We start from the raw sequence: 65,885 nt of genomic DNA on the forward strand, positions 1-65,885 counted from the left end.
CTACCTCCATATATATATATATATATATATAGAGTGACTGGGACCTTCGGCAAGAATTCATGATGAACAATGACTCAGTAACCGATTTCAACAAAACATAACACCCCGTAAGTTCACTGTGCAAAATTTCGTGTTTTTTAAACAAACGTAGTCAGTTGGTGCACCATTTCAATGAAATCGATCGAATGAATGTTATAATTAAAAATCTGAACCGATTTCAAATGTCAACGTCATTTCAGACTATGCAAAAGATTCGAACATAGGATTCACAACAATTTCAATAGGGTTCGTTGTTCGTTTCTTGAGACGTGCCAAATTTAATCTAATTCGGATACCGCATTGGCTTTGTTTGTTAGTAATACATGAACAGACATACGGACAAACGAACTATCCTATCTAAAAAATGGTCTAGAAACACAGAATTAAGCGGAACTTTTAGAGTGCCAAATTATTGGTAGAAAACCGGGCTGTCAAATTACAGTTTCTTCGATTGGAAAGTGACCAATGTCAAAACATGGACCTATATAAAAACTTGTATGCAAAAATATTTTTCAGATATTTAAAAAAATTATTTTTCATCCTCAAAGAAACCGGAAAGAAATATTGGAATTTGTTCTATGGAAAAATTCGTTTAAAAACATTGAAATACCGACGATAGTACCGGGACATTGGGGGACATTTCGAAATATAGACCCATATTCAATAAAATTTACAAGGACATTTTCCATAATAATACCAAATTATCTCCACTTTGGAGAAGTGTAGTCGGACAGGGTTCACCATTCACAACATCCACTGAGCTCTCACTTTCGGTGAATCTATATTCCTAGCCTGGATAATATTTCGCGAAATTTACACTCCCTTGACGGATTGGCTCCCTATTTCATCAATTCCGAATTAGGAATTTACTCCATAAAATACAAATTTTGTTATCTTATACAAAAAATGATGGTTCACTTTACCCGTTAAATATTGACCATTCATTCGACATTGGAATTATTGGTCAGATCGCCTGCTAAATTTTGACCGATTTTCATCAAAATAGTTATGGACCAATCGTCACGAAATTTTTTGGCCAAAGAAGACCCCTATAGTTTTTTTCTGGACGCTCCAGAGGCCGCAAATATGGCCGGAACATCGCAAAATTGTTTAAGCATACCTGTTTTGATATATATCGGTCAATATTTAGCCGGCCAGATATTATTTAGTAACACATTACCACACTAGAGGGCGGAAATATAGCGCTGATCGCTTTGGAACTTTCCATGAGGTTCCAGTTATGGTCAAGAACAACGCCTATCATTTTCGGTGATGAACATAAAAATGTTGGGATAAAGTGGACACAAAACATAATTTTTTTGTATTTTTTTTTTCTAGTCGATCTATAGGCCATAATAATAAGCCGAACATCACAACACACGCCACGGTGAAGGGAATCTGGGCAAGTAATTAGAAGAGGTTTACTGAATATTAGTAATATTCGCAAAATATGTCAGTTTAAGGAAGATATGATGTTTACCTCTAATCGGGCAAGAGTGTGCAAATATCAGGAACTATTGCTTAGGCTCGGAATAAACGTCCACAGAGTTTGGGTACGTTTTTTTACCACATTGGCTGAAAGTTTGTATTTTGGATTATCATTGGGTAGAAAATCTTCCTATCAAAAATTGTCAATATTGGACGAAGTTTTCGGGAAAAAAAATCGCTTCAGATTTAGATATAGCTCCCATATATAATTTCGTCCGATTTAAAGTAAATGGTGCACTAAAGTCCCTATAAATCTTTCGATATACACGAAATTTGGCACAGTGTATTGAATTATGTCTGCAATGTGGTTGTGTTAAGTTTCGTGAAAATCGGTTCAGATGTAGATATAGCTCCTACATATATTTTTGTCCGATTTAATGTAAATGGTGCACCAAAGTCCCTAAATATGTTTCGATTTGCACGAAATTTGGCATAGCGTACTAAATTACGTCTAGAATGATGTGCTAAGTTTCTTTTCAGATTTAGATATAGATCCCATATATATTTTCGTCCGATTTAATGTAAATGGTAAACCAAGTCCCTATATATCTTCCGATTTGCATGAAATTTGGTATAGCGCACTGAATTGAGTCTAGAATGATGTGTGCTAAGTTTCGTGAAAATCGATTCAGATTTATATATATGTCTCCCATATATATTTTCGCCCGATTTAATAGAAATGACTTTTCATTGGGCAGAAAATAAAAAAAAAACACAGGCAACTGATGAGAATCAGAGGCTAGGACCCTTGGTGGGCAATACCATACTTTCCCCACTAATAAATAGTTGTTTTTATGAAAACAACAAACTGGGATTCAGCCTTACTATTTTGCAAAAACAAAAAGGAAATCTTCCTACTAAAAATATTTGTCAACTTAAGCCGAATTTTTCCAACCTGACTGTCTGTAGTTTAGTGGATTTAGATGGATTTTTAAATATTTTGAATACCCACCTCATGCCGGGGGCCTGTCCGAACTTAACAATAGTTTTACTTGTTTTTTTTTCTTTTTGTAAGGAAAATAAAATTCCCAAAGAATACAATTTTTTCTTTGGCTACCAAAATAACTCTTATTGGAAAAACCGCCTGAACTCCAATGATTTATATCCTTTTTCCAAGCGTAACTAACAAATTTTGTAATTGAGACATTCGTACAAATTAGTTTTTCACAAGTATCGATGATTTGCAGCTGTTAAATTAGTAAATCAACTTCGTATTCCCAATGGTCCTTTAAATTGTCTCCTTAAACTACAAATTGAAAGGAAGTCCGAGCAAGTCAGGCATGCCATAATGCAGCACTCCCAAAGGAAACATAACAGCTCTCCTCCTACGTAATAACATGTTTTCAATAAAATGGAACTCAACTTACTTTCTCTAACAGCTTCCTTCCTCCAATGCAAACAATTAGGCACAAGAGCATAACAAGGATGCTGGATATTTGATCCTTGCTGCATGCATGAGACAATGTAACTTGTTACACAACAATTGTTTATAGTGTTCATCAGTGTTCGCTAACTACAATTGCGGAGGATCAATTGAATTCCATTATTTATGTTGTGTGTCTTCCCCGTTGTTGCTTCTTCTCCTTTTTTATTTTCCTTGTTCAATGTTTACTATCCGCTTGATCGACTCAAGAAGAAGATACCGACGGGAAATTTATTTTAAAAATTTAATTTTGCGTGACACTTTAATGTCACATTTGATGTTGGGCCCGCTAGCTGACGGCTAGTTGACTCGATTTGCTGGAGGGAGATATTCTGAAATATGTTTGTGAGTGGATGTATAATGGAGTCATAAAACACGAGGATGGGAAAAAGTGATATTATATGTCGGATGAGCAAATCGAATTAGGAAATCTTAAAAATTGTGAGATGTCTTGGGAATAAAGAAAAAACTAAACACAAACAATTTCGGTCGGAACGAACTTGTTATACCATCCACCATGGGGTACACATTACAAAATAGTTCGGGACCTTTATAGATGGCGGGATATGTAATGGTAAATTTTTGATAGAAAGATTTGACACCCAATGGTAACGAAATTAGAGTCGGTTAAAAAACGTGCCCAAACTCTCCAAAATACCGGGGGTACGGCTATATGAGCGTTTCCATAAAATGTGGCCCAATATTGATAATTTTTGGTAGGGCCATGGTCGACATGGAATTTTATTCCGATAAAGTCATTATTGCTGTAGTCATTGAACGCAGTGATACTCAACAGATATTGACTCCATAAGATTCAAATTTTGTTATTTTAGACAATAAAGTTTTGGGTCATTTGACCCGCTATTAAGACAGTCATTCGAATTAGTTGGCCAGATCGCCTTCCCCATGAAAATTTTTGATGTTCGGCATATAATTGTTGTACCTAGAGAGACGTCTAAACCGGACAAAAATAAAATTTTCGATAAATTTCATCCCCGAAATATCATTTGCTAATCACCGAACACCAAAAGGACACAAGACGATATGTGCCAACTATAGAGGAATTAATCTCGTTTCCATCGGATATAAAGTGCTGTGTAAACGACTGACATGACATTATAGGACCATACCAATGCGGCTTCAGGCCTGCCAAATCTACCATAGACCAGATTTTCAGAACTCACAGGTGTTTAAAGTCATGTCTGTGTTCGGCATTCCTGCAAAATAATACAGCTATACAGTATAACTTTAACTGGCACAAGATCAGCAGTTAAAGGCCGAAAGGACCTCTTGGAGCCCTTTAACACCGAACGGGGATTCAGACAAGGTGAAAGTTTGTCGTGTGTACAGGAATAAACCAAACATCATATGTTACTCGCCTATGCCGACGACATCGAACATTCGAACATTGCTAGCGGTAACAGTCACGAGTTAATGACAAAGTGTGTAAATGGCGAGTAGACCAAGCTGATGGTATCAACGCGCAAGACGTTCAACTATGGGACTCGGACCAACTATGGAACTTGAAAAAGGTAGTGAAAGATTTTATATATCTCGGTACCGCCATAAAAAAAAACTAATAACATCAGCTTTGAAATCCGGAGAAGAATAATGTTGGCCAATAGAAGTTACTATGTTACTAGATCTACTGATCTGATGCATGAGTACTTGCGCAAGCAGATGAGGCAGCTCTATGTCGACGGTGTATATCGTCGTCGAATGAACCATGAATTGTACCATTTATTCTCGGACATCGACATAGTCAGACGTATCGAGATGCAGCGACTACTTTGGCTAGGTCATGTTGTGAGAATGGTTGAGGATGCCCCAGCTCAAAAGGCATATAAAAGCGACAGAGCAGAAGGGGAAGGACACGAATTCGATGGAAAGATCAAGTGGAAGACAACATTTCGGTACATGTTCTTTCAAATTGGAAGAGCTGCTCACAAGACCGATGCGCCTGGAAATATTTTTTAAGCTCGGCTTATGGAACAAATATTCTGTCACAAACCAGCTATGTAAGTAAGATTAAATTCGAAGATATAAATATCTGACTGATGATTTGTCCAACCGTCTATAGATTAACTTATTCTACAATGACCCCCAAAAGGGTCCAAATTTTGTAACTCCAATATCAAACAACATCGTAATATTTTTACCAAACCGAAGAAAGACAAATCAATGCGGCACTTCTAGTGTCTGTCCCACAAAGATCGACATTTTAAAAACTTGGAGTATCAGATTATATCCAAAAGATTGGACCCATGGATACACCTGGTACCTTGGGTAAACATTTTGAAATGTGTTAATCCAATATCAACCGAGTAAAATGTCCGATTTGATCTAAACTATGCACATAATCATATTTTTCCCAAACCTAGGTCAAATCCGAAAATGGGACCCATCGATCTACCACTTCTAATACCCCACCCACAAAGAATGGAGTATCGGACTTGAGCCAATTATTATACATAGTAATATTTTTACTAAACCTCCGATGTTGGTGTCAACTTCTCCCAATACCTTACCGTAGATGGTAAACCTTTTTCAAAGCGATTAGTAAAGCATCTACAGTCTACACGTTGTGGACCTTAACTGAAGATTCAATCGAACTATCGATTTTATATTTGCATCATCTCTGAAACTTATCACATAATTTTGAAAAATTAAAATTAAAAAAAAAATCGGTACTTCGGCACTAGTCTGTAACCTCGTATAATATTATAGGTTTTGGATATAAAGGATGATTTTTTAACTATTATATGTTTGGCAATACTGGTTTCAACAGCTCTTGCTCGTTTTGTGTTCTGTCAAAAATCTTCAGTTTGGTCTAAAATTTAAAGTTGCCTTGGAAAATGTACCGAAGATCCCATTTTTATCGACAAGTAACATTTTGTGCTCAATGCAGACCTGTCGATTTTGGAGTAAAAATTAGCATAACATAAGTTATGTGGAGTACCAGAACGACTTTTGCACTTTGTATACCCTTCACCACACTGTGGTGCAGGGTATTATGTCTTTGTGTATATGTTTGTAAAAAAACGAGGATATGCATAGAATCACTTCTTAAGTCGATTTATGCATGCCCGTCCGCCCGTCTGTAGATGTTAAATTGTAAACAAAGTACAGGCTGCATTTATGATCCGTTTTGGATGAAATTTGGCACAGCTCACTTGTTTGGCCCAAGGACAAACCCATATATATTTTCGTATTTAAGGTAAATACTGCACCAAAGTCCTATATATCCTTCTATTTGCACGAAATTTGGCATATCGTACTGAATTGAGTCTGGAGTGATGTGTGGTAAGTTTCGGAAAAATAGGTTCAGATTTCGATATAGCTTCCATATATATTTTCGTCCGATTTTATTTAAATGGTGCACCAAAGTCACTGTATATGTTTCGGATTTTAAAAATATTCTTAAAGGTCCTTAGAGGAGGCGTGTATTTTTTAAACAGACTTTTAAAGTCCTTAGAGAAGGCATGGATTTTTTTAAACAGACTTTTAAGGTCCTTACACAAGGCGTGAATTTTTTTAAAAATATTTTAAAGTTCCTTAGAGAGTTGTGGATTTTTAAAAAATATTTTAAAGGTCCTTACACAAGGCGTGGATTTTTTAAAAATACTTTAAAGGTCATTAGAGAAGGTGTGGATTTTTTAAAATCACTTTTAAGGTCCTTACACAAGGCGTGGATTTTTTAAAAATACTTTAAAGGTCATTAGAGAAGGTGTGGATTTTTTAAAATCACTTTTAAGGTCCTTAGAGAAGGCGTGGATTTTTTAAAAATACTTTAAAGGTCATTAGAGAAGGTGTGGATTTTTTTAAAATCTTAGAGAAGGCGTGGATTTTTTAAAAATACTTTAAAGGTCATTAGAGAAGGTGTGGATTTTTTAAAATCACTTTTAAGGTCCTTAGAGAAGGCGTGGATTTTTTAAAAATATTCTTTAAGGTCCGGATGATAGATACCAAGCAACGGCTCTGATTGGCTTTATTGCGTTTTGTTGAAATTGGCACAGGTTATGGCTACACCTGTGCTTACATTTGTATATCGAACGGGTGTCTGATTGAAATTAAATTTTGAACAGTGCGGCGTACCAAATAGCATGTATAAATTTTGCTATAAATTGTTTTTCATAAATTTGTCCCATGGTACGCAGACGACTCTAAATCTGCCCTAATGAAATTAAATTTATCGTAGGTTGCAGAAAGACATGAGTATGTTCCTTCGAGGGAATATTGACATGCAGGGGTGAAGGATATCATATAGTCGGCCTAGTCCGACTTTACTACTTTCTTTTTTTCAACAGAGAAAAAAATTAATATCTTATCTTCAATCTATAGAAACCCTATCGTATAGGTGTACAATACCTCACTAAACATCGTTTGTCCATAACTGAAATATAAATGAGTCTTCTGTCCTTAGAGAAATTGTGGGTCATTCAATTACATATAGAAACTTTGCTAATAATTAATCTAAAGATGGCTGAAGACTTTCCTACATATAAAAGAACATCTACTGTTCCTTTTTCCAAAATCATCAAACCTCCTGAATAAATTGTATGTATGTGTGAGTGTTTTTTTTTTTTTTAACCAATTTCATGTGTTTACAATGAAAATTCACTTAAGCATTTCATTTTGTTTAACACCCAAAAACTCTGGATGTAAAGACAGAAGAAAATTCTTATTTTTCTTCAACGCGACATGTAATGCAGCAGTTCCTTTTTCCCTTCGTTTTGAATGCATTTAAAGTCAATGTAAATGACGCGCCCTGTCGCCTTGTATTGATCGGACCATCAGACTAGATGGGAAACGTCATAAATACACGAAGGATTAAGTTGAGTGACAACTGTCATTCGTGTGTAACGAAATTATGAAAAATTTGTAATAAATTTAAAAGTTTTAATAATGCAGAACAATTTTGTGTGTGTGTTTTTTTAAGATCTTCAGATACACTTAACCAACTAAAAACTGTGTTGTTTCCTTCATTTTGAAGACATTCATATTTTTTGGATTTTTGTTTTATAATCATACAGAATTTTGATGTTGTTGCATTTAATGTATTTATTTATGAAACCCAAAATGCATCCTCATATTTTAATGGATGCCTCTGTATATTATTTATTTGCCGAATTATGTTGTTGTTCTTTTTTATAAATTATGTCAATTGTGGTGGGCTACCATAACGCCACCAAATAAATATTGTCGTTTCTTGTTTATTTGCCAACAAATTTTGGAATCTAAATTAACCAAAAATTTTATGGTCATACTTATTCTAATGGGAATGTTTTTTTAAGCTAATTTTATGTATGTATGTATGTTTATTAATAATATCCTTCAAATTCATTCATGCCGTAATTGTCGTCAAAACTGAATTCCATCTGACAATGTTTGGAAATAAAAATTTGATAGTACAGAAAACGTTCCATCATAGATACTAGCCAGTTGTTTCTACAGATAGGCGTGGATTTTTACACCCTACACAACTATGTTGTCAGGGCTGCTTTGTGCAGCCCCAAGAGTTTGTAACGCCGCGAAATATTGGTCCTAGACCCACCTTTAAGTATACCGATCGTCATATCTCGTCTAGCTCAGTCGATCTAGACATGTGTGTCCGTCCGTCCGTCCATTATAATTTGTAAACACGATACAGGCTACAGTTATGGACCAATCTTCACAAAATTTTGCATGTTGTATGGTTTCGGGCCAAAGAAGACTCCTATTTGGTAAATATCGGTTAATATTTAGGGGTTGAAATGGGCCAAAAACTTTAATTTTATCATCGCAAATTTTTACATGGAGAAGCGGGTCAAATGGACCCTGACTTTTGTGTGAAAAAGGGAATCTGAACAAGTAATTAGAAGGGCTGTGCTGAATATTAGTAATATTTGTTGACCTCTGGTCGATCAAGAAGATGCAAATATCGCAAAATATTGCCCAAGCTCAGAATATAGAACTACAGAAAGTTATATTTTCGTGGAAGTTGTGTACGGTATCATATGGTCGGCCCCGTTTGATTATACTGCTCCGCTCACTGGTTTAAAAATATTTTTTCAGGACCTTCAATAGGCGTGGATTTTTTAAAAATATTTTTTCAGGGCCTTCGATATTTTTTTTGGGCTTTCAACAGACGTGGATTTAAGCCCTGGCTTTTTTAATATATTTTTTCAGGGCCTTCAACAGGCGTGGATTTAAGCCCGGGTTTTTTTAATATATTATTTTAGGACCTTCAATAGGCGTGGATTTCAGGCCTGGTTTTTTTAATATATTATTTTAGGACCTTCAACAGGCGTGGATTTAAGGCTTGGATTTTTTAATATATTATTTTAGGACCTTCAAAAGGCCTGAATTTCTTTCAAATATTTTTAAGGCCATCAACAGGCGTTGATTTAAGGGCCTTCAACAGGCGTTGATTTAAGGCCTGTTTTTTAATATATTATTTTAGGACCTTAGGCTCTTTTCCTATTACAATAAATAATTTACCTTGTGTAATTTATGGTGGCGGCGACAGAGGCCTGTTAAAACCCTGAATTGCTTTCAAATATTTTTTTAGAGCCTTCAATAGGCGTAGATTTTTTGAAAAAAATTTCATTGCCTTTAATAAAAGGGCTCTATAGAGGCGTAGATTTTTTGAAAATATTTTTTTAGCGCCTTTAATAAGAGGAAGACGCGTAAAATTTTGGATTTTTCTAAAACAAGGACTTCAATAGGCGTGGATTTGTCTACAACATTTTTAAGGACTTCAATAGGCGTGGACCTTCAAAAGGTCTGGATTTCTTTCAAATATTTTAAGGGTCATCAATAGGCGTATTTTTTAAATATTTTTTTTCAGGAACTTTAATAGGCGTGGATTTAAAAAAAAAATAATCAGGACCTTCAATACGCGTGGGTTTATTTTAAAATATTTTTTCAGGACCTTTAATAAAAGTATCTTTAAGAAGGCGTGGATTTATATAAAAATATTTTTTCAGGGCCTTTAATAAGAGGACCTTCAAGAAGGCTTGGATTTATTTAAAAATATTTTTTAGGGCCTTTAATAAGAGGACCTTCAAGAACGCGTGGATTTATTTAAAAATCTTTTTTTCAGGGCCTTTAATAAGAGGACCTTCAAGAAGGCGTGGATTTATTTGAAAATATTTCTTCAGGGCCTTTAATAAGAGGACCTTCAAGAAGACGTGGATTTATTTAAAAATATTTTTTCAGGGCCTTTAATAAGAGGACCTTCAAGAAGGCGTGGATTTATTTAAAAATATTTTTTTCAGGACCTTTAATAAGAGAATTTTTAAGAAGGCGTGGATTTATTTGAAAATATTTCTTCAGGGCCTTTAATAAGAGGACCTTTAAGAAGACGTGGATTTATTTAAAAATATTTTTTCAGGGCCTTTAATAAGAGGACCTTCAAGAAGGCGTGAATTTATTTAAAAATATTTTTTTCAGGACCTTTAATAAGAGAATTTTTAAGAAGGCGTGGATTTATTTAAAAGTATTTTTTTCAGGACCTTTAATAAGAGGATTTTTAAGAAGGCGTGGATTTATTTACAAATATTTTTTTCAGGACCTTTAATAAGAGGATTTTTAAGAAGGCGTGGATTTATTTAAAAATATTTTTTCAGAACCTTTAATAAGAGGATATTTAAGAAGGCGTGGATTTATTTAAAAATATTTTTTTCAGGACCTTTAATAAGAGAATTTTTAAGAAGGCGTGGATTTATTTAAAAAATATTTTTTTCAGAACCTTTAATAAGAGGATATTTAAGAAGGCGTGGATTTATTTAAAAAATATTTTTTTCAGAACCTTTAATAAGAGGATATTTAAGAAGGCGTGGATTTATTTAAAAAATATTTTTTTCAGAACCTTTAATAAGAGGATATTTAAGAAGGCGTGGATTTATTTAAAAAAATATTTTTTTCAGAACCTTTAATAAGAGGATATTTAAGAAGGCGTGGATTTATTTAAAAAATATTTTTTTCAGAACCTTTAATAAGAGGATATTTAAGAAGGCGTGGATTTATTTAAAAAATATTTTTTTCAGAACCTTTAATAAGAGGATATTTAAGAAGGCGTGGATTTATTTAAAAAATATTTTTTTCAGAACCTTTAATAAGAGGATATTTAAGAAGGCGTGGATTTATTTAAAAAATATTTTTTTCAGAACCTTTAATAAGAGGATATTTAAGAAGGCGTGGATTTATTTTAAAAATATTTTATGGACCTTTAAATGACCTAACAATTTTTTTTTTTTTTTTTTTTTTGAAATCAAGGACTTTGGATCTGTGGATATTTTAAAAACATATTTTAAAGTACCTTACAAAAGTTTGTTTGTAAGGCCCTTTTGAAATCAAGGACGTTGCAAAAGGAGTAGATTTTTATAGTTAAATAATTTATTTTCTTTACATTTTTTTTTCATTGGTGATACTTAAAAGTTGAACTTTTTATTCATTTAATTTTACCTATGTTCTTAGAAGATCTACATTTTTTTGTATTTATGTTTGTTTCTTTTTACAAAAAATCACTCAAGGTTTCGAGTGAATTTCATCCATCACACATACACGCACTCACTCTTTCAACACTTAATTCAGCTCATTCATTTATACAACATTGTATGAAATGATCGAGGGGGTACATTAACAATGGTGGTGCCACGAATGCCATCATTTAGGCTAATATCCTGGGGAATTGATGCACTGAAATGAAAAAACAAGAAGAAGATGAAATTATATTACATTAATCCAATGTACATAAATTTGTATACACATATGTATGTATATACTGTGATGTAAGTGCATTTGAAACATTGTTGTCGGTTAATGTATCCGACATAACAGATGCACTCACATTGATTACTCTCAAGTGTATCGCAGCCGGAAAGTGAAAAACATAAAACTATTAATGACAAAAACAACAACAACAGCTATTTTGTTGAGATTTAAGGCGAAATGTCACCGCTGACAGGCCGTCACAGACTGATTTAACGAGGGCGGATGGATGAGGAAGGTTGAAGGAAATATTTAATAAAATAATATTTAAGGTGCTTAGAGAAGGCGTGGATTTTTTTTAAAAATACGGTAAATGTCCTTATAGAAGGTGTGGATTTTTTAAATATATATTTAAGGTCCTTAGAGAAGGCGTGGATTTTTGAAAACTATTTTTAAGGTCCTTACACAAGACGTAAGGTTAAGGTCCTTACAAAAAAATCCACGCCTTGTTTAAGGTCCTTACAAAAAATTAAAAAAATCCACACCTTGTTTAAGGTCCTTACGAAAAAATTAAAAAAAAAATACACGCCTTGTTTAAGGTCCTTACAAAAAATTAAAAAACCCACGCCTATTGAAGTTCCCTCAAAATATAATTTAAAAAAAATCCACGTCTTCTCTATTTTCCATTCCTTTGCCTTGCATACCAACCCCCCTGCTGGCATTCCGGCTGACACTCATCGCCATAAATTTCAACATTATTATTACTTGTTCTCAAGTGGTGTTTAATATTCCTAAACTATGTCGATGAAAATAAGGAGGAGACATCATATCCAAAATATTACAATTTTAAGAGACAGGGTCATAAATTTTCCGATACTTATGAAGCAGAAGCGTCACAAGAAACGACTCAATTAAATACTAAAACGTTTCAAGTATCATCGGCAGCTACTATATATCGGCTAAGATATTCATTCATAAATATCCGCAGAAATACAATTGTGAGTAAGGACGCGTGCCAAGAGTATCACTTTCCCTCCCTTCTTGATTTACAACAATATCCCCACTTACACTTACCCATTAAATATGACAACAACAATTACACCATCCATGCGTTGAAATGCCACAGCATCTATGGACTGTTGCAGACTAGACACTTTCACATCGATCCGCACCGAATCGGGCCATATGAATTTCGAGAAATGACCAATGCCATAATACATGGGTTGTTTATAGAATTCGGAAAAATCTGGAAAAATAAAATATAGAATAAAATGGACAATTGAATGAATTCCGCTACTTACTGGTGGTATTCACGACAATGGGTGCATCAACAAAATTGTTAACATAATTTGGACCTCCCTTTTCATCCAGCAGCAAATTCCAATCTATCCAGCCATGGAAGTTATGCTGTAAATCCTGCAGAAATGCTTTAATATATTGTTCACCACGCTCCCAGGAACCCAACACCGGGCCATGGGTTTGCCATGGTTTATCTCCCACACATGATTCGGTATTGAATAGAAGTTTGCCGGGCAAGGTTTTCATCGTTTTGTCAATAAGTTCAGGACCAAACACATCGTCCCAATACCAATGTACCGCCAGACCATCCAAATATTTCAACGATCCAGGCATGCTAACATTCATCTGAATTGAAATAAAAAGCAAAAAATAATTTAAAAAATTCCAATATTTTCGGGTCCACTTCCTCCACCCATGTTAGCCATACAACTAGGTTAATAGGTTATTTTCCAAATCAATGATCACCCACAATTTTATGAAAATTGTCATTAATAATGAGAACAAAAAATACAACAACAACTACAAATTTTTTAAAGGACCATCAAATACACAAACTAAGTGTATACGTGGGATTTTTTGTTTTAAAGGACCTTAAACAAGGCGTGGATTTTTTAAAGGACAAGGCGTGGATTTTTTAAAGGACCTTAAACAAGGCGTGGATTTTTTAAAGGACCTTAAACAAGGCGTGGATTTTTTAAAGGACCTTAAACAAGGCGTGGATTTTTTAAAGGACCTTAAACAAGGCGTCGATTGTTTTAGAGGACCTTAAACAAGGCGTCGATTGTTTTAAAGGACCTTAAACAAGGCGTGGATTTTTTAAAGGACCTTAAACAAGGCGTGGATTTTTTAAAGGACCTTAAACAAGGTGTGGATTTTTTAAAGGACCTTAAACAAGGCGTGGATTTTTTAAAGGACCTTAAACAAGGCGTGGATTTTTTAAAGGACCTTAAACAAGGCGTGGATTTTTTAAAGGACCTTAAACAAGGCGTGGATTTTTTAAAGGACCTTAAACAAGGCGTGGATTTTTTAAAGGACCTTAAACAAGGCGTGGATTTTTTAAAGGACCTTAAACAAGGCGTGGACATTTTTTAAAGGACCTTAAACAAGGCCAGATCAGAAAAAGTATTTCTAGGAACCAACAACATAATCAGGACATGGACATTCAAATTGTTGTTCATTAAAAATTAAATATTTTTTCCATCCCCTTACCTAAGATGATACAGGGCCCATGTTTCATAGTATATCGAGTTCAAATGACTATAACCAGTCCAATTATTATTTGTTTTCATCCATAGCGGTGGACTCCATGCGGCTGCCATAATTTTTAAATCGTCGACTGAGGCAACCTCTTTTAGTCTCTTAATTTGTTCTACTTTCAAAAGGTCACGCATATCAAGTTGTGTAAAATTACTTAGCTTTGGATCATTTTGAGGTATTTCATTATAGGCCCAGGGTTCCAGATCAAAATCACAACCACCAATTGATGTTCTCAACATATTGTAACCAATGCCGTCTTTGTGGTAATATGACCTGAAAATAAAACACATTTTTTCTAATTGGAAATTGTATTCTAATTGGAAGCTATTCTTGTTGCTTCTACTTACTTGTATAGATGATCCTGCAATTCAGGATTCATTTGGTCCAGCAAATGGGCAACAGTACCTGTTAAGGCGCCACCAAATCCAACGATTTGTTGATATGTTTTATTTCGATTAATCGTTATCGATGCAGAGGACTTTTGTGTTCGAACGGGTAATGAAAATACTGGAAAACAAGATGAAACAACAAATAAGTGAAATGAAAAATCTGTGCTTCAAATTGTTTATTTTAAAACAGGGGCCACACTTTTGTATTAGATCAACAGATCTGTGGGCAATTCAACTCCGTCTCTACAAGCCTGCACTATATGCATAGCCTGCCTTTCATAAGCCATAGCCATCATCCGCATAAGCACATACCATGAAGAAGGATCATCATCATCAAGTCTCTGTGGGCAAACACGCTGCTCCAGACCGACTCACTGCATCCACAACACCTTATAATCCTTGAAATAAATAACCCAAATCGAAATTTCTCTGCACCCGATCTTTGACAACCTTGTGAGCACGCGACCCCTTTGAAGGAAGTCAAGTGTGCCTTGTAAATCCACAAATATAGCACGGACATATATGACATTTGACCCGCTCTGGCTGTATTGTGCATGCCCCACCCGTCCGCGGTATCTATATTCTTGGTATAAACGAGCTGATGTATAAACGTACAGCCACTACATCATTCCCTAAGCATGCTCCGATAAAAACAAGCAGGCGACATATGCAATACATCAACATAGGCATATTTCCATTCACTTCGATGAAGTAGTCCTAACTAATGAAACTACTGAAAACGGACTCGCTATATTTCGTCATGACCTTTTAGACAACTTTAAACACCCATCAATACCTGGCGATTTTCTACTTCTAATGTCCTTCTATACGATCCAAACCCTGAGGCTCCCACCATTACAATTCCACGACGGCCGGTTCTATGCACCGAATTGACTCGGAGGAATCAAGTTCCGACCGAGGGCTGTCAACCCAGCAAATACAACAACAGCATCCACCACTGATCTATCTCGGTGAGATGCAACGGATGCGGAGAATGGGTTCATTTCAGGAGTTGTTCCGACCTTAGACGGATACAGGAGTACAGCGAAAGGTTGCTTCATGCTCGCGGTCCACGTCATCGTCGCAATCTGCGCCGCAGCCGCTAACACCGCTAACATACTAAACGAGATAGTAGATTTTATGAGTCGAAGAAGTATTATGGTCGCGGCGATCCAGGAAATGAAGCTGAACAACATCTGCAGTCTTCAGAGTTATGATGAATACAACGTAATTAGAAAGGATCGTACGAGAGGTGGAGGATTAGCCTTCCTATTGCACCATTCTGCCCAGTACAGACCTATCTCGTTTGAGCTAGACTCTAGTGGCCCATACATGGAAACGGTCAAGTGTGGTACCGCCGAGGTAGAGGTACTTAACGTTTACATTCCGCCGTTGAATAGCTGTCAGCGTTATGATGAATACATCTTTTGGAAGGCAATAAACGAGAGGTGGAGGATTAGCCATGAGTTATGGCATTCCGTCCTGGGTAATGACCAGAGGGGCATGGCGCTGACCGAGCAAATTGATAGCTCAACGTTTTGCACGGTGAACGAGGACGTACTAACACCAGAAACAGAGAAGTGGCGTTGAAGGTGAACAGGTTAGTCGGCGAGCACAAGCGGAAAACGTGGCTAGAACATCTGAAGTATTGCAACATCAGTACCGGAGTAAGTAAATTGTGGACAACGGTTAAGTCGCTCTCGAACCATGGAAGAAAGGATGATTTGTCTGAAGAGGTGCGCCTGTTGTTTCAAGCGGCAGTTTATAAAGGAGTAGCTAAGACACATGAGGCTTTACTACTCCCTAACATTCGTGAATGCTACTTAGTTGCTGGTCATCAACATACCTACTTGTTATAGCCATCCAAATGGTTACCTAATGGATGATCTGGAGAGAGAGGTCCAAAGGTACAAAAGGGAGCCTCTAGATCAACAGACCTATCAAGGTGGATTGAATCGTATTCACACGGATGCAGTTCAGGAAGCAATTCGAGAATATCGTGTGAATACAATCCTCGGTGATCACCCGCCTACGATAGCAGCAGAATAACAGCAGCTACCTCGACAAACTAGAGTGGTCTTGGCACAATTAAGATCAGGATGGTTTAGCCGCCTCAATTCATGTTGGGCACGAATTGACGGAGAAGTCCATAATAACTGTCCGACATGTGGTTATGGACCACATGGCACGCTATACCAATTCAAGTGCCCAGTTGATCACCGAGGATTGTATTCGCCCACTCACCTCACCCCATCTTCACTTTGGACACAAGCGATACAGGTCGCAGCTTTCCTGAATTTAGAGTAAGAAGCAGAACCAGATTAAGGTGATTAAGAAAAAATACCGAGGAGTATAAGCTACTACAACAACAACAACTGGGGCTCCGAATTCGAAAATAAAGGTCCTAATGTTTCAACTTTACCCCAAAGGTAGTTTTCGTAGCTGGTACGCAACCCCTGACGTTTATAACCACAATTCCGGAACACGTAGTATCTAACACCCCAGGACAAATTCATATCGCCCCGTACGAACCTCCTCCAATTGTTTTAGCAGCAAGGAATTTAGATATACGTTGAGCAAAATCATCTGCATTGCCCCGAATGGATAAAAATAAGTAGGCTTAGCTGGGCAGTGGAATAGGTTCAATGTGAGATCCTGGTCCAAATATGGGATATGTATTTGATATTTCATGACTATTACAAATTGAGGCAGTTTTACTATCCCGTTCATAAGGACTAACAGTGTTCGTCTGTGCAGCTGCCTCTCATCTGCAGTTATGTATGGGGTTGATCTATGATGATGATGATGAAGTATCAGGAATATGATTTTGCTACCCGAAAATCATATATAGAATTTTTTTTTTTTTTTGAAGCGATGGTTGACGAGTTCTCCGAAACATTGGCAGTTACTTAGGGAAAGTATAGCGTTCAGAGGTGATGAAAAAAGCCGGTAAGCTAGGAGGTTTTCTGATCAATGTGAACGGACGGGCTGTAAGTTGAAGTTGTTAATCAGACTTAGAGCCACGATGGTTGTATATGGTTAGCAGTAGCAATCTCCTCTTGTCCCTATGAGAGTATTGTCATTCATCGCCCAAAAATTTAGCGTAGCCCGACGTCAGGGAAGTGAACGGAAGAAAACAGCAATATCAGCAAAAATGGTTTGAAAAGTAAAGATGCGACTTGATCGAAACCCGCGTCGCAGTGACCGAAAAATGGCAATATTCCATTCGGCAAATATTGAAAAATGAGCTCGGGGTAAAGCCATTGAAATTCCAAAAAGTGTAAGAACTTACACCGCAACAGAAAGAAAATAGACTCAAAAGAGCTAAAGAGTTGCTTCGCTTGGCCGAAAGTGGTGAACTGCCGAATTTGGTTTTCTCCGATGAGAAAACATTCGTTGTCCAGCAGTTTGTAAAAAAAAATGATCGCGTTTACTTGCCAATGAGATCAGCTGAAAATGTGCATCTCCGGTTGGCCACCAGAACTCAAGCGCCGGCCATGGCATGTAAATAAATGGCGAAAATATTCTGGAGGGTGTATTAAAGCCTCGGACGCGCAAACATTTTGGCCGCAGACGTTGGACATTCCAACAGGACTCAGCACGCGCCACCCAAGAATGGTTACAAAATGAGGTTCCTCGCTTCATTTCCAGCAATGACCACAAAATCTCCGGATAGCAAGGTCGGCACTAAAAAATGCCAAAGTGTCGATCACCAAGCAAGCGCTTTGCGGGAATGTGCCAAAATACCGCAAAGAAACATTCGGGCAGTGTGTGACGGTTTCATTGGCCATCATTCGTGCCACAAGGTGACCAATTCGAACAAATCTAAACTTAATCTCAAATTTCATGCTATTTCCGACAATTTTTGCTTTCATTCAATATATTTAAAAAAAATGAAAAAATTATGGCGTTTGACTTTGTTGTAGTTTTTTATCTCACCCTGTATAGGCCATTAGAGTCTCAAGTAAAATAAGTGTGTACAGGACAGAGTCGCACACATACGTTTCTGGTACAATCCTTTCGCACAACTTTGTAATCATCACAATCCTGTAAAAAAACAGTTCTCAATAAGCTTTGACTACTGAATCGTCGCTGCGACTCATAGTTGTTCTTCGAAGAGCCAAGGTCCGTAGATTATTTCTATACCGGCATGGTCCAATTTTTTTACCGACATTCCGTGATATTATTGTCGCTCTTAATTTGTGCAAGACTTATCGTGTGTACACTGCTTAAATCTTTTCCCGTACTCTAAAAGTGGTAAAACTTTTCGAAAATCGAACTTTTCGGAAATCGAAAACAATAACAATTGATAATTCGGCATTTTTACTCACCACTTGTATGACCAAAACCGAATATTTTTCCCAATGAATTGCGATCATTCACCATTATAGCATCGGGATTAAATTTAAACCCCTTCGGCAAATCATGTTTGGAATAATCTTCGATATTTGTTACAGCTTGTGTGCCAAAGCTTCCTTCTGTCGGAAAGAACCGTAGACCAGCCTGGAAGAAAACAATGACATATTTATTTTGGGAAATTGTATGTAGGTCCACAATTCTCGCAACCTACCTTACTCGATGAAATCATTATCCACGATGTACCATTTTGAAGCTTAGGTTCTTCCAAATAATCGCAATGATCTGCCGAACATCGGCAAACAATGCCAAACTTGGTTTCCAAACGATCACATTGAGAACTTGCTAAATCTAAAAAAAATAAAAATATTTAAATATCAATTAACAACAACAATAAGCAATATCGAATTTTACACCTTACCTAGATAATAAATTATTATCAATGAAATGATTAACAAATTAGAAAAAATAAATGTCATTATTCTGGACAAAAAACTTCAATAACATTTAATTTTCGAAAATTTCACTTTTGTTTCGTTTATTTTACACCGCTGTCCATTCGATGGCGTTGGCTTCCCCTCCCTTTCGAACTTTTGCAACTAAACCCCAGTCGGTAACATTCGACGCTGACAGTCTGCCAGCCAATAACACAATGCATTCGTTGGCGTCTAACTCTCGCTTACTCTCTCTCTCTCTCTCCTATCTCTCGTTATGTCGTTTAATGTTTACACTAGCCGAATAAACTAACCTTGCGGTACTCTCTCCTGAGCTTATCACTAAAATTGTTTATTGTTAATTTACCTCCATACTCGCGGGGGTCTTAACAGTTCAGCTAATCTCTTTGTGTTCGCCCGCTCTCTACTATTTGGAAAACAAAATAAAAAAATAGTATGGGTCATTCCATTTGCATTTTTATTTAAGATACTCTCAACCATGCCACGATATTAGAGGACATTGAGAGCACTTCCCTCCGGCCAAGTTTGAAACGTTGGATAATCAACTACAGTATTTTTCGGTTAATTGCACATCAAAATTTGCACAAATTTTTGTTCAATTAACCGAGAAACCAATTATCCGGTACCCGCTTAATTGAATAGTTTGTTCAATTACAGAAATCACGTATAATTGGAACTGCTTATGAATAAAAAGAAATCCAATGTCAAATACAAAATACGCTTTCCCGCAGTTTTTCCTTAACAAAAATATATGTTTTCAATGAGTAGAGATCCCACCTAGTCTTTTTCACATATTATGTTAATATGTATATAAACCAGTAAGGAAAGTAGTAAAGTCGGACGGGGCCGACTATATGATATCCTTCACCATGAAATTGTATGAACTAAAATATCTGAACTTTATCTAAATATGAATCGACTTAGATGATAAACTAATTTAGACTAATTTATCCTAATGGACCTATTTTGGGTCCTATTTAAAATCGGACGAAACTATATGTGAGCTATATCTAAATTTGGACGGATTTCAACAAAACTTGACAAGCGCTTGGCTAAACTATTTTAAGTACGTTGTGCAAAATTTTGTGTTTGAGTCTTTGGTGCTCCATTTTTTTTAATCGGAAGAAAATATTTATCGGAGCTATATCAAAATCCGAACAGGTTTCAGCAAAACCTGACACATATTATGTTGCACAAACTTTAGTACGTTGGAAACTTTACACACATCATTCTAGACTCAATTCACTACGCTAAGTCAAATTTCGTGCAAAATTAAAATTAAATCGGCAAAAATATATGGGAGCTATATGTAAATCTGAACCGATTTTCAGGAAACTTAACATACATAATTTTTGAAACAATTCAGTACGCTATGCCAAATGCTGTGCAAATCAAAATATATATAGGTACTTTGGTACATCATTTACGTTAAATCGGTCGAACGTACATATGGGAGCTATATCTAAATCTGAACCGATTTTCACGAAACTTAACAAACATCGTTCTAGGGATCTATGCCACATTTCGTGCAAATCGAAGGATATATAGGGACTTTGGTACACAATTTACATTAAATCGGTCAAACACATATATGGGAGCTATATCTAAATCTGAAACGATTTTCAAGAAAATTTATACACAACATTCTAGTCTCAATTCAGTACGCTAGGCCAAACTTCGTGCAAATCGAAATATATATAGGGCCTTTGGTACACCATTTACATTAAATCGGTCGAAAATATATATAGGAGCTATATCGAAATCTGAACAGATTTTTACGAAAATGTATACACATCATTCTAGACTCAATTTAGTACGCTATGCCAAATTTCGTGCAAATCGGAAGATATATAGGGACTTTGGTGCACCATTTACATGAAATCGGACGAAAATATATATGGGAGCTATATCTAAATCGGATCCGATTTTCTCGAAACTTGACACACGTCATTGTTGCGTCAATTCAGTACTCTATGCCAAATCTCGTGCAAATCGAAATATATATATAGGGACTTGGTGTCCCATTTAACATAAATCGGACGAAAATATATATAGGAGATATATCTAAATCTGAACCGATTTTCAAGAAATTTTACACACATCATTCTAGACTCAATTCAGTACGCTATGCCAAATTTCGTTCGAATCGAAAGATTTTAGGGACTTTGGTTCACCATTTACCTGAAATCGGACGAAATTATATATGGGAGCCATATCTAAATCTGAACCGATTTTTCTCAATTTCAATGGGGTTCGTTCTTGGGCCAATCCAATTCGGATCATAAATGCGACCTGTACATTGTCTACAATTTAACATGGACAGACAGACAGATGAACGGACTGACGGACGGACATTCATAAATCGACTTAGAAAGTGATTCTATGCATATTCTCAAAAGGAACAATGTGTCTATCTCGTTTCCTTTTGCCTGTTACAAACATATGCACAAAGACATAATACCCTGACAGATTACTTTTCCAATTATTATTTTGCAATTAACCGGTGAAAAGTAAAGGGAAATTTGTTATTGATGACATGAATTTTGAACCAATTAAGCGGGAAAATCAATTAACAGGGTTTAATTATCCGAGGAAATTTACATGTGTTTTCATATGCAATATTTTTTGCCCTATCATGTGGTGCAATTAAGCGTAGAAACCAATTAACCGTAGGGTCAATTAACCGAAAAATACTGTATATGTGAGGACGCCAGTCGTACGTGGAGTTCCGGAACAAGAAGTCCAAACCCCGTAGAGTTAAACAGGGTGTTCCCCAGGGTGGAGTGATTTCTCCGGAATTGTTTAACCTCTACCTTTCCGATATTCCACGCCCTCCGGACGGCAAAGAAATCGTTACATATGCAGATGATTGTATGATCATGGCTTCGGATTCCATTGTTGAGACATATGTGTGAGGTTGAATGCCTATCTCGTCGAATTAGCAGCCTTCTTTGAAGCGAGGAATATGAAAATATGCGCCAAGAAGTCGTCAGCCACATTATTCACCACAGGGACTGCGGAGATGAGAATGCCGTTGAATGTGCAGGTCGAGGGGCATACAATTCCGACCACCAACAACCCCAAAATATTCGGGGTCACATTCGACAGTATTTTTAAATCGTCCGCGAAAACCACAGCTATCTGCGATAAGTTGAAAAGTAGGAACAAGGTACTCAAGTCGCTTGCCGGCATCACTTGGGGCGCATATAAGGAAACCTTATTGACCTCTTACAAAGCGATAGGTCGGTCTGTGGCAAGCTATGCGGTTCCAGTGTGGTCTGTGAACTCTGCTGATACGCAATGGAGAAGTATTCAGACCTGTCAGAACGCCGCCCTGAGGACTGCGAAGGGGTGCCTCCTCATGACACCTGTGGACCATCTTCATGAGGAAACGACGATCCTTCCATTAATTACGTCAGCATAGCAATATGCTTTCGTTGCAGTACCTGCTCGGGTGCTTCAGGGAAAATCATCCCAACCATCATATGGTGGATAGGACTGGAGTATCAAGAAGGATCTGCATGATCTAGGGAGAGAGGTCCAACGTTACAAAAGGGAGCCTCTAGATCAAATTGCCTATCGAGCAGGTCTGAATAGCATTCATACTGATGCAGTAGCCGCAGCACTGAACGGGTACAGAGTAGTTTTGGCCCAATTACGTTCAGGATGGTGCAGTCGTCTCAATTCGTATTGGGCACGGATTGGTGACCAAGTGCAGGATGTCTGTCCAGCAAGTGGTACGGGCCCTCATACCACACTGCACTTATTCAATTGCCCAGCCAAATCTACTTATCTTACTCCAGAAGATCTGTGGTTACGACCAGTGGAGGTAGCTGCATTTCTAAATTTGGGGACAGAACCAGATGAAATTTAAACAAAAAGATATAATTCATATAAACAACAACAACCGTAATAGGCGTGGATTTTTAAAGACTACTTTTCTCAAGAACATTTTCCCAATAAAACTTCGGAATATTTAATAAATATTTTTAGTTTATTTTGAATTTGGTTTTTTTTTATTTTAATGATAGATCATGGTGTGAATGGATCTTGGAGGTAAAATAATAATAGCACTTCCGCGTTCACTGTCAATGATATTGATTTCCACCGGGACATTTCCGCTACGAAAGAAAAATTTGTGAAAAATTAATCCCAATTGAAAAATGTACGCCTTGTAATCGTTTGGGGAACTCACCTATTAAACAGCACCGCTGCAATGGAACCATCTGGTCGCAAATAGGCCACACTATCAATATTTACATTACTGCGCAGGGCATCAATGCGCACAGAACCCTCGGGTATAAATTTCGAGAAATGACCCATGGCATAGAACATGGGTTGTTTCAAAATTTCATTGGGATCTAAAAAAAAAAATAAAGTTCTTCGAATCAATCTTTTCGTAATTGTTATTAGAACTTACTCGACGAATCCACAATGATGGGAGCATCGACAGTATTATCCACATAATTGGGACCACCATTTTCATCCAAAATCAAATTCCAATCAATCCAACCATTGTAGCCATGTTGCAGATTTTGCAAGAAAGCCCGAGCCATTTTTTCACCACGATACCAGGAACCCAAAACGGGGCCAGATTTCTGCCATGGTTTGTCGCCAATGCATGACTCGGTCATGAGGAGGATTTTCTCCGGATACAAGGCCAAGGTGTTATCTATGAAGGAGGGCTTGAAAATCTCATCCCAATACCAATGGACAGCAAAGCCATCCAAATAATTCAAACTGTCACGGCGGGCCAATTTCATCTGGAAAACATAGAATAACAATTCGATTTTTTTTTCATTTTAATAAAAAAGAGTCCGAACTTACCATCTTAAACCACGTTGGAAAGGTGTAACGCTGATCATCATTACCAAAAATCAACAAATCCTTATATTTCGAATTGCGTATGGTCGGACCCAAATTATCGCTTAACCATGCCGCCTGACTCAGTGGATGCCAACCCATACTCATGAACCGGACAAAGTACATAAAGAATATGCCATTCATGGGCTCATTACCCGTCGAAATGGCCCATACGGGTAATCCGTTCTTCTCCATTACCTCCAACCATTTCAAATGATAATCGGCCCAGGTCTGGAAATATTCCTTTTTCAAACGACCAAATCCCGTCCAACGATCATTTGTTTTCATCCAACGTGGCGCACTCCATGCCGCACCCTTAATGCGTAAATTTTTCGGATTCGCCACATTTCGGAGACGTCGAATTTGTTCAGCCTTGGTTAGATCGCGTGGATCCAAATCGGTGAAATTACTCAATTTGGCATCATTGACAGGTTCTTCGTTGTATGCCCAGGGTGCTAAATCGAAATCACAACCGCCAATGGACATACGTATTAAATTATAGGCAATACCATCGTCGCCATAATAGGATCTGAAATTTTATTTCGAATTTAATTTGGATGTTATGGAAAGGTGACCTATTCACACTCACCTGTATAAATGATCCTGCAGAGCTTGTGGTAATTTTTCCAATAGATATGATACAGCCCCAGTAAAGGCGCCGCCAAATCCCACAATTTTACGATATTGCTTCTCACGATTAATCTCGAGATTGACAGTGCGGGTGGCAGCTATTAAGGAAAAATTGGGGAAAAATGATTAATATTAAAGGTACGAAAGGTGTTGATTTTTTAAAGACTACTTTTTCAAGGACTTTCTATGGCGTGGATTTTTTAAGAACCTGCTTGAAGGAAGCACTTCTTGCCCCGATAATAGTATAGAAGCACAATAGCAAAGAATTGCCCATTCCCTACAAACTGCAACACTTGGGTACCAAAAACCACCACCAGCGTACAGGGTAATCCTGCAGACAGTAGCAACACGTAACGTGATGGAGAATTATAGGGGGAAAAGGAGAGAGAATAACGAGTTTTAGAAAAAAAGAAGAAAGAACAAGGAAAACGTGAGCGTGAGAAAATCGAGATGTACAGGAGTCAGAATGAAGTCCGGAAATTTAACCAACGAGTAAAACACCAAACCGAAGGCTACCAGCCGAACTATTCAAGACTGGTGGCCAGATGCTGGTCAGGAGCATGCACCAGCTAATTAGTACAATTTGGCTAGATGAATGCATGCCCAATGATTGGAACCTCAGCATCCTGTGTCCCGTGCACAAAAAAGGAGACAAGACGATATGTGCCAACTAGAGAGGAAAAAGTCTCCTTCCAATCGCATATAAAGTGCTATCCAGTGTGCTGTGTACTTGCGCAAGCATATGAGGCAGCTTTGGGGTGTTTGAAAGAAAAATTCTCCGAAAGATCTACGGGCCTATCTGCGTCGACGGTGAATATCGGCGTCGAATGAACCACGAGCTTTACAATTTATACGCGGACATCGACATAGTCAGTCGTATTGAGCTGCAGCGACTACGGTGGTTAGGCCATGTTGCGCGAATGAATGAGAATGCCCCATCTCAAAAGGCATATAAAAGCGAGCCTACTGATGGCTCCTGTAGAAGGGTAAGGCCACGAATTAGATGGAAAGACCAAGTAGAAAGCAACATCTTGGAACGTGGTCTTCCAAATTGGTGGATTTGCGCACAAGACCGACGCGTTTGGAAATCTTTTTTAAGCTCGGCTTATGGAATAACCGTTCTGTAACAAGCCAGCTATGTAAGTAAGTTCGGGAGCCCAAGGGAGACTTTTTCATATCAAATAGCTCCACCCGATTCTATTTTTACCCTTCCTCTTATCATCCAATTCGATCGACGTACGTATAATCTGTATAATCAGATTAGCAATGTGCTTGAAATATTTAGAAATACCTCATCACAATGCGATTATCTTTCCGGCATAGCTTTAATCCAATAACCTGGAACTATCTCTTAAAAAAACTTACCACGTTCACTAACATCCACGCTGATATTATCACTTTGTTGACGAGGAAGTTGATCATAATCCAAAACGAATTGTTTACTGAAGCGATTAAAAAGGCCACTGGTTGTGGAAAATCTCAAGCCGGCCTAGAAAAAAACAACAACAAAAATTTACCTTCAGTACTCTAAAATTCAAAATTGATTTTTCTCAAATAACCTACCTTCGAAGAAGAAACCAGCGAATATTGAACTTCACTTGTTGGTGTCGGATCATCCAAATAATCACAATATTCCGCATTACAAACGCACACACCACCTTCGGCAGTTTCACGCAATTTACATGGTGTTGTGAGGGCGTTGGTGGCAACTGGAAGGGAGGTCGGATTTTTAATTAAAACACCAAAAAAGTATATCCTCTTTTAAACTCACCCAAAATGGTTGCGAAAATTATTAGAAATTCTTTTAAATGGATTAACATATTATCCGCCGTCTATTCGTTTCAATAGCCACCACTGGACTAATTGCGACCGATTGCCAAGTCAATAATAATAAACCATTTTATGGTTTCTAATCAATTGATTTATTGTTTTTGAAAATCTTGAATTTTTTTTTAATTTTCCAATAACAAAAATCAGGTATGAGAACCTTAATATGTTCAGGTGTTTGTTTATATTCCTCTGCAAACGATACCTAGTCATATCGTTCAATGGGACAACAACAAAAATTTTGTTATGATTTGATAACGTCGTTTTTTTGTCCAGCTGCAAATTGCTTTCTCCACAATTCGGTCAATTAATTAATTTAATTAGATGGGTTAATCCATAGTAGGGCGGCACCATCCACGGAAAAATGCAAGCGAATTGTAAACACCCTTTCCAGGGTAAAAATAGACTTCAGGAAGGTGTACCATAAACAATGGAAAACCTCTAGGCTATATATATTTTATTGTCTGTCGAAGAGCTAGAGTTTTATAGTCCATAGAAGACCAAGAGGTCTATACAAGGCGTGGATTTTTTACAAATATTTTTCAAGGGTCACCTAGGCTCTGTAGGAAGCTCGGACTTCTTAAAAAAAAATTTTAACGACTATATAAGGCGTGGGTTTTTAGAGAATATTTTTTCTACGACTGTATAAGGCGTGGATTTTTTAAATAATTTTTTTGAACGACTATATAAGGCGTGGCTCTGATTGGCTTTAACATGGAGAGGTTCAGGCTTATCTTGGTCCCTCTTTCATTTCAATTGTGGACACTGATCTCCCCGCGGTATGACCTGGGGGCGTTGAACTGATTGTGCCACGAATTCACCCATAAGAACTGTACAAAAATGGGTTGAGGCGTCGGGTTAGTTGCCCACACTCAGAAAACCCCTCCTACTAGGCGTGGCTCTGATTGGCTTTAACATGGAGAAGTTCAGGCTTATCTTGGTCCCTCATTCATCTCAATTGTGGACACTGATCTCCCCATAAGAACTGTACAAAAATGGGTTGAGGCGTCGGGTTAGTTGCCCACACTCAGAAAATCCCTCCTACTATGAAAAAGAATACCAAAACCCCCTAATGTTAACGACCCCCGCAAACGTATAAAGGACCACGATCTGCGAATCTGCATTTGGAATGTGTGCACGTTGTACAGAACAGGCGCAGTTCTCGCTTTGACGGATGTACTCAAGAAGTACATAGCCCATATTATTGCCTTTCAGGAAATGCGATGGAAAGGGACAGGCGTAAGTAAATCAGACGATTACGCACTGTATTATAGCTGCCATGAAACGAGACATGAATTTGGCTGAGGATTTATGGTCTCCAGATTTACTACAGTAGATAAACGAATTGCTATAATCCGCATAAAAGCGAAGTTCTTCTACATCAGTCTTATTTGCGCTCATGCTTCGACCGAAGACAAAGATGAGCAGACCAAAGACATATGTATTTTACGAGCGCCTAGAAACAGCATATGACTGCTGTCCTGGCCATGACATTAAAATTCTGCTAGGAGATTTTAATGAAAAAATCGGAAAGGGAAAATATTTTTGGCGCCACCGTCGGAAAATTCAGCCTCCATGAAGAAACATCAGACAATGGCATGAGCTTGATTGACTTCCCGGCGGCAAAAGACATGGTAGTTAACAGCACCAGATTCAAACATCTCGATATGCACAAGGCCCCTTGGATTTCTCCCGATCGAACAACGATAATTCAAATCGATCATGTTGTGATAGACGGAAGGCATTCATCCAGTGTTTTAGACGTCCGATCGATCCGGGGAGCGAATATCGATTCGGACCACTACCTTGTGGCATCCAAGGTACGCACCCGTCTTAATGTAGCAGCAAAGGTGCGATCTAATGTAACACTGAAATTTGACGTCGAAAAGCTACAAACACAACAGGTAGCCGAGGCCTACTCTGCTCAACTTACCCACCTGCTTGACGAAGCACCCCTTGTCCCGATAATGATATAGAAGCACAATGACAAAGAATTGCCCACTCCCTACAAACTGCAGCAAAAGCAACACTTGGGTACCAAACACCTCCATCAAGAAACCCGTGGTACGATCACACGTGTTGTAATGCTACTGATGTGAAAAACACAGCGTATAAGGACCTATCGGAGCCCTTCAGGTGACAGTTTGTCGTGCGATCTTTTTAACATCCTGCTGGAAAAGGTCATAAGAGGCGCTAAGGTTAACCGAAATGACACTCTGTATACCAAACAACACATGTTACTCGCCTACGCCGATTACATCGATATAATGGATCGAACATTGCGAGTGGTAAAAGCCACCTTTGAATAAATTGAGAAGGAGTCTACTAAAGTGGGTCTGGCAGTAAATGGCGAGAAGACCAAGCTCATGGTATCAACGCGCAAGTCGACCAGTAGACTCGGGCCAACTGTGGAACTTGAAAACTACAGTTTCGAGGTAGTCAAAGAATTTATATACCTTGGTACCGCCATAAAAAACAAATCTGTTGACCAACAGGGCCACCTCTCGCCAGACCAAACTCACACTCTACAAGACGCTGATACTACTGATCTGCGTTGGCGGTAAATATCGTCGTCGAATGAACCATGAGCTATACCACCTATTCTCGGACATCGACATAATAGACGTTTCGAGCTGCAGCGACTACGTCGGCTAGGCCATATTGTAAGAATGGATGAAGATACCACAGCTCAAAAGGCACATAAAAGCGAACCAGAAGGGGAAGACCACGAATCCAATGGAAAGATCAAGTAGAAGTCAACATCTCGGAAAATGGACTCGATTTATGGAACAAATATTCTGTCAGAAGCCAGCTAAGTTCCTACTTTTTAGGTTATCATAGATAGCTGTACAACGCTTTCCTAGGTAGATTACGATTCGTAACAGGATAGCTCGACCAGTACATTTCACCTTTGTTGGCTCCCTTGCCCATTGTCCACGCTTTGCGAACCATGTACGTGAATATCGACAGATTCTCCCAGGTCATCGGCCTAAAGCACTTCGGATGACATCACAATGTCAAACCCATCGTAAACTGTGGTGGTACTTCCTCTGTGGTAAAGGATTGTATGCCACGTACTTCCCATTTATTCTCCCTATACTCAAAAAACTATCGGTTAAAATAAGTAACACATCGGTGCTTAGTTTATTTAATTTTAAAAATTTAAGGAGTTATTTTAAACATATTTTCAAAAAATGCAGTAAAGTAAAAAAGCACACAATGTTTTAATTATGTGGCCACTTTAAAGTCGATGTTTTTCATAAAAATCGTTATTTATGGAAAAATTGCATGCAATAATGTTCACACTAATTCTCAGTTACAGTATATCTAAGTGTTCTGAATTAATAAAAAATTAAAAATATTTCCAACGAATCGAGGGGGCTGATCAACAAATTTTTACCACAGGTAATGTTTTAATTACGTGACCGCCACTGTATATCATTACCTTTATAACATTAAACATTTCTATAAACTCAAAAGTGTGCGCCTAAAAGTATGCTTCATTTAAAACACAGACATCAATTTCAGGCAATGTTAAGTACACAAAGAGATTTATTTTTTTAACATTTTTAATCATAGCCTGATCAATGTTATTGTTTTCTTTTACTATAAACTATTTTTATTTAATTTTTTTATTTTGTTTTGGTTAAAAGGCATATGTATATATAAACTGTAAATAACAATAATTAAATTACAGCTATATGTTTTTGTTGTAATTAATTGCTATTTTCTGCGATAAGTTATTGACATTTAAACCACACACACGGAATGGGTAGATACAATATTTGTTTGAAAAGTAAAGAAAAAGAATAGGGAAAAGGAAATAATAAATAAAATACTAATTAAAAAATATAACACAAAAACCAACAAATGCATAAAATTACAAAAAAAATGTATTGAAATTAATTACGTAGAAGAAAAAAATTAACTATTCCTGTTAATACTTGGTGTTTCTTTTGCTATGTAATATAAATTAAGGAGGAAGTTTTTGCCATACAATATGATAACAACAATTGCATGGAAGAGGTTAAAAATAATATTTCTTGATGTTTTTCATTCCAGATTTCCATTTAATTCAAGAAACGAATGGACATTTTTTGCTCAACATCTGTGCGCTCCAACGCCTTGCAGAAATCCTCAAATGAAATTTTACCCTGACAGCATAAATCGGCTTCCAAAATGGTACGTTCCGCAATGCTAACCAATTGATCTTGACTGATATTGGCACCGACCATCATGTGCAAAATGCTCAACAGTTCATCGCGGCTGATCACGCCATCATCATCCAAATCGTACATTTTGAAGGCGACTAAAGGGGGACGAAGAAATGAAATTATAAATTAATATTAATAATGAAATTAATTTTTAGTTTTGGTTTTTTTACTTACACTTCAATTTATCTTCACGTGAATTCAGTTTATTCTCCTTCTTGGTCTTAATTGGTCGGAAGTGGGCCAAAACATTCATAAATTGACGGAAATTGACACGATCATCGGTACTGTCGGCAAAGAAGGCATGCACAATACGTTCACACAAAGGATTAATGGCCAATTCAGGAATCCTCAAGAAATCATCGCGAGACAATGTGCCACAATCTCCACGATCCAAAGAGGTGAATCGAGAATACAAACGTTCAATTTGATTGGGGGTAACTAGAATTAAAAAAAAAAAACATTTTTGAAATTAATTTATAGTGAAAAAATCTGAAATAAAATATAGAGTAGTATAAGTCGCTTAAAAGTTAAAAAAAAAATTAAACATTTATAATTTTTTTACGTACGAGCATGTGTTGTGTTGTTTACAGTGACTTGTATTATCAATTTCCAAAAAAAGGAGTAACCTCTTAAGGTGTAGATTATTAAATAAATTTTCAAACCACATACCTCCATAAGGCGTGGATTTTTATATAAATTTTTAAACCACATACCCAGCTCCATAAGGTGGAGATAAACGAAATAACGAACATTAGATGTACCATTATATGAGAGCTATGTCACTAATGAGAATTCAAAAAATCCTTAAAATATCTATGGGGGCTACCCTGAAACATGGGTCAATATTGATATTTTTTTGGTAGGAAGATTTCCTACCCAATGAGAACCCAAAATATCAAATTAGGGACATTTCAATTGAAAAAGTGTCCAAAACCCGAATAATTAGGTGCACCGTTATACATGGGTTACCCCGAATCTTGGACCAATATTGATAATTTTCGGTGAGTGTCCAAAATATATTAAATTACAAAACTTATTATTGAAGGCCTATAGGTCGGCTTTAGAGGATCTGGAAGTCATATATTGTCATTAAAAGAATTAGAAACCATAAATTGCATGTAGAAGGCCTAAAGATAGTATTGTAGCAATGTCTATAGAAGACCTAAAATACCTTCTGAAGGTCATCTCTTGCCTACAGTAGACCCAGAGTTCTTCTACTGTCTTTGAAAGACTTATAGGCCATTCTTCATGCAAGTCTATAAAATAGAGGTCACATATTTTCTATAGAAGATTTCAACAGACAGACGGACATGACTAAATAGAAATGGAATTTTTATTTTGAACAAGACAATAAATACTTCATGGCGCCTGCGACGAATATTTCGATGCGTTGCAAATAAATTTAAAATTCACCCGAACTCATGGTGGAGGGGGAAATGGTAATTTTACCGTTCACGACAGACAAATAAATATTTCTAATCATTGTCTAGTTATTTAAAACAAGGTATGAAACCATCACAAAAGAGTATAAATATAAACAGAATTAAAAATATAGTAAATCCATTAACTTAAGTTGGGTTGTAAATTTTTGGTTTTAAAAACTCCTCTGACTCCTCTCTTGCCAACTATTTCGCTCTCCTCTCACCCTGAACATTGTACCCAACAAACACCCCACTATCATCATCGCCTGTCGTTTTGTCATTTTCAATTTCACTATGGCTATTAAATAATTAGCGCCTCTTATCGGTTATCATTCTCAATTGATTCTTATCATTAACAAAAGAAAATGTCGAAAACGAAAACTTTGTCAAAAGTGGAGGCTACCTTATTTATTTTTGTGTTCTATAATTATAGCAACAGCAGCACTTTTTGAAATGCAAACAAATAGCGACAGAAAAAAATGTCATTTCAAGATCACAGTATCTACACCTAACTTTCGTATTTTACAGCAATAAAAAAAAACACTTGAAAACTGTTAGCTTCAAAAGCAAATAATACTACACACTCACCCCGTCACATATGTACGACTTTTATTTTTTTAAAACAATGAATGACAAATATTGTCTTATTGATGTATGTGCGAGCTTTTTTGTGTTTTGGCTTAAGAATGAAACGGTGGAAAATATTTTTTCTCACTTGAAACAAATTCGATTAAAATTTGAATATGACGTCATTTTAATGGAGATCAATAATCTATGGAAATGTTTATGACATACACACATACAGATAAATCTAGCATCGTCACACGATATTCATTATTACAAATTGACAAAATGGGTAAATTTTTTAACAAACTAAATCACGCTATTTTCGTTCTATTTTAAAAATAATCAGTACACAGATATATTTTTTGAGTACATGGCTCAACGTTATCTGATCTTCAATACAGTAAAATCTGTTTTTATATATTTTTTAGATAAGGGTTTTCTTATGACTTCTCAATACAATTTATTAATCAATACCATAGAGACAACAGTAATTGAAACAATATTCTCAAAAATACCTGAAATTTTATAGAAAACATTGTCTTGGGAGGTATTTTGAAAAATGAATACAAGGTTTCCAAAAATATCATAAATTTTGATTTAAACAAGTAAAAAAAGTGTCAGTCGGCGTTGCTGCAGATATATACCATCAACCTATGGCTTTCGGAGGTCCAAGGGGTTACACACAAGTTGTATAAATCGACTCATATTATCAACTCGGTTATTCAATTTGCTTCAAAATAAATTTACAAGATTATAAAATATTAAACCTTTGTTGGGGAGGTATCAGAAGAGTCGATCGTGCAAAGTTTGGTTCAAAAAGAACATTCCATTCGTCTGATAGTAGATTTATAAATATTGAAAATGTTGACCAATGGTTCCCATCTTCAGACTTGATCTAGGCTTGGTAAAGAGAATAGTCTGTGCAAAGTTTGGTTCAAATCGGATTATCCCATAAATTTTTAGCACAATGTTGATCATTTTGTGGGGGAGGTACCAGAAGGAGTGGACCGGTTTTCCCCATTTTCGAAATTGAAATAAGTTTGGTAGAAATATTAAAATGTGAAAGGTTTGGATGGAATCGAATACTCCCTTCGAGAGTTATCGAGCGCACCAACCAACCAGACAGCCGGACGGACATTTGTAAATCGACACAAAATTGCATGAAACGGATTTGATGCAAAGAAACATGGGATCTAAAACCAATATTTCGATGAGGCGCATTTTAACGTATCAAAGGTCCACAAGGCTGAGGGTATAAGTAATGGATTTTTGGCATATAAAATAAGGTATTTAAATGACACAGTAGGGCATACACTAAATCTCTAAACAAAAATTTTAAGCTTATAAGAATTTCTGACCACATAGAATTTGGATATTTGGCATATCTAAAATTTTTCCTATTTATTGGCAATATAACCTCAGACTTTGTGTCCAATTAAATGACTAGTGTACCCTTCGAAGTAAAACGGAACGGACCTAAAGGTCTTATATAATTTACAGATATCTGGAGAACATATATTGCCAATAGCGGACCAAGTGCTTTTATATAGCATTTAAAAGACTGATAAATCATACTTTGAGTATATAATGACTAAAGATGACACACACTACACATATTTTTTATAGAAGACCCAGAGGTCAAGTTGGAGTCAGACTTGGATTCTGTCGGTCAACTGAGTTTACACTTCTTTCGTTGATGCTACAGCAATCGTCCTGTGTAGACTTGGCCGGAATCACCGTAGTGTCCAGCTCATCATCAGTCAGGGTAATATTCAGTAGCAGTTCCTCCGGAAGTGTATCCACACTTTGCTCTTCCGGTACAAGTCTGTCCAGTTGTTCGAAGAGTTCCCTACTCAGTTCTTATAGACTATCGCGGATAGCACTAAAGGTCCCTTTTAGGTCGTCCCCTCCCAGAACTAAAGTCCTGTAAGTCGTAGACTGATTTGCATCAGTCTTGACTACCTCGTTTTCCATTTGAATTACCGGGTCGTCATCTTTTTTAGGGGGTAAACATGATGCGCCTGTAACAGGTACAGCTTCAGATGCCAAGGCATCCACACCTAAAGCAGCCGGATTACAATCGCTTGATCTCGACGACACGTGGCTTGTGATCTCACCAACGATTGCCACCGGTACTGGGTTATTAACTCCCTGCACCGTAAAATTATTTCTCCTATTCTTTTTGCCCATCTTAGTTGATTATTTTAAGGGCACTATCCCGAATTTTTTAATAATGGAATATTAAAAAATCGACAAAATTTCCAATATTGCCTATATAACTCTTGAAATAACGATAGAGCTCGCAATATTTAAGATAGAACTTTAAAAATTTACATATAGATTGTTACTACCCCTAATGTTTGGTATTGAAAATAGGATATATCGGTCCACGTTTTGCTATAGCCCTCAAATATATAGTATTTTGGAGATGTTTGTATTTTTTTCAGCCGGATTGTCTGTAATTTGGTACTTTGAGTTCCCATTGGGTACCACAAACATTTTATGCAAGCTTCCAAATTTTCCACCAAAGGAGAAAAAATTTCCTTGTTTTTGTAGGGTTCTAAAGCCCATATCTTGGGTAGAAGATAACACATTGAGTCTTAAAATAGATTATTATTATAGTTTAGAGAGGCTTTATAAAGATAAGCAAACAAGTAAAACTACATGTTGGCAAAATTAGCAACTTGCAAATTATCAGGTTGCGAAAAAAATTCAATTGCATAAATGCTTCCGAATGTATTTGTTAAACAACGTAAATAAAAATGGTATCTCCGACATCCCTACCTACAATTATTTATAGTCCCAATTCCAGTACAGACCTCCAAAGAAATGTTATCTATATTTTAAATTTCTCCTAAATTTAAATATTCAAGTTATCCCAGAAATGTGTATGGAGCTTATAACAAAGTCCCCGTACAATTATTCCCAAATATTCGCAACGAAGACCTAGACAATTACCGCCCATCTTAACAATAGATGGGACTCCATAAAACGTAATTTTTTTTAGAAACTTGCTAAATGATCAATTAGCAAAACCATAATGGACACTATGTATGTACATAAATACATACGTTTGTAGCACATCGAAATTTTTGACCAATAAAATATATTTATTAGTTTGAAGATAATAAACAAAGTCAATAAACAATTATGTCTGATAAATAGAATATAACGAACACACACACTCTCATATACACCTTTAACACATTATCCATATCGTAAATTTTTCACTTAAAGTCACCGCACTTAATTTTTTTTTTTAATTTTTATGGAAGACACCAAATGGAAACTACCCAAGATATTGACGTTGCAATGGAAATATGTAGGAAAAAAAGCAATATGCTGACTAATTTCACACTTACATCCAGTCTCTTCTTGAATCTGTGCAATTTCCTCGGGACGCAACAATAGTGATGATTTGTTACCCATGCTGTCTGTTTTTTTCCTTTTCAGATGGACTTAACTTGTTGTCTTTTGTGAATAAAACAAAAATGTATCTGCGGATCTGGTTGGTTTGCTGGTACGTAGATTGTTCGTAATTCAACAACACACAGTGATCAGCTGTTTATTAACAAATGCCAACTGACAGCCATCTATGACAAGCATTGAATGACATTTCTTTGTGGGGTTGCCGTTGTTCTCGAATACCATGATTTTGGCAAACATAAGTATATTAAGGGGGGTATATAAAAATTTAAATTAAATGTTTAAGTGTATAATGAGTTTTTTATTTATATTTGAAATAATATCTCAAAAACCCTTAAAAGGTTTTATTAGATAACATATCGTTAAAGAGGTTCACATTTAATATAAGTGATTTTTATTTAGGTTATCGGATGTTAAGCTGCTAATTATTTAGCAATTGTTTTCACACAAACACCCTGGGCCCATTGAATTTATTCCTAGTACAAGAAAAAGGTGCGTAGAATATGAAATTAAATGTTAGATATTTATGGCAAAAATATGAATTTTGATGGGATATACTCTGGAGAAGAATGTTAGATTATCGATATCGATTGTTTGGACTATTTTTCAAATGGGCCGAGGGGATTTTGAAATATTTTCTTGTGAAGAGTACTAATTCGGTCTTCGTGGGGTTGCCATAAAGAAATTTACCTCATCTCAAAATAACTACGTCATCGACATAGGCTACAATCTTTATCTTGAGATCGAACTTCCTCATGTTCCGAACCACCAACAAATAGATAGTCATCCAGTGGTACAAAAGAGAGCCTATAATCAACTGGCCTCTCATGCCGAATCGTATTGTATTCGAATTTATGCAGTTCAGGAAGCAACTCGAGAATAAAGATTGAATACTATCCTAGGAGAAAATCCGCAAACGAAAGCAGCAGCTACGGAGACAGAGAGGACATAGGTATATGATCCAAGCTGCTACAACAACAAACCAGAGTGTTTCAACACAATTGGGATCTGGATTACACCGACTCAATTCGTGTTGGACACCGCCTCAATTCGTGGACAATATCTGCCCGGTATGTCGAAATGACACGCTACACCTCTTTAACTAAACAGTCAAACCTACTCACCTAACTGCGTCTTCCTATGGACACAACCTGTACCGATTATATTTCAATTTCAATTTATTTCATAAACGAGAATCTAGCCCAAAGGGCCAAAAGCGATTCAAAAAACAACAAAAAATAAACTACTCCAAAAGCTTAAAACTAACAGTGTATTAGCTTAATGATAACTTAACGTCTATTCAGTTGGAGGAGTTCAGAACCATTGTACTTCAAAAACATTTTTATTATTATTATTATTCCATTATTTGATGTAGCGACCTATCACATAGGGCAAAGGACTTCAATATTATATCTACTCTCAACCACTAAATTCAATTTACAGGTTCAAATATCTTATTATTATATCACAATTATCAATAAAAAAAATATAATTTATTATAGTTATATTTTTTTAAATGTTGAAATCAGTTATGCAATAAAAACACAAACAAATAAGCAAAACCCATGAATTTAAGATGAATTGAGGTTGAAGTAATCGTATAAATGAGTTCGATAACATTTTAAGGAAGAGTTAAAAGTTTTAAGAGAAGGCGGTAAGGTGTTAAAAATTCTAGCAATTCGTACAAAAAAGGCTTTTTCCAATAAAGGACACAAACGCGGAACAAGTATTTGTATGTTTCTAACAGATCTAGAAAACATAAACAAATCAACTACAGAGGAAGGAGTCTGCAACTTAAATACCTTATAGAACAACAACATTGACCTTAAACTCACAAAACTTTCAAAGGTACAACCGAGGAACTCTTTAACGTAAGGAGAAATGTGATCACGACGTTTAACACAATATACATATCGCATAACCCTATGGAACAAGAGTTTAATTTTACGTAATACATATCCACAACAACCCCCAAAAATCTCAATACAATACAAAAAATTTGGCATAATCAATGCATGGGCCAATTGAATTCTAATGCTCTTAGGTGGAGCCATATCCAAAGAGTACAACTTTCTTAAAATAAAGTTTACCTTGGACACCAAAGAACTAACATGCACATCAAACACCAAACTACTATCAAGAAACAAACCAAGACATTTCATAGAGCTTACAACATTTATAGAATTATTATAAATGGAAACATTTACTGAATTCTCTTGCAAATTCCCAAAAAACATAGCTTTACTCTTTCGTGTATTAATTGAGAGTCCGTTTGCAGATAACCACGTTACTAACACATTGATATTAAAATGTATAGAGGACTGCAAAACATCTAAAAACACATATTCTCCTTTAAACAAAATCTGCAAGTCATCAGCAAATGCAAATGACATACAGCTCCTACTACTAATACAACTTAGCAAATCATTAACATACATAACAAACAATAGAGGCCCAAGTACAGACCCCTGGGGTACACCACTACTCACAGGGAGCATTCCAGAAACAACATTCCTACAACAAACATACTGCTTCCTTCCAAACAAATACGACGAAATAAGCTTACAAGCTGAGGACGAAAAATTGAACAAACGATGCAATTTTCTGATTAAATTAGCGTGATTAATTTTGTCAAAGGCTTTCTCTAAGTCTACTGACAACAACACACAACAACCTCCCGCACCAACAGTCTTCCTTATATTGTCAGTCAATCCAACAAGAAGAGATGCAGTGCCGCGATTACTCCTAAATCCATACTGGCTCTCATGTAATAGAGAATTTTCACCAATATAAACTAGCATTTGATCTTTCATGACATACTCCACCATTTTAGAAAGAATCGGCATTATAGATATAGGCCTATACTCACTAGAATCACCATTCTTTTTTTGAATAGGCACTATTTTTGCAATTTTCCACATCTCTGGAAACACAGACATTGTTAACATAGAATTGACAACGTGCAACAAAAATTGACCAACAAGGGGAAAAACAAGCTTTAGAAATTTTAGCTGAAATCCATCATAACCAACTGCCGTGGACTTGATTTTATTGAAAGCATCAACAATCTCAGCATAATCAATTGCACGAAAGGAAAAACCATCAAAAGCATCAACAGGAATACAAGAATCATCAAAAACATCTACGGATTGATTCGAAACAAAAGCTGAATTCAGAGCTTCAACATCAACATTCCCGACTTCTCTGTCATCAGTACATAAACCGTTTTTATTTAAAATTGACCACACTTCCTTTGTGGATTTATTAGAAAACATATCCCTATGAGCAATAAATTTTAGTTTTCTTATAACTTTTTTGGCTCGGTTACGACAGCGACAAAACAATTTCCAATTTTCAACACTTTTGTCCCGAAGATAGGACCTATAAGAAATGTCACGAAGAGACAAGTGATACCGAATTTCAGCAGACTTAAACCAGTCATCTTTATTAATTTTACAAAATCTCCTTTTAACAGGAACTACACTGTACAAGTGCCGAAGACCACAGTTCAATATATCAAGCTGGGCATCAACATCTGCCACAGAATAAAGCTCACCAAAGTTGTATGTATCAAAGGCGCTGGAAAGCGCCACAGGATCAACAGAACTGAAATCTGCATATTCATAAAAACTCTGCACACAAAAACTGGGAACATTAATTGATAGAAAGATGAACGAGTGATCAGAAATACCAGGGCACAAAAACTGATTTGAACATGCTACCAAACTCAGACACGACACAAAAAAATAATCCAACAAAGAAGTAGAGGTATGCGCAATATCGACGTGTGTGGGCATTGAGTTGTGGACAACAGATAAATTTAATCTGCTACAAATTTCCCTTACAACTAAACTTCGCTGCAGATCAAACATATTGTTATTGAAATCTCCCATAATAATAACATTTGAGTACCTAACAACAAGATCAGAAATTTCATTTTCAAAAGCCACAATATCGCCATGTGGCAAATAAACCACACCAACAAGAAACACACAATTGCTTACAATTACCTCGCAGAAAACATATTCAACAACTCCATAAGAACTTCCTCTGCACACAAATTTATGTTTAATATTCTGAGAAACATACATTACAACACCACCTCCTCTATTACAAGGACGATCACTCCTATAACAAAAATAACCAAGTTTCTGTCACGCCAAAAATGCCAAGATTATTACCCTCTAAAATATTTCTCAATTCATGGATTTTAAAAGTATTCTTACTCAAATTATAACTTCTGAGATTTACATGACCTACATTAAGATTGTTTTTAAAATTGCATAACTGACTTCTAAGAAAACTATTATCGCTAACAATATAACCTAAACTAGTTGAAAAATTCATTATCTGATCGTATAATTCAGATGAGCGTAAGAAACAAAATTAAATCCAGGAAAAATAAAATTAATAAATAATAAATAAATAATTCAACTACTCACACAACCTTCACTTATGAACTACCATCAATATTATCTGCACTTAACCGTGAAACAGCAGATGAATCCAAACCGCATGAGGCAGCACTAGCAACATTAGCTACACCAGCAGAGCCATCATCACCATTATCATTCAACATATTAGTGCACTGATTTATATCAAGCTCACCCTCTCTTCCATCACGGAAGACAACCAACGCTTTAGGGTTATCCTCACTCTTCAGCTTGAACTTTTTGATTTTATTATTTCTCCACAACTTGCGACAGAGATACATTAATTTTGAAGCTGTACGATTATGATGGTCATTCAGGTACACTCTACTTCTTACAGCCACACCAGTGATATCACCAAGCAATAGAGGATTACGTCGCTTTTGGTAACTAGCCATTAAACTGTCTCTAACGAGAATGGAATTAAACTTAACCAGCACGGATTTACCCTTTGAGATATAGCAGCAATGGTTTATGTCGCCAGGGTGCAAATCAATACCGTATATAGCTGCGATTTTCATTATCGGGTCTCTCAATCTCTTGATCCCATCAGACAAACCACTGACAATTATGTTTGACCTATTGAGACGCCTAGTTAGTATATCGGCTTCAATTACAGACTCTTGCTTAGTCTGCTCGAAAATTTTAATTGCAGCCTGGCAACTCCGCACTGATTCCTCCATTAGTTGAAACCTACTGTCAACCTCTGAACGAATCGTCTTGACCACATCCTTAATTTTCAGCATAAAGCTTTCAAATTGCTTCTCCAAACATAGCTTATATAATTCAAATTCTTGCCTCAGCGTTTCATAAACATCTTCATTACCGCTTTGTGTATCAGTACCTGCATGACTAGAAGCAGTAGCATCAACGCTGTTATCAGTCTTCTTCTTAACACAGGTTGGGCATTTGAATAAAAACATCATTGTTTTTCTGTTCCTGTATAAGAAACTGTGTTGCTCTTTAGTCACATTAACGCAGTTAATATGAAAAAACATTCCACAGATACAACATCCAACACTATTTTGATTGTTCTTGACAACACTACTACAAGTTGGGCACGTATATGTTTTTGTTGTAGTTGGCATGGTTTCAGGATTGGATTCAGATAACGTTCCAGATATATTATCGAACACAGATGACAACCGCAACGACATCAGCTGCAACACAACAAGGGGGATCAGCTACAGCAACACAACAACAAAGCAATTGAAACGATAAGCCACTACAGCAGTCACCAACTACTCCACTTGTTTGTAAACAAATCTACACCAACGCAAAGAGTACACAGCTCAATTTATTCAATATCAATCAGTATAAATACAGCATTTGTTCCAGAAACACTCCGCGGCAATTTGATGTTGTATTCTTCTTCTTCTTCCAATCAGCTATTGTTTTATTTCATTTACAATTTGGTATTGTAAATCGCTCCTCCAACACACAATTGATGGTCGCAATAAAATCAATTTATTAACGCAAAAAACAACTTAATTTGCACTGCTATGCAAAAATTATTTATTAAATTTTATAATTTCCCGGGAGCAAAAATATTTACTGACACATCCTATAGGGCTCGCAAAATCGTTGTCCCAATATAGTCTTTTTGGTGAACCTACCGGTAGAAAAATGAGGCGGAACATTTAAAGGGGCTATGTCAAAATCTGGGTCAATATTTAAATTTTTCTACGAAGAAGATTTTTAACACATAAGGATTATAAATATTCTAAGAGAAGTTTTATCCTCTAAAATCCCCAAATGTCTATTATGAAGGTCTATGCAGTAAATTTATTTAGGGACTAAACTATACTAAAAGTTGTTCGAAGAAGGGTTTTAACCACCCAGAATAACAAATTTCTGAAACAAGATTGAAAATTAATGAAATGAAGGATCAATTCCAATGACAAACATTATCAAGGATTAACTATTTTACCAATTAAAAATCTCAAATAGATTTGATTAGGTCTACTTTATTTGTTGTTGTTTTCAATATGGACTTACATATCCAATACCTTGGCAAGTTAGAATAACATGATGTTCATTTACCTTCTCCTCGGTAAAACGAGCACCGCACATCTTCTCCGCCACATATATTGCAGTCTTTGTATGATTTGTCAATGGTTTCGTTAATATTCTAGATTGTCCTTTGGCCAATGCCATATAAATAATCAATTGGTCCTGGACATATTCATCCACACAAATTTCTCGTGATATAAGCTCCGCAAGTTCTCGTCCAGCCTTAGAGCCCAATTGATGAGCATCAACTTTTTTCTCACCCAACGAGGAAGAACCAATAACGCATCCAGTACTAGTGGTTGCTTTCAAAATGACACCCGATCCATTGTCACGCGCTACATCAGGAGATTCTTTATACGCTTCCAATTGACAAGGGGGGATATTTTTTAGTATACATAATTCCTTTTCAGCAGAGGTTTTCATGTTGTCAGCAAGATTGGGTGGTAGACGGCCAGCCACAAAACACCAACCCAGTGTTTCCTGGACTTGGCCAAAATTTGTTAAATCTATTGGATTGAGACATTTCACCGGTGGCACATACACCTTACAACGGCCACCGCCCCGTGGATAGTAGCCCCGCGTCATAAGATCAAAATCGAAAGATACACCAAACTGTTCCAGATTTGGCCGTAGCACCTCTGTTAAAAAATCAACTTGTGGAGCCATACCCACATTGGTGCCACCCACAAGTTCCAATTCGGACTTGCCATCAGCAAATGCAAGCACGGGTAGGGCACATTGTAAAACCAGCGATATACTGGCAGCTGTTTGAGTATTAACAAAATACTTTCCCGACCTGATTTTGCCGGGATTGAATTCGACTTGTATAGATTTCAGTTGGTTTCCATTCACCTGGGCATCGGTAATTTGCATCAAAAGATTTAGGCCGAACAAATGTTGATTCGAGAGGCCGGGATTTGGACGATTTGCCCTTATATTCACGATACGAACAGGACGTCGTAGAATGCAACTGAAGCTGAGGGCATTGCGCAGGATTTGGCCACCACCTTCCAGATATTTGCCATCGATTTCCAGAAATTCCACAGGCATTATGAAATTCGCTAATGGGAAACTGGATTTTGTCTTCGAGCACACACCTGGATGAATGTTCGATTGCAGAAATAAACCCATACATTCTAGAAACAGCTGATTTGCCGGCAACGATTTGTAAACACTAAGGTGATTTAGATTTTGTGGTTTATTTAACACATGAAAAAAGAATGGTATATTCCCGTACTTTTTGTAGTACAAAAATAATTTCAAAGTCAATATTGCTGTGTTCCAGACCATACAAGGATCTTCTATAAATCGATTTTTTATGTTGTGGCTCACGCTCTACGCAAAGTACCTTAGTCGCGGCGAGATTATTTGGCCGGTAAATCTTTTCAATTGTCAATTCCTTTGCATATATGTCAAGTAAATCCTCATAGGGAAGGTTAACCCCTGTAAAAAGTTCTAATGTGCATGTCGTTTTATTGAGGAAACAAAAGCTTCTGTCTTCCCTAGGAAGCATTCCAGCTGACATATGGGCTTGGGCAGTGCTTTGGAGGTACGTAGCGACGGAGTTCAAGGGATTCAATAGTGAATAATCCAAAGAGAATTTAGATATCCCGCTGTCGACTCCGGCTTCCAATAAGTGCTAAGTCCAAATAGACACCATCAATTTCTAGATCTGTAGATTGAGATCCTCGTTTACCTAATCCGCCTATTCATTCATTATCCATGATGTCACGGTGTCCAGCCGTAAGTTCTTCCAAAACTGTTCTACACTTGAGAACGGCCCCAGATTGGATGTAACAGGATTTGATGGAGTTAAGATCCGCTTGACTATCCACAACAATCTCTGCATCCAGACTTTTTATCAATTCCGCTGCCTTCCAGATCGCGAAGATTTCCGCTTGGAAAACAATACAGTTGCTATCCAGCTTGTAGACGCCAGCCCCGGTACCTTCATCCATCTTGGATCCGTCTGTATATAAATCCACAGTCGTTCCTGTTCCATCGTAATTTTCAGTCCAGGATTGTGCCATGGTACTTTGTTTCGTGTGATAGATGAAGCTGCAATCCATCCAGTGTTGTTGGAGCAAAGACGTCTAGTTTACGCTTCCTGGTGAACATTACCAGTTCCGCCTTTGTTGGGTTTACACCAAGGCCGTTCGCTTTGGCCCATGATGACAGCGTCAGTAAGACTCTGCATAAGCTCCCTAATTCGCGAACGATGGTGAAAAATGTTACCCACTGTAAAGAAGTAAAATACCTAAAAAACGAATCAGAGGCAGGAAAGATGATCACAGCGACTTCATCGGGAGCTAATCGATGTGAAATGAGATGTACGCTATTAACTATGCCAAAAGGCCACTAGAGAATAACTACATTGCGTACGGTGGCTACCCGATCAACGATTGTAGCAATGTGGTGCCTAATGGTATCCACTGACACAAGAAAGGAAAAGTGCTTGTAGCGACTGCAGTGAGGTAACCAAACAATTCCAAAGACAATGGGGACAAATAGGTTAGGTCAGCTACTATATTAAGGAGTTAAGGAGCTACTATATTGCGTACGTGGACTACCCTAGAAAAGGACTCCACCATAGTGGTTACTAAGAGTACCCACTGTAGTAGAAGACACACACAAAATCAGTGAGAAAGCCATGGTACAATTATAAAAGGTAACAGCAAATCCCAGCTGATTTGATTCCAACGTTATACTAGTGTCAATATGAATTTGACAAATTATGTTTTTAAAAATCACCCAACAGGAAAATTTGGAACGCATACAATTTAAAATTGTTCTTTATTAAATGTGCTCCTGTATTCAATTTACTCAATCTGCCTGCTGGGAAAGTTTGAGGAAGCAAATCTTTCTTCAAGGAATAACTCGCTATTCCGGGCATTTTCATATGTGTTACACATATATATGGCAATGGCTCAATTATAGGAAAGATGTGGAATAGATAGAAATATAAATTTGATAGATTTTCATTCATGTTTTTCAATTTTTATTTTGAGGATTTGAAAATATTTCATTTTTAAAATAAAAATAATTTGATGATAATTTGTTTGTTTATTTACATTTTTCTGTCAAATGAGCTGACACTAGTAGAACTTACAACAACAAATTTCCATGTGGTTGTTGTATCGTTTTTTGTACAACAACACTTGCTGTTACCTTCTATTATTATACCATGTGAGAAAGCATAAGTGTTGGCAGCAATCAAAGTGACTTCAGTGAGACTTATTCCAAAGGAAGCCAACCGCTCCTCAAAGTAGTTTGCAATGAATCAAGACCTATAAATAAGGTCGTCCAGGGAGAAAAGTTGGATATCAGCTGCCTCTCAAGTTTGCTGTCCAACTCCATTATTGTAAATTGACTTCTATTATGAAAACGTAAACAAAGGCCAAATTTTTGACATTAGACTTAAGAAAAAACAGCTGACTTTCGGTAGTTGGGTGACCTTATTAATTGATCTTTGCAATGAATAGATTGAGTTCGGCAGTGAAACAACAACATGAAGCAAGGAACTCGTCGTTTCAATTCAACCGTATGTATCGTTAACGACTAGGATATATAGTTTGAAGGCTACGACTGGAAAGATGAAAGTCGGAACAAGGCGTATGCCTTCGGAGGAACCTTCGAAGACACGCCAAAAAATCGAACGTTTCATGTTCCCAAGTGATCTCTTTAATTTAATTATAATTTTTAATAGTTTTCGCAGTAAGAAACCCTTGTTCAGAAACACAACTATTATTACTTGAATAGTCGTACCCGCAATCGTCGTATTAAAAACGGTTGAACGTCCCAAAGTACTTTTTTGTGTTGTCATGTACCATTACCTACTAAATTTTCCATCTCTGGCGGTTTGACAGCTCGTTAGCGGATTTGTTTACATTGCAATTGCAGAGTAGTTTTTGGCAAATTTTACATTCAATTTTTCTTAATTTTGTTCAGAGGAAATCATAAGAAAAGGGCGCAATGGAAAAATTAAATACAACATTAAATGCTGTCAAATCGCTACGTTCCAGTGTACGCCAGTGTTTTGAACAGCTGGCTGATGGCACCGCCGCCGAACAAACTGAAGATAGCCGGACAAAATTTCTATTGGAGTTTCAAGAGAATTATAGTCATATTAATCAACAATTAAGGTACGGAGGTGGCATACTATGGAATCACTTCAGTGGTTTTACTTGGATGCCGACGGAATTATGCATCCCAACCTTATTTGTGTGGTCATGGAAGATACATTGTTTTTTAATCTTCTTTTTTGTTTACAGAGAAGTGGAAACCTTAATAAATGGCTTGCAGACACCTTTGGGTCCCTACTATTTGGGTAATACAACATATTTGGCACAAGAGATTACCCAGGACCGCCAGGCTATGTATTCGCAGCTAGTTAGCAGCTATAAATGGATTGATAAAGTGCATGAGCACAGTTTGTTGGCCTTTAACAACTTAAATTTGAATAATTTGCGTAGATCGTACACATATTGCTCACAGAAGAGGGGAAGAGTACAATATACTTCGTGCAATAATCCCGATCCCGAGTAAGTATAAATGTACAATATTTTTATCAAACATTTTAAATGTAGGCGAACTCTTTATCGGGATGTAGGTAAATTTTTCACCTAGACATTTATTTATCAGAAGTCTAAGTTTAGGGGTTTTATAACACCCAACAATTATATTGACCAAAATAAAATTATATGTCAATATAGTCCCGATAGATAGATTGAGTTGGAGAGTATGCACAAACATTGCAACCTTCGGAATTTTAATGGTATGTACTTGGATCTTTTTCCAACCGCCATATTTAGTTCTAATGAGCCGAAAAGAATAGTAGTGTTATTTTTAATATTCACCAAAAAATGGCCACAGCGTTGTGTATTTGAAGTCGTCAAACACATCTCAACAATGCGAAATATTTTCCCATTTGTCGGCATGGATTCTGTAATATACATATTCAACAGTTTTTGTGGTACCTGGCCTATAGACAATATCAAGCTGTCCTAGATATTTCTCCGGGACTGTCTATAGAGACTCATATGTCGTTATAAAAACCAAGTGGTTTGTGTAGACTCACAGAACTTTATAACAGACCGATGGGTCTCTATAGCGCCACAGGTCTTTATAAAAGAGCGATTGGTCTGTATAACATACCAATTGGATCGTATAGAGACCCGTGCCATATCCTTGAAAAATGTTCTTTGAAAAAACCCACGACTTTTTTTAAAAACTGAAAAAGGCCAAACCTTGTGTTGGTCATTTAAAAAATATTCTTATACAAATCCTTGCTTAAAATAGTGCTTGGAAAAATATTCTTAAAGAATCCACGCCGTAACTGGTCCTTGAAAAAGTATCCTTAAACAAATCCACGCCTTAAATAGTCGTTGAAAAAATATTCTTTAAAAAATCCTCGTCTTCCTTAAATGGTCGTTGAAAAATATATTCTTTAAAAAATCCTCGTCTTCCTTAAATGGTCCTTGAAAAAATATTCTTTAAAAAATCTACGCCTCAATGGGCATTGAAAAAATATTCTTTAAAAAATCCACACCTTAAATGGTCCTTGAAAAAATATTCTTTTGAAAAATCCACGCCTTAAATTTAAAGGTCCTTAAAGGCCCATGAAAAAATCTTGTTTGAAATTGTTTATTCTCTCTTTCAGATTCATCGATAATCTCTTTTATAATGATATTTCCCATACGAATACAATTTATAAAGTTTGCCGACCCTTCAGTTCCAATGCTGTGGTGATTGTAAGTTCCATAAGCCATGTTCAGATTTAAATAATTATTGAAACTTATTGAATTTTTGTTTTCAATTTAGGCAACCATAAGTCATGTCTTGAAGGCGGCAATAATTTGCAAAGGTGTTCTCATTGAATGGGTGACCGTCAAGGGGTACGATGAACCCATGGAAATCGATGATCTATGGACCGAGTCACGCTATGAAGTCTTTCGCAAAGTTCAAGAGCATACCCACTCGGCAATGTTGCACTTCTTTTCGCCCACACAACCGGAATTGGCTGTCAAGAGTTATATGGTGAGGCAATCACATCCACCCAAATCACTTTTTGAGCCTCTAATATATTTGTTTTTTTTTCTCTTGCAGACTTGGTTAAATAGTTATAGTAAATTATTTTTGGAGCCCTGTAAAAGATGTGCGAAATATGTTTCAAATGGTTTACCGCCCACCTGGCGGGATTTGCGTACGTTGGAACCCTTCCATGAGGAATGTAAAAATTGCTAAAATAAAAATTCCCTTGGAAGAGTAACCCACCCTTTTTTGAAGAAACTTCATCATGATTAGTTATAGTTTGTATACCATTAAAGTAATAATAAATAAAAATGCTTAAGTATTTTTTTTTTTTAAATAATATTTCTTCTTTTTTATAAGTATATATTTTTTTAAAACAAAAAAGAAAACAATTCATAATTTCTATGATTTCTTTTATGCAAAAAAAACAAACAAAAGAATATTTTTCATCATTTTCATTCTGTTATAATAACTTTTCTGTTTCTCATCAAAACATGTTTTGCGTTTTTTTATGCTATTTTCTATTTCCTTCTTCGGCACGAAATGTAAGAATGTGGGGGAGGGGGTCTCTTCGTTTGCATTATGTTGCAATTAAATATGTTTGTATTTATAATTAATGTTCATTAATGTTGCAAAGGAGAGTTGGAGGGGGTGGTTTGTAGATTGATTCGGAAAGGCATAGGAGGAGAATACACAGTTTGATAAATTATAATCTGATTTTATCTCTCTCTCTCATCGATGTATAATTTCAATAATTTTTAAACTGGTTCTGAACAGAAAATATTGATGATGCACGCGCGCACAGCTGAGTACAGCCTACAGGTCCAGTTTCGGTATTCGGTTTTTGCTCCATATCAAGAACTCTCAATGATGATGTTGACATTATTTTGTTTGTTTGTTTTACAACTTATTATTAGACATAGAAAATGGGGAGGCGGTCATCGAACGTCCCTGTTGCATGCACAAACGTGCAAAATTTTCACGCAATGTCTCGCGCAATTGCAAACGCTGTTGTTGAACCTTTTCACGTTGGCACTGATACTCTAAGACCACTTCATGGGGAATGTAACAGTTCTCTTCAGCTTCATCGTCGCCATCGAAGTCGTCCTAAAAAAAAGTAAAAGGAAAGAAATCGGAAAAAAGGTGTGAGACATTGTCTGTGGACATAATTGAGGCATAACGGAGATTTTATAAAATTCAAAAAAGATCTGAAAATCACAATTTGTTTGTAGATAGAGGCCCACAGGACTATCATGAATACCAATTGGTTTGTATAGAGACCCACAGGTCTTTATAAAGACCAATTGGTCTGTATAGAGACCACAATTCTTTATAGATACCACAGGGCTTTATAGAGACCACAGGTCCTTATAGAGACCATAGGTCAATCATAAACTCAAACAACAAAATCAAATAACTTCTTTCGAATAAAGCTTACCAACATTTGTTGCAGACTCAACGTATTGAAATGATCCTCTGGAAAGAATTTACAGGAATCCGAACCAAAGCTATAATCAAACGATTTATGATGATAATTATCATCGTCGTGACAGTGATCACGATTTTTGTAATGTATATCGTGGCTATCAGCAGCAATCGACGACAAATGACATTTGTGTGGGTCATCTACCACATTTTTGTTGCTACGTTCATGTTCATGATTACAAAAACCATCCGAACATGATACCTCAGAACCTTCCGATGTATCTTCGGGCGATGAGACAACACTTGAGGTACGTGAATTGCCATGCGACAAGGGTTCACTGCCATAGCCAGAATCTTTAATATCACTTTCGCAAGGACATTCCGATGTTGGTGCATGGCAATCGTTGCACTTAACTGTAGTTGTTGTTAGTGTGGCATTAGTAGACGATGTGTTGGTAATACGATCAGAGGAGGTGTTGTTGTTTTTAACAGCAAACACCGGCTGCTGTTGATTACCACCATCACCACCACCATTCGAAGAAATACCCAATAAATCGGATTTTTGAGATTTCTCCTTTTTCTTGTTACTATTAGCGCCGCTACTATTGTTGTTGTTGTTATTGGTGGGGGAATTTTTCTTTTGCGGTGTTTTAACTTTTTGTTTTTGCTTTTGTTTCTTCTTCTTTTGCTGCTGCTGCTGCGACTGAGTATTTGGCTGAACTGAGTTTTGGATTGTTGTTGTTGCTGAATGCGCTTTATGATGATGTCCACTAACATCATCCGCATCGTCGTCGTCGTGATTTTCTTCCAGATTATCACACTCCACACCTGCATCCTCTTCCAACTCTTTCGATTTCTGACCAGCAGCTAACACATGGTTTCGTTTCTTCCCCGTCTCCGCATCGTCATCTTCCTCCTCATCGTCGTCACCTTCATCGATGCCCAAGGCTTCATCTTCGTTGGCCGATGTTAAAGAACCTCCCGTCTTGGAGCCGCGATGTTCATGCAAGTCTTCATCCTCACTGCCATGATGATGATGCTCCTCTCCGTCTTCCTCTTCTTCGCCACCATTGACTTCTTTACGTTCGCAGACACGGGAATTTTTCTTTTCATTCTTCTTCTTCTTCTTTTTCAATTTCTTCTGCTCCCGCTTATGTTCCTTGGCCTTTTCGGCCCGACTTATCTCCTGGTAGAGCAATTCTAAATTGCTAATACCCTGTTTCTTTTCCACGGACATATCGAAACTTTGACACAGGGCGTGAACACCAACCGCCGCTAAAACTTGACAGGCACGTTCCTCTTCGCGTAAACTGACGTAGACACGTCGCAAGCGTTCGTACATAATCATACCGACACAGGTGAGCACCTCTTCCTGGGCAATTTCTAATGTTTTCGCATGACGCTCTCTCAATTTAGAGTAGCTGAAAAATAAGGTAGAATATGGAGATTAAATTAATTTGGTTTATTAGTAGATCGGATTTATAGACGATTAAGTGTTTGTTTTTATGGATGACTAAAGACAGTGGGTGTTTATAGGTCTCTTTAGAAAAAAGAGACCCCATCAAACACTTGAGTGTCTGTAGACAGTTCTATTGTAAATCGTTCTATATATAAATTGTCGGTGTTCTCTATACTGACAAATTTGTCGGTAAAAGGGGCTGAAGATCTCTACACTGACCAATTTGTCTTTCAAAATGTATAGAAGACTTTTTAGATATATATTTTGTATAGACAGACATAGGCGGAGCAGAGGTAAATGCTAACGGCCTCCTGCACATGTTGGGGATAAAGGAAAACACAATAATATTCATTGGGTATAAATAAACAGAATATAAATAAACAGTCGCGGACAATCAGCAGGTCCTGGAGGAGTTTTGGAGGAAATGGCCAATTGCCTATGATCCCAGGACTGAGGATGCGAGAATGACACCTCCAAATACACAATTGGAGGTCTTAGGTCACTTTCATTTCTATGTGGCCTTCCTAATGCTGGGGTGTTGGTCGACCGCAGTGTTTACGGTTTGCAGTCATGGTCCCGACTGTATTCGAACAGATTATTGTTGATACCTGTACGCCTCAGCAGATTCTTCCGGCTTTGCTGCCGAGTCATTACCATGTGGTAAGAGGCTATGTCATTCCAAAGAGATTTCTGAGAAGAAGATATACTCGCAGAGATATTAATTTCTGCAACCGATTTATCGGACGGGACAGGGACTCAATCAGTGATAAAGAATTCCTTCGTCACGTGTGAAGTCAATTTCTGATCTCTCAGCCCCCTTCAAGGGACCTCTTGAGTGTTCAGAAATCCCGGACATCATCCTCCACTGCGAAGGAAGGAAGGCTGATCGAACACAACCTCCCTCTAAGCAAAATAACTAAACCTGCTAAGCCGCCTGCTGCTAAATTTCCAAAAGCCAAGCCTAAAGTGACGAATACGAGGTAAGTGCTTGCGACAGCTGCATCAACCTCTGCGACAGCTGAAACTTTGGGGGAATCATATCGAACACAACTAATAGCTGTGAAGAGATTAAGGTACTTGGATGAGCAAAAACCTCTTGCCAAAAGACCCACGCAGTCGCTAGATGCACTGAAAACTGTTTCGTTTGCGTGGAGGACTTCTTTTGTAGCCGATAGGATTTTGAAAGATATGTCTTCTACATATCCGTTCAATATGTCTCTAATGACGACTAATGTGGCTTCTCTATGGACGATTATTACATAGTTTTATGCACAACTAATAAGTCGTTCTTGTGGGGGATTATTAGGTCTTAATTTATGCCAAAGGAATGTCCATATTATGTATCCTCTTTAAATACGACTTATGTACGTTTTAATAGAACATTATTTTCAATCTTCTCGTCTAATCTGTTGTTGAATCTCTTTAATTGAACTCACCTTCCGTTGACTTCGGGTTCGGCGCGCCTTATAAGAGCGTCGAGAAAGTCGATTTTATTCGTGAAAACATGTATATGCTTGTCGGGGTGACACTTTTTGATATTCGCATAAAGTGCGGCGACATAGCCTTTCTCTTTCGTTGTCGTCTCACCCACTAAGATTTTATAGGCCTTTTCGATCTGTAGATTAAAAAAATTACAAATTATGAGTTATCTATTTCACGTATAAATTCAATAACATTACCTTCGTACGACAGCCATTACAGAATTTATGTTTCTTGAGATAATTCTCCAACACTTCATGCAGTTCTTTTGTCTCAATCACGGCCAACTCATCACGACAATTGTGTTTCATCGAGGACCAGACTTCACGCCACGTTTCCGAAAATGGTTTCGAACGGAATGCATCCAACGAGTGCAGCACACATCGGGTTTTATTCCTTAATTTACTTTCCAGCAGGTTATTTAGAATTTCATGATGACGATAGAGGAGTGTACCCAGCGCCTGTGGTGTTTTCATTTTCTCTTCGGCTATACTAAGGACACAGGAATTTTTCAGTACCAGGGGATCCAGCGTGGGATGGCCGGACATTGATAGTTGATAGAAGAGGCGTTCGACAAGGCGTCGACAACCGACACACTGTACGCATTGATTTAGAACGGATACGAAGGTTTTGCTGCTAATCTCCAATGATGTATGTAATTCATCCGTGGTTAGTAAATTAAATTTGCGGGTAAACTCTTCGAGTTCTTTGCCACGAATGTGTGGACTATCGATGCACAAGCCTTTGCTATTTAAATCCATTAACATCTGTAAAGGCAAAAATAAAGGGGATCATTTAATAAAAAAGTATTGGAAATTTTGAATTTTGTTTTTAGAGATTCCTCAGAAAAAAATCTAGTTTTCTTTTAAATTAAATCAAAAGAAACTTAACAACAACTAATGTTACCTTCAAGATAAGATATAAGACCTTAATAACCATAACCAGAGATATTCTCAAAATGTTTATTACACTGTTTTTTGCTTTATGACAAAAAACACGTGCATGTATGTATGTGTGCGTGTAAAAATCATACACACATTCTCTCTATAGTCGGCAAATTCACATTTTATTAAAATGCATTTTAATAACACAAAAAAAAAGCAGGGAGAAAGACGACCCAAAGTTGGATATTTTATCCGCATAAAAATATCAAAAATATATAGCTACAAATAAACTTCGGATCAAATCTTTTGTGTCGTAATTATAAATTGAACCCCTCACATCGGAAGAGAGTAAAAAGCAGGAGAGCAACAAACAGGCAGTTGTTTGAAGTACAATGAAAAAGGTTTTTGTTTTTTGTTTAACTGTAAGTGATGATGACACAAATTATTCGGGGGTTATGGGGTAGGGTGCGGTTCTAATATATGTCGTATATTTGTTTTGTTTTCTTGTTAGGCTGAAGTTCATTCAACACATAAATGCAATATTAAATATTGTTCTTCTTTGAGTAAAAACAAAATCAAATAATATTCACAATGCAACAGTTCAAAAGAATTTTTCTTAAATATGGTCCAAAGACCTATACATATAAAGGGCGCTGCATATACATTTTTTTACGAATCTTTCTAAAAAATCACTTAGAAATTGGCCTTTATTGAAGATTGATATTTTCTCTTTTTTTTTCAAACAAATTAGACAAATTCTTAAAAAGGTTTGATAATGATGTAAATTCCTCTTTTAATCGAGCTAAGCTCCGACTGAAAGTCTTTTACAAAGTTATAATAGTCGGCCGAGAATTTTCGGCAATATGCCCGCTACTTCATTAGCGAATGTGGGTAATATTTAAACATATATTAGCATATTATTTTATTTTCACAGAAAACTGCATATATCTGAAAAACTAAATAATCCAAACCTTAATATAGACCATAAATTGAATTTGAGTACCATTTAGTACCAAATTTCATGATTCGAGCTCTAAAGTGATCCCTAATCCAAGTTTCAGGATTTCAACTCTATTGGTTCACCCACAATTCAAATTGCACCAAATTTAGTACAAAGTAGCACGAATTTCTATCGGTTCCTACCAACCACACTGATCCTAAATCCAAGTTTCAGGATTCCAACTCTTTCGGTTCATCCACAATTCAAATTGTACCAAATTTGGTACAGAGTAATACGAATATCTAAAACCTCTTCCTTACCACAAACCTACACCACCATAGTGATCCTAAATCTAAGTTTCAGGATTCCAACTCTATCGGTTCACCCACAATTCAAATTGTTCTAAATTTAGTACATACTATCCTAACTCCGAATTTGATGATTCTGGTTATATTGTTTCACCTAAAATTCAAATTGTACCAAATTTCAAAATCATCTCCTTAAATAAACTCTACATCCCAACCCTTATTCGCATTCTAAATTTCAAATTTTTAGCTCTATTCATTCACATGCTACGAAATTGTACCAAATTTAGTACATTTTAGTTGTGTCCATAAGGCTATAACACCCAAGCAAGTACATAAGGAGACACCCTGTTGCAGTTCTCTGGGCAGCTTTCAGACAGGTCTGGATATTCCTCCACTGCGCCTCACATTCATTCGCAAACCACACTGGTGCCGCATAGCTTACCACTGATCGAACTATTGCCTTATAAGAGGACAATAAGGTTTCTTTGTCAGTGCCCCAAATGCTGCCGGCTAGAGTATTGAGGAACTTGTTGCTACTTTTCAGCCTTTTGCGTAAAGCAGTAGCTTGCGCAGACGACTTGAAAAGGTATCTTGATGTAGTTTGTGGTCAAAATCAGCTTTCCATCGCCGACCATTTGGTGAACAGCGGATATTTTTTGAGAGTTATTCTTCAGATGGAAGATATTAACAATACAAATGTAATTAATAACGGGACCCGACGCCATGATCGTGCAATCATGTTGATGTACGATTATGGCTGATGTTGGACAACTGGAAAATTGCTCAACGATGGGAGGAGTAGCGCTTCAAGTGTCTTTGCTACTGGCGACAGGAGTGAAGTCGACCTGTACCATTCACCACTGCTGGCATCCTTGCCAGGCTTTAGCAGCGGGACCAAACTGCCCATTTTCAAGACTTCAGGAACTATTTGGGTAATTAACGACAATTTGAGAGCCGATGATAAATTATCAACTCCGGGTTCATCCAGCTGATTAAGCATTACCATGGTTATTCCGTTAGGGTTCAACGCTTTGGAGGATACAGCGTTTTTAATTACATCTACACCCACCTTCGCCCTCTTCGGCACGGAGTGCCCTTATGTGACGTTGTACACTGCTGCATTGTTTCACGTCGTCTAGCCACTTTTTCCTTTTGTGGTTGCCAGGTTACGTTATTTATCAGATCCACTGTCATAATGGTGATGTCTAGCGAACTGTGGCAATATGGACAGAGTGGAGTCACAAGAACTTCATATGGTTCTTGTTAGAATTATTTTTTTTTTTTTCAAAAAATAGAATTTTTTTCAAATTTTGTCTAAATCCAGCAAACTTAGATAAGTATATGTCCAGGGGACCATTTGACTTTTGGAAGCCCATTGTATTATTGTAGTTAGGACTTCAATTGCTTTAAATTGATACCCATTAAAAATGCCTTAGGGAATTTTAAAAAAAGCATATGAGAATACAAGGTCACCGCGGAACTTTAGAGGCTCATACATCAGGTAATATGGATTTCCACTGTAATTAGGTTCCTAGAACTATTGATGGTAAAAATATCAAGTAGATCCTCGACTGGGACCTAGCGTGCGTAGGAAAATTATTTTTTTGGAAAATCGCCAATTTTTGACCAAAAAATAAGCAGGAAAATTTGAAAGATCTTCAATAATTGGCTGAGTGACCGACCACCCGGAATAGTATTTCTTCCTAATATTTACAAAGATCTAAATATACAATCAAATTTGTATGTCTGAATACAACATACCCTCTTTTCCACACAATAGCAATGCATGAAACTCCATGCGACAACTTATCATCTGATATTAACAAAATTCAATTTTCCCAACTCTGATTTGTGCTATGCGTTTTTTATAAAATAGCGCAGTAGTACAACAACAACTACACTCTACGAAATTGAAATTGTATGTTGAACCTGTTTTGTGCACAGCAGCTTCTTCTTCTCCGATATGCGGTTGGTCACAGTCACAATGAAAAATTCGAAACAACAACACACCAGCAACAATAATAATAAGCCACACTAATAATAAAAAATAACAACAAAAGATTAAAGCCCATAAATTTAACTATCAAAGAAAGTTTTTTTACAATTTAGTTTTTTTTAAGAAAATGAAAAGTGAGCTTCTTAATAAAAAAACAAATCTTTGTTGGGGCATTTTGTTTACCACCACCAACGAGGAGGAGGAAGTGTATGGGGTTTGGTGGGCGTAGCTCAGTAATGCTATTGATCTTGGGGAAAATACCATTAGTTGGCAAGCAAGGGAACAAAAATTTTTGTTTTCAAAATATTTTCAATACAAATCCAAATTCATAATAGTTTGTATTAATCACCATCGAATATTTTACATTGAGCTGGGGACAAGTTTTTGTTGTGTCTTTGCCTTTTGGTCTACAGAAACAAAAACAAACCGAAAACAACAACAACAGTGTTGCGTATAGTGAGCAGCTCGACGTCATACCAAAACCGTAGACAAAATACGACAAACTCTCGCATGATAAGTGATAAACAATTTTAAAATTCAAGGTTTTCCCAGTCCAAAACAAATAAATTAAAGAAGGCAATAATAATAATACGACTACTACTAATAATCGGCGAAGTAAACGACATCACTTTAACATACATTTGTACACATGAGAATGTATGTTTATGCGGCGAACAAGACAGTGCAAGAAGATACATCCATCCATCGCACCAAAAAATATACTCTAACAAGTTTAATCAGCGTCAGTCAGTCAGTCAGCTGCACCTTAAACTGGGTGGGGAGGGAGGTGGTATGTGGATGTAGGCAGGGTGGTGGTGCGGCGGATGCAAATCGTGTTATGATTATTATAATGGTGGTAGTGACTGGTGTGTGGTGGTAACAATGAAAGACGGCAACTCGCACAGAAAATAAAACCGACCAACTGACTGATGGACGGTCGGACCAACCAAAAACAATAATAATTTTCCCCAGAAACGTTGTTACATTTCTTCATCACGATGAAACAGAAAAACTAACTACTGTCACTACTACTAACTACTACGCTGATTACGAAGAATATGTATGCTCGCTCCTCTTCTTCTTCACGTCTTGCTACTGCTGATGAACCCAACAAAAAAAAACTTGGGAATTGGTCTTCCACTTGACTAGAAAAACTGTGTTAATCATCATCCTCACCAGGTTGGGGTGGAAGATGATGTTACTCCTTTTTCTGCTGCTTCTTCTTACCATTAAATTATCATCACCAGCACTGACGGGCAATTGTCTCCGGCCGACGTTCACATAACTCATGTCCTCCATTCTATAGACGTAGGTTAGACGCGCCATGTTTTATTAATAAATTAAAAAATAAAACACAGAAACAGCAGAATTCACTCGCTTATCGTTTTCTTTTCTTTTTTTGTATTTCTCTTCTCGTATTTTCGTCTTCTTCTCATCCACCACGTATGCCACTTATTTCTGGTTATTGTATCAATAAACCAGCCACAATCCGTAGATAATTATAATATTTACAAAAAAATTACTCCTTAAAGGGGCTTTTTTATGCAAAAAACTAAATAAATGTGTTTTCTTTCTTCGGTCTTTCTTATTTTCCACTTCAGCACTACTAATAAAAAAAGAAGAACCGATGTGAAATTTGACAAACTTGACTCGTCGTCTCGTTCAGCAATTTTTTCCTTCTTTGATCACAACGAAATGAAGGCGGAGAAGGTTGCCATATGTTGTAGTTGATTGTGCAACTCTGTTGATGGTTTAATAATTCGTATTTTGGAAAAACAAAGTTTAGGAGTCGTAGTTAATTAATAGGAGGATACTAATTTATTGTAATTTAATTAATTTGTGATAATTTGAAATGATTATATTATGAAATTAATTGTTAATCACTATCAAAACAAAAAACATATGAGCACTTTTTTGATGGAATTACATGGCATCACTATGCGTTCAGTGTTGTATATTGAGGGCAAAAGCATATGGGTGGTAGGTAATGTATCAACTCTGTACAGCCGACCAGAGTTGATATTTGGTCTCACCCAATTTGGGGTGTTCATATGTTGGCATGTGTTAAACAACATATAGGAAGAAGCAATGGTTATTAAAGGTCCAGACTGATGCCTGCGAAGTTTTGTTAAAATCGGTTCAGATTTAGATATAGCTTCCATATATAGTCCGATTTTTTGTAAATGGTACACCAAAGTCCTTATATATCTTTCTATTTGCACGAAATTTGGCGCAGCGCACTTAATTAAGTCTAGAATGATGTGTGTTAAGTTTCGTGAAAATCGGTTCAGATTAAGATATAGCTCGCATTTATATTGTCGTCCGATTTTATGTAAATGGTGCACCAAAGTTCATATATATCTTTCGATTTGCACGAAATTTAGCATAGCGTACTGGGCCTAGAATGATGTGTTAAGTTTCGTGAAAATCGGTTCATCGCACTTAATTGAGTCTAGAATGATGTGTGCTAAATTTTGTGATATTCGGTCCAGATTAAGATACAGGTCCCATATATATTGTGTCCGATTTTATGTATATGGTGTACCAAAGTCCGTAAATATCTTGCGATTTGAACGAAATTTGGCACAGCGCACTTAATTGAGTCTATCTCCCATATATATATATATATATATATATTCGCCCGTTTTAATGTAAATGGTGCACCAAAGCCCCTATAAATTTTCCGATTGGCACGAAATTTGGCAAAACGTACTGAACTAAGTCTAGAATGGTGTGTGTTAAGTTTTGGAAAATCTAAAGATAAATTGTCTGTTCTATCTACAGGATACTGTATGTATTAGCGCCTCTTGTATGTACCAATAGTGGTGAAGGGTTTCATATAATCGGCTCCGTCCGACTTTTGAACTTTCCTTACTGGTTTTAATTTTGAAAAATATTTGACTTGCTTACTTATCTGGCTTATAACAGAACGGTTGTGTAATGTGGCTGGCAAGTATGACCTCTATTCATTACCAAGGTGTTGATGGTATTTTGCTAAGATGGCTCCGGCTAAAACTCTAGCGGCGAGGAGGTACACTTGAGCACATACAAAAATAACATTATATCATTTTACAAGAAAACCATTAAAACATGTTGTTGTATTGTTTTTGATTGTTGTTGTTGCTGGTACCCCTAGGTGGAGTTTGGGTACCCTTTGCCCTCCCTATGGGTTCCTACCTTGAACCCCCTTAATGGGCCTCTGAATCATGAGGACCCCAATTACTTATATTACGGCTGCCCAATTACCTTTACATTACCTTTCTTTATTCACCAATTAATTCATAGTTCAAACCTTTCATTTAAATTCATAATTCGATAACATTTTTATTGTTTATTCAAAGGTTATACCATATAAGCTTAAAGTAGTTACATCTAATAACAATTGGATTCAATGATATTCAAGATTAAGTTTTTCTTAAACCTTAGGATGATGTAATATAAATGAACGATTTACAAATATGCTTCAGGAAACTAAAGAAATATACCAGGACTGAATTTAGAACATACTCTCAGGTGATTTCCCCAGATATTTGGGTTAAAATGGTTTAAAATTCAGAATGAAATAAATTTCCTTTACCTATCGAGCTCGATGTGATGTAGGAGTTCGTCGCTACGACCGTATTCATAAAAAAAATATATATATATATCAGAATATGGTTAATTTTGAAATGGGGAGATCGCCGAGGCGTAGTTAACAATGATTATATAAAAAAAATGAAATAAAACTGTAAAATATTGCATGTATAAACGAATAATGTATAATAATGTATGTATAATAACGTCTATATAAATTATGATTAATTAATAGTAAAGGTAGGAGGACACTGCTGACAATCAGAATTCAGGACATCTTTCTAGTATCCGGTCTACAATAAATTCGATTCCTGTTAGGTCTTCTACGGATTTACTTACAATTGCAATGGATCCAACAACAGAAGGCTGCGCGGCTGAGGGTGGTATGTTGAGGAGACGAAATGTGGGCTAACGGTAGTTGAATTAATAACGGCAGTTGATGTGGGTTGAATTTCAGGCTATTGATGATGATGTATGAATTTGTCTATGTAATGCTGTGTATGTACTGGGCTATGGGATAACTGAGGTACGGCTGGTTTATTTGATGGTGGTGCAAAATTTCTTTGATGGAAGGTTGATGTGTGAACTGTTTTGCGAAATGTTTAGGTCTGAACCGGGATTATTATATTTTGATTGCACTAGCTTGTCTATGGGATGTTGGTGTGTACTGGTATATGAGATTGTTCGGTATGAATTGGGTTATTTGATTTTGATGGCACTGGGTTTTTTGTAAAAAGTTGGTGGGCTGATGAATTTTGAGTTGGTTAAGTCTGAACTGGGTTAATGAATTTTGGCGGCACTATTTTTGTCTATTGAATGTTTGTGGGTTTACTGATACCCGAACAAAACTTGTTGTATAGTAAAAAAACTCACTGTACCGTTACCCAACTGCGCGTGCACCATCACGTGTAATTCACTGGTACAGTCCCAGCGCCTCGGTGGCGGCTTTTCACTGTTGTTGGGTTTGCACAAATTAACCCAACCAGTTAAGAAAAATATTGAACAATTTCAATATTAATTCACGAAAACACACACTTTTTTATTTTTAGAGTGCATCCATTTGAATGTATATTCTTCACTCTTTATTAGTGTTTTTTTTTTTATTATTTTCACACAACACTCTAACACCGGTAAAATTTCTTTATTTTTCTTTCTGTTTCTCCTTTCCTCTTTTCGTTTACGTATTCAGTCTTAACTCGCCGGCCGCTACTCTCGAGAATGAAGCGATAGTAATTTCCAGGCCGGTTAGGGATCGCTAATTTGCAAAAATGCATCAACCAATCAAATCCTGACACGTCAGCAGCACATATGATCACCGTGCAGTATTGCACATGCAATGGTGATTCGTGTAATATGACGTAGGCAACAGGGTGACATAACAAACCCGAAGAGTTACCGGAGACCTGTCGAAGGAGAACTAATTCGGGAAGTCGACCTATAATCCTTGGAGTGGGGAAGAACTGCGACCCTGAGAATAAGAGTCTCATGTTCTACCGACTGAGCTAGCCGGGCGTCTACTTCGAGGGTACCATATGTTGGAGGTCTTTTGCGTGGTAGATTCCTATTCTCCTACCCTGTAAATCCTCAATTTCGTAAAGGGAATTACCTAATTTCTGAACAACACGGCACTTAACGAATTTCCGGCAAAGTTTAGCATTGAAATGGCGGGAAGCGTCACTTTGCACGAAGTTTCTTCTTAGAATTTCTTGACCGGGTTTAAACGTGACGTCGCGAGATCTTCTATTATACCGAGCCGCTGACTTCTCGTATGATTCATGTAGTTTTTTCTTTATCGCGCTTCGAACTAATTCCAATACATTGTTTTTCGGTACGACTTCAATCGATCCGTCTTCTAAAGCGCCAAGTTTATCTACTATATCGTAATAGCTGGCGTGCGTGACCATATGTGAGCCAAATAATGAAAAATACGGTGAATATCCGGTAGAAGTGTGTATTGTAGACCGAAGTGAACATTCTATAGCCGACAGAAAACGATCCCAATCCTTTTGATCTTCTGATACATAAGCGCGTATTGCCGAGATAATAGTTCTGTTCACACGTTCCGATGCATTCGCCTGTGGCGAATACACGGCATTTCTCATAGGTTTGCATCCGTATTTCTCTAAGAAATCTGTGAACTCGGTAGAAGTGAATTGCTTTCCGTTGTCGGAATGGACTGTTTGGGGAACCCCAAACTTATGAAAGACTTCACTTTCTAAAAACTTTATTACGCTTCTAGTATTCGCTTTCGGCAAAGGCTTTAACAAAACGAATTTTGTTAAGTGATCTAGCACAATGAAAACAAAACTGTTACCGGATTTCGATCTCGGAAAAGGTCCTATGAAGTCTATAAAGATCTTCTGCCATGGTCTGCAAGTTACGGTTTCAAACCCCATTTTTGGTCTCAGAGCTTTGTTTGGAGCTTTCGTCTCCTTACACAAAACACAAGCATTGATAAATTCTTGAATTTGCCTTGCCATTTTTGGCCAATAAAAATATTGCCTGAGCGCCGCGATAGTCTTACCAATACCGCAATGGCTTTTCACAGTAGAAGTATGCGCATTTTCAATAAGTGCATTCGTCAAACCTGAAGGAATCCATAATTTCCATATGAAGTTTTCATGAATTGGATTGCCATCGGATGGAAGAGTTTTCTTGTACACAAATGAATCGCAGATCTTCAAATCTGGAAGACTGTCTTGATTTTCCTTGACCATCGCAATCAATTTCAAATATTCGTCGCTCTTGAATTCAGGAGAATTTAAATCGATTACGGGCCCCTCATCTACAAACATATTTAGCTCATCCATGTGCAATCGCGACAATGTGTCAGCGACAACATTCTGAGTACCTTTCCTGTGCTGTATATCAAAATTATACCCTTGGAGTTTGAGACTCCATCTTGCCAATCGACCACTGAGGTCCTTCTGACCCATTAACCACTTTAGAGCGCTATGATCCGTTACCACTGTGAACGGCATAAGTTCAATAAAAGGCCTGAACTTCTTGATGGCGCTAATAACGGCTAAGCACTCACGCTCGGTTACGCTATAATTCCGTTCAGCCTTGGATAACTGAGCGGAGTGAAAGGCGATGGGTCGTTCCAAACCTTCAGCATCTAATTGGTACAAGACTGCACCGACACCTAGGTTGGACGCGTCACACTGCACGTAAAATCGCTTATCAAAGAATGGATGGCTTAATACAGGGCTTGTAGTAAGAGCTAACTTTAATTGGTTGAAGGCATCAACAGCATCTTCATCAAACGAAAATTGCTTACCCTTCTTCAAGGTACGAGTAATTGGAGATGTAATTTCTGCGTAATTCCGAATGAATCGCCTGAACCACGATGCCATTCCTAGGAAACGTCTGACCTCGCGAGTATTCTTCGGTACTGGTATGTCTGTGATTGAATTGATCTTTGAAGGGTCGGGTTTCAATTTCCCCTCACCGACAATATATCCTAAGTATCTCAATTGACGGCGGCAAAATTTCGACTTCTTAATGTTTATGGTCAAATTCGCCCTGGACAACATCTCGCCTACCCTCCTCAACAGATCGATGTGGATTTCAAAATCTGGAGATACAACCAAAAGATCGTCGAGGTACACGAAAACTTTGTTCTTCAGTTCCGGAGAGATCACTTTATCCATTAACCGACATAACCGTTGTGCTGCGTTACACAATCCAAACGGCATGACGGTGAATTGATAATGTGGTCTTCCCGGTACCGTGAACGCTGTCTTCGGACGGCTGTCAGCTGCCAGGGGCACTTGCCAAAACGCGTCTTTCAAGTCAATACTTGAGATATAATACGTATCCTGTAACCGTCCTAGCAACGCATCTATAAAAGGAAGAGGATACGCATCTTTAACCGTGACGTCGTTCAGCTTTCGCGCGTCCAAGCAGAGCCTATTCTTTTCCCCTCGGCGTACGAGCGTGACTGGCGAATTCCAGGGACTGGTACTGGGTTCTATTACGCCTAACTTCAACATGCGATCAAGTTCCGAATATATCAAAGCCTCAACAGCTGGAGACACTGGGTAGTGACGCTGTTTTATGGGGGCGGCGTCCCCCGTATCTATAATGTGTTCTTCCAAATCAGTTTTCCCGAGTCCAAATTGTTCAAAGTCTTTGAAACTTTCTTTAGCTTTCTCGAGCATAGCTGCTTGATCTGGCGACAACACATGCATATCGGAATCTAGAATATCGGACTTGATCTCTATACTGTGTATTAGTTTAGGCGCAACATTAAATTTCCTCCAAAAATCAACTCCGCAGTACATTGGATTCTCTAGACCAGGAATTAAATAGATATCCATGGTCTCCGTCTGGCCATCGTACTTGAGCTCAACTTGAACTTTGCCTGAACACGAAACTCGCTGTCCGTTTGCTGTACCGACGCTACATTTATGAATGGGAATGACATTCAAATTCAATTTTTCAATCAGAGACAAACAATTCTTACCCAAACAGGTAACAGAAGCTCCACTGTCAAAGAGTGCTAATACTGGAGTGCCGTTAACTAAGACTTCACGAAATGGTCGAGGATCATTGGAATAAACATTGCAGAAATTAGCCGAAGAAACAGACAGTCTCCTCTGACGTCTGATATTATAACGCTCACGAGCTTTCATGATGCGTGGAGAAACGAAAATTTTGGGTTTGGCAGAAATTTCGGAATTAAAAATACGATTACGGGTCTTCATATAGTTTGCCATGCGGACATGGAAAGGTAAAGATAAGTCTGGTTTGGTTCTGGCTGGTAAATTGGAAAGTCCGGGTAAATTATTATGGTCTAAATCATGTGGATCTACAAATGTGGAACTATCTTTAGTAGCTAGTCAGTCTACAGTTTGTGTAGACCGAGACTCGGCTTTGGAAGAATCAGAGAAACGAATATTCTTTTTGCAATTGTTGCATTGTGGCGCAGTAACTCCAGGAGATCCGCATCTAAAGCAAAACAGCGATCGTTGCGAACTGTCGCACTGCTTAAAAAC

At 37.1% G+C, this 65,885-nt stretch overlaps 5 protein-coding genes across 5 annotated transcripts; 1 reads left to right on the plus strand and 4 right to left on the minus strand.

Moving 5' to 3' along the window:
• Positions 1-11,519: 11,519 nt before the first annotated feature.
• On the minus strand, positions 11,520-26,713 carry LOC133327776 (uncharacterized). Its single transcript, XM_061536314.1, has 15 exons — positions 26,665-26,713; positions 26,457-26,602; positions 26,259-26,382; positions 24,853-24,991; positions 24,228-24,792; positions 23,821-24,163; positions 23,596-23,761; positions 23,475-23,521; positions 19,160-19,296; positions 18,921-19,092; positions 14,548-14,707; positions 14,170-14,473; positions 12,946-13,288; positions 12,719-12,890; positions 11,520-11,632 (listed from the first exon to the last, which is right to left on the minus strand). The coding sequence occupies exons 1-15, from the start codon at positions 26,711-26,713 to the stop codon at positions 11,533-11,535; spliced, it is 2,967 nt and encodes a 988-aa protein (XP_061392298.1). The 3' UTR covers positions 11,520-11,532.
• A 4,074-nt stretch (positions 26,714-30,787) lies between these two features.
• Positions 30,788-36,360, minus strand: LOC133327763 (calcineurin B homologous protein 1). Its single transcript, XM_061536301.1, has 3 exons — positions 36,285-36,360; positions 31,109-31,372; positions 30,788-31,029 (listed from the first exon to the last, which is right to left on the minus strand). The coding sequence occupies exons 1-3, from the start codon at positions 36,349-36,351 to the stop codon at positions 30,791-30,793; spliced, it is 570 nt and encodes a 189-aa protein (XP_061392285.1). The 5' UTR covers positions 36,352-36,360; the 3' UTR covers positions 30,788-30,790.
• Positions 36,361-42,761: 6,401 nt separating this feature from the next.
• Positions 42,762-43,843, minus strand: LOC133327777 (RNA 3'-terminal phosphate cyclase). The gene has a single exon (XM_061536315.1). It carries the CDS (start codon positions 43,839-43,841, stop codon positions 42,762-42,764), a length of 1,080 nt encoding a protein of 359 aa, XP_061392299.1. The 5' UTR covers positions 43,842-43,843.
• A 2,920-nt stretch (positions 43,844-46,763) lies between these two features.
• Positions 46,764-49,043, plus strand: LOC133327767 (mediator of RNA polymerase II transcription subunit 27). The gene is made up of 5 exons (XM_061536306.1): positions 46,764-46,933; positions 47,063-47,332; positions 48,451-48,541; positions 48,612-48,827; positions 48,897-49,043. The coding sequence occupies exons 1-5, from the start codon at positions 46,764-46,766 to the stop codon at positions 49,032-49,034; spliced, it is 885 nt and encodes a 294-aa protein (XP_061392290.1). The 3' UTR covers positions 49,035-49,043.
• Positions 49,044-49,697: 654 nt separating this feature from the next.
• Positions 49,698-58,662, minus strand: LOC133327778 (gametogenetin-binding protein 2-like). The gene is made up of 6 exons (XM_061536316.1): positions 58,540-58,662; positions 53,385-53,951; positions 53,142-53,320; positions 50,936-51,667; positions 50,260-50,848; positions 49,698-49,928 (listed from the first exon to the last, which is right to left on the minus strand). Exons 1-6 carry the CDS (start codon positions 58,636-58,638, stop codon positions 49,722-49,724), a joined length of 2,373 nt encoding a protein of 790 aa, XP_061392300.1. The 5' UTR covers positions 58,639-58,662; the 3' UTR covers positions 49,698-49,721.
• Positions 58,663-65,885: the final 7,223 nt, after the last annotated feature.

The sequence above is a fragment of the Musca vetustissima genome, unplaced genomic scaffold (genome assembly GCF_032173495.1).
Source record: "Musca vetustissima isolate MV318-11 ecotype Yass unplaced genomic scaffold, APGP_CSIRO_Mvet_v1 utg299, whole genome shotgun sequence".
NCBI classification, from domain to species: domain Eukaryota; kingdom Metazoa; phylum Arthropoda; class Insecta; order Diptera; family Muscidae; genus Musca; species Musca vetustissima.

Excerpts from the sequence above, each read along its gene's own strand:
- LOC133327776 (XM_061536314.1), bottom strand. The coding sequence starts at position 26,713 with ATGTTAATCCATTTAAAAGAATTTCTAATAATTTTCGCAACCATTTTG. Across the intron at positions 24,992-26,258 it reads CGTGGATGTTAGTGAACGTG|CTGCCACCCGCACTGTCAAT; the intron begins GTAAGTTTTTTT and ends TTTCCTTAATAG. Across the intron at positions 11,633-12,718 it reads GTTGTTGTCATATTTAATGG|TGCATCAATTCCCCAGGATA; the intron begins GTAAGTGTAAGT and ends TTTTCATTTCAG.
- LOC133327767 (XM_061536306.1), top strand. The coding sequence starts at position 46,764 with ATGGAAAAATTAAATACAACATTAAATGCTGTCAAATCGCTACGTTCC. Across the intron at positions 46,934-47,062 it reads CATATTAATCAACAATTAAG|AGAAGTGGAAACCTTAATAA; the intron begins GTACGGAGGTGG and ends TTTTGTTTACAG. Across the intron at positions 47,333-48,450 it reads TGCAATAATCCCGATCCCGA|ATTCATCGATAATCTCTTTT; the intron begins GTAAGTATAAAT and ends TCTCTCTTTCAG.
- LOC133327763 (XM_061536301.1), bottom strand. The coding sequence starts at position 36,351 with ATGGGTAACAAATCATCACTATTGTTGCGTCCCGAGGAAATTGCACAG. Across the intron at positions 31,373-36,284 it reads GATTCAAGAAGAGACTGGAT|TTACCCCCAATCAAATTGAA; the intron begins GTAAGTGTGAAA and ends TTTTAATTCTAG. Across the intron at positions 31,030-31,108 it reads ACGTGAAGATAAATTGAAGT|TCGCCTTCAAAATGTACGAT; the intron begins GTAAGTAAAAAA and ends GTCCCCCTTTAG.
- LOC133327778 (XM_061536316.1), bottom strand. The coding sequence starts at position 58,638 with ATGGCGCGTCTAACCTACGTCTATAGAATGGAGGACATGAGTTATGTG. Across the intron at positions 53,952-58,539 it reads CTGGTGATGATAATTTAATG|ATGTTAATGGATTTAAATAG; the intron begins GTAAGAAGAAGC and ends TTGCCTTTACAG. Across the intron at positions 50,849-50,935 it reads ACTCAGTCGCAGCAGCAGCA|TAGCGGCGCTAATAGTAACA; the intron begins GCAAAAGAAGAA and ends CAACAACAATAG.
- LOC133327777 (XM_061536315.1), bottom strand. The coding sequence starts at position 43,841 with ATGCCTGTGGAATTTCTGGAAATCGATGGCAAATATCTGGAAGGTGGT.